Source organism: Oncorhynchus nerka, linkage group LG4 (assembly GCF_034236695.1).
Source record: "Oncorhynchus nerka isolate Pitt River linkage group LG4, Oner_Uvic_2.0, whole genome shotgun sequence".
NCBI classification, from domain to species: domain Eukaryota; kingdom Metazoa; phylum Chordata; class Actinopteri; order Salmoniformes; family Salmonidae; genus Oncorhynchus; species Oncorhynchus nerka.
Genome location: NC_088399.1, coordinates 25,441,017 through 25,513,105, shown reverse-complemented (window position 1 = coordinate 25,513,105; position 72,089 = coordinate 25,441,017). Strand labels below are relative to the sequence as shown.

General features: G+C 45.1%; 1 protein-coding gene across 1 annotated transcript; it reads left to right on the top strand.

Moving 5' to 3' along the window:
• The first annotated feature begins 18,168 nt into the window (after window positions 1–18,168).
• LOC115124737 (versican core protein-like) lies at window positions 18,169–50,022 on the top strand. Its single transcript, XM_065017391.1, is given in 17 exon segments — window positions 18,169–18,375; window positions 21,144–21,215; window positions 22,099–22,488; window positions 24,068–24,242; window positions 24,356–24,483; window positions 24,585–24,878; window positions 32,499–34,139; window positions 36,858–37,030; window positions 37,170–39,458; window positions 39,460–39,802; window positions 40,447–40,560; window positions 40,980–41,093; window positions 43,124–43,282; window positions 43,988–44,070; window positions 46,089–46,233; window positions 46,773–46,955; window positions 47,051–50,022. Coding segments are annotated over 16 exon segments (6,444 nt in total). The 5' UTR covers window positions 18,169–18,375; window positions 21,144–21,154; the 3' UTR covers window positions 47,203–50,022.
• The last annotated feature ends 22,067 nt before the right edge of the window (window positions 50,023–72,089 follow it).

Sequence of the window (72,089 nt, the reverse complement as noted above, 5' to 3'; positions counted from 1 at the left end):
GGCTGGTATAGTGGGTATTGTACACTAGGCTGGTATAGTGGGTATTGTACACTAGGCTGGTATAGTGGGTATTGTACACTAGGCTGGTATAGTGGGTATGGTACTCTAGGCTGGTATAGTGGGTATGGTACACTAGGCTGGTATAAGTGGGTATAGTACACTTGGCTGGTATAGTGGGTATAGTACACTAGGCGGGTACAGTGGGTATATTACACTTGGCTGGTATAATGAGTATGGTACTCTAGGCTGGTATAGTGGGTATATTACACTTGGCTGGTGTAATGGGTATGGTACTCTAGGCTGGTATAATGGGTATTGTACACTAGGCTGGTATCGTGGGTATAGTACATTTGGCTGGTATAGTGGGTATAGTACACTAGGCTGGTATAGTGGGTATAGTACACTAGGCTGGTATCGTGGGTATTGTACATTTGGCTGGTATAGTGTGTTGTGGTTGAGATGGTAGATAAGGGCTGTAGTAGGGGTGTGTAGCCAGTTATGTTGGCCGTTCTGACTGAGACAAGGTTTACTTACTCTTCTTATATCTGAGTCTTGTAATGGTAGGTATGATCCCTAGAAGTCTCTTGGTCTCTCCCAGCTGTGTGCTGTGATTGAGGTGGTGGATTAGAGTTGCATCATGGGTATTTGGTTGGTAGGTAGGTAATGGATAGTGGTAGTCTTTTTATAGGCACTAACACTGCCATGATTCATTGGACAAAGCCTATGGGGAAAAAATGAATTGTGTTTTTGTAGGGTTTTGGATAAATGCAGAAAAGAATGGTTAGGAGGTAATATATGTTTTGTTCTATGAGATAATCTTCATCAACTAACGTCACTTTTTGTGAATTTTGACAAATGTATATAATAAAACAAGCACATAAAGCACTTAAAGGCTTCATTATTCATAAAGGTCATGTTAACTGACTGATATTATCTCATGGAAGCAAACGTATAAGATCTCCTAAGCCTGTGTTAACCTCAGACCTTATTTTTGGTGATTATTCCCAAACCCTTTTCTTTCCCCGTTTATGTTTCCCATAGGAATGGCTGAACGAACCAGAGGTAACTCATTTCCGGCTTTTAGCACTACAAGCTGGTGTGCTCTATTCAATGACTATTCACAGGTTCTTGTGTTGCTTTGGTTGCTACGACAATGAGTCAGTTTGTTGGTGTGTTGCCAGGAAGGGCAGAGGGGATAGGGAAAATTGGTTGTTTTCACTAAGAGTTTGAGAAATACAGTGTGTGTATGTGTGTGTGTGTGTGTGTGTGTGTGTGTGTGTGTATGTGTGCACGACTGTGTGTCTGTGTGTGACAGGGTTTATAATGACCTAGGTGTCACATAGACTGACCACATATACCCAATGTCTCACCCACTGCAGTTGTTAGCTTGTTATGGTATATATACCTGCCTGCCTGGCTACCAGCTGCTTGCCTGCTTGCCTGATGTGATGAATGAAGTCATTTACCTTTAACACAGTGTTTTTACAGACCGCCAGCCTGAGTGACCTTGAGACTCATGTTGCTGTTACACACTGAATAGGACACTACTAGTCTATGTGACATACTACAGTATATTAGTAATACTACTAAAACAGGAATATGACCTGTAATTGGTTTAATGGAATCATAAGCAAGCAACCATTTTGATGATGGGGATGTGTCATCTCTTCCTCTTCTCCTATCCTCCATTCATGTGTCTATTTCCCGCTCTCCTCCTCCCTCCATTCCTCCCTCCACTTGTTTCTTTGGGCACGTTTCCCTATCTTCCCATTTGTCAGACATGCTGACCTGTTTAAGGAAGTAAGACACCTGTTCTCTCTGAGACAGAGAAGGGAGGTGGGGTGGGGTGGTGAAACATACAACTCCTTCCTTCTGGACAACCCAGATGTTGGTGACTGCAGACCCAAACTCTGCTTGTGTTCAAATCAAATCAAATTTATTTATATAGCCCTTCGTACATCAGCTGATATCTCAAAGTGCTGGACAGAAACCCAGCCTAAAACCCCAAACAGCAAACAATGCAGGTGTAAAAGCACGGTAGCTAGGAAAAACTCCCTAGAAAGGCCAAAACCTAGGAAGAAACCTAGAGAGGAACCAGGCTATGTGGGGTGGCCAGTCCTCTTCTGGCTGTGCCGGGTAGAGATTATAACAGAACATGACCAAGATGTTCAAATGTTCATAAATGACCAGGTTGGTCGAATAATAATAAGGCAGAACAGTTGAAACTGGAGCAGCAGCACAGTCAGGTGGACTGGGGACAGCAAGGAGTTATCATGTCAGGTAGTCCTGGGGCACGGTCCTAGGGCTCAGGTCCTCCGAGAGAGAGAAAGAAAGAGAGAATTAGCGAGAGCATATGTGGGGTGGCCAGTCCTCTTCTGGCTGTGCCGGGTGGAGATTATAACAGAACGTGGCCAAGATGTTCAAATGTTCATAAATGACCAGCATGGTTGAATAATAGTAAGGCAGAACAGTTGAAACTGGAGCAGCAGCACAGTCAGGTGGACTGGGGACAGCAAGGAGTTATCATGTCAGGTAGTCCTGGGGCACGGTCCTAGGGCTCAGGTCCTCCGAGAGAGAGAAAGAAAGAGAGAATTAGAGAGAGCATATGTGGGGTGGCCAGTCCTCTTCTGGCTGTGCCGGGTGGAGATTATAACAGAACGTGGCCAAGATGTTCAAATGTTCATAAATGACCAGCATGGTTGAATAATAGTAAGGCAGAACAGTTGAAACTGGAGCAGCAGCATGGCCAGGTGGACTGGGGACAGCAAGGAGTCATCATGTCAGGTAGTCCTGGGACATGGTCCTAGGGCCCAGGCCAGTTGAAACTGGAGCAGCAGCATGGCCAGGTGGACTGGGGACAGCAAGGAGTCATCATGTCAGGTAGTCCTGGGGCATGGTCCTAGGGCTCAGGTCCTCCGAGAGAGAGAAAGAAAGAGAGAAGGAGAGAATTAGAGAACGCACACTTAGATTCACACAGGACACCGAATAGGACAGGAGAAGTACTCCAGATATAACAAACTGACCCTAGCCCCCGACACATAAACTACTGCAGCATAAATACTGGAGGCTGAGACAGGAGGGGTCAGGAGACACTGTGGCCCCATCCGAGGACACCCCGGACAGGGCCAAACAGGAAGGATATAACCCCACCCACTTTGCCAAAGCACAGTCCCCACACCACTAGAGGGATATCTTCAACCACCAACTTACCATCCTGAGACAAGGCCGAGTATAGCCCACAAAGATCTCCGCCACGGCACAACCCAAGGGGGGGGGGGCGCCAACCCAGACAGGCTGACCACAACAGTGAATCAACCCACCCAGGTGACGCACCCCCAGGGACGGCATGAGAGAGCCCCAGTAAGCCAGTGACTCAGCCCCCGTAACAGGGTAGAGGCAGAGAATCCCAGTGGAAAGAGGGGAACCGGCCAGGCAGAGACAGCAAGGGCGGTTCGTTGCTCCAGAGCCTTTCCGTTCACCTTCCCACTCCTGGGCCAGACTACACTCAATCATATGACCCACTGAAGAGATGAGTCTTCAGTAAAGACTTAAAGGTTGAGACCGAGTTTGCGTCTCTGACATGGGTAGGCAGACCGTTCCATAAAAATGGAGCTCTATAGGAGAAAGCCCTGCCTCCAGCTGTTTGCTTAGAAATTCTAGGGACAATTAGGAGGCCTGCGTCTTGTGACCGTAGCGTACGTGTAGGTATGTACGGCAGGACCAAATCAGAGAGATAGTAGGTAGGAGCAAGCCCATGTAATGCTTTGTAGGTTAGCAGTAAAACCTTGAAATCAGCCCTTGCTTTGACAGGAAGCCAGTGTAGAGAGGCTAGCACTGGAGTAATATGATCAAATTTTTTGGTTCTAGTCAGGATTCTAGCAGCCGTATTTAGCACTAACTGAAGTTTATTTAGTGCTTTATCCGGGTAGCCGGAAAATAGAGCATTGCAGTAGTCTAACCTAGAAGTGACAAAAGCATGGATTAATTTTTCTGCATCATTTTTGGACAGAAAGTTTCTGATTTTTGCAATGTTACGTAGATGGAAAAAAGCTGTCCTCAAAATGGTCTTGATATGTTCTTCAAAAGAGAGATCAGGGTCCAGAGTAACGCCGAGGTCCTTCACAGTTTTATTTGAGACGACTGTACAACCATTAAGATTAATTGTCAGATTCAACAGAAGATCTCTTTGTTTCTTGGGACCTAGAACAAGCATCTCTGTTTTGTCTGAGTTTAATAGTAGAAAGTTTGCAGCCATCCACTTCCTTATGTCTGAAACACATGCTTCTAGCGAGGGCAATTTTGGGGCTTCACCATGTTTCATTGAAATGTACAGCTGTGTGTCATCCGCATAGCAGTGAAAGTTTACATTATGTTTTCGAATAACATCCCCAAGAGGTAAAATATATAGTGAAAACAATAGTGGTCCTAAAACAGAACCTTGAGGAACACCGAAATTTACAGTTGATTTGTCAGAGGACAAACCATTCACAGAGACAAACTGATATCTTTCCGACAGATAAGATCTAAACCAGGCCAGAACATGTCCGTGTAGACCAATTTGGGTTTCCAATCTCTCCAAAAGAATGTGGTGATCGATGGTATCAAAAGCAGCACTAAGGTCTAGGAGCACGAGGACAGATGCAGAGCCTCGGTCCGTTGCCATTAAAATGTCATTTACCACCTTCACAAGTGCCGTCTCAGTGCTATGATGGGGTCTAAAACCAGACTGAAGCATTTCGTATACATTGTTTGTCTTCAGGAAGGCAGTGAGTTGCTGCGCAACAGCCTTCTCTAAAATTTTTGAGAGGAATGGAAGATTCGATATAGGCCGATAGTTTTTATATTTTCTGGGTCAAGGTTTGGCTTTTTCAAGAGAGGCTTTATTACTGCCACTTTTAGTGAGTTTGGTAGACATCCAGTGGATAGAGAGCCGTTTATTATGTTCAACATAGGAGGGCCAAGCACAGGAAGCAGCTCTTTCAGTAGTTTAGTTGGAATAGGGTCCAGTATGCAGCTTGAAGGTTTAGAGGCCATGATTATTTTCATCATTGTGTCAAGAGATATAGTACTAAAAGACTTGAGCGTCTCTCTTGATCCTAGGTCCTGGCAGAGTTGTGCAGACTCAGGACAACTGAGGTTTGGAGGAATACGCAGGTTTAAAGAGGAGTCCGTAATTTGCTTTCTAATAATCATAATCTTTTCCTCAAAGAAGTTCATGAATTTATCACTGCTAAAGTGAAAGTCATCCTCTCTTGGGGAATGCTGCTTTTTAGTTAGCTTTGCGACAGTATCAAAAAGGAATTTCGGATTGTTCTTATTTTCCTCAATTAAGTTAGAAAAATAGGATGATCGAGCAGCATTGTGTTCAGTCTGTTTAAGAAGCTGAGACACATGTAGCTATATAGTGGAAGTTTTTAACATATTCTATAGTAGAGTCAAACATTCTGTTGTAGACGATTGGTCTGAAACCAATCTTACAATTGGACTCCGTATTGACTCTATGTGACTCAGTAGCTCAAAGGTTAAGTTCATATATTTAACCTCTGTACTGACTCCTGCATGTTCTCTCCTCAGGGACATTGCGTAGCCGAAGCCCATTGGACGACAGTCTGAATGACATCACAGACATGGTGCCCTGCCGTAAACGCCACTTCCGTCACCTGCAACCTCCTGACACGGTTGCTAAGAGACCAACCCCAGAGCCAGCGCAGAAACAGACATACTGATACAACGCACACACACACACAGCCTCACTCACTCACACTCTCCCTCTCGCACACTCTCTCTCTCAATTCAATTCAAAGGGCTTTATTGGCATGCCAAAGCAAGTGAAATAGATAATAAACAAAAGTGAAATAAACAGTAAAAAATAACAGTAAACACCTCTCTCTCTCTCTCTCTGCGGTAAAGTCTCTCCATGTTTCCTTCTCAGATATGTGTACTGCCAAACTCTAAATCAAACTGTAATCCTCAAATGGGTCTACCTAGTGAGGGTGCCCCCCCCCCCCGCCCACACACACACACACACGCACTCACAGACACAAATAGAGGAAAAGGTGGCTGAGAAACAGAGGGGTGACGTGATGATGAGTTTCCCAACATGGTCTCCTGAAAGCTTGTTTCCAGTCTGCCAAACACACATCCACTGGGATTTGGTCTTTCTCTGTATTCCTCTTCTCTGAAATAGACATGTTACTTTGTTGCCCCCGCCCACCCCCCACACACACACTTCTCTGCCTCTCTCTCTCTCCCACCCCTCCTCTCTCACTGTCTGAAACTTTGCCAGAGACATGTAAAAGGTCCTGGCTTTTCCACTGGAAGTCTGTTTCTGTCTGTGTTTATGGATGGTTCAGCTTTACACTCCTAGCTTCAGATGAGCTCTCAAACTAGACTGCTGTTGCCTCTTTAATAGCCACAACATAGGGACATACTGTACCTTTGAAAACCAAAATATTTGAGCCAAATGGCGTATAGGATTTACATGGTAGCTGTCATAAACGGGTCCACTGGCCACTTCACATTGGTGACAACATCTCTCAGACAGAGTGTGTGTGTGCGCTTGTGCATACGTGCACACTGGAATGTGTGTGTGAGTCAGTGCGAGTGCGTGTATAAACATGTGACAGAGCCTCTCTCCCTGCTCTTGTCCAGGAGTCACACATGACAGGCAGTGAAAACATCTCATCACCAGGCCAGCAGTCTATGTTTACTGTGAGAGCTAAAGAGCTCAAACTTTTGGCTGACTGACTGGAGTTAAGTCACTCTTGGACCGACTCAGAGGGTCTTGGAAGAGCCTGACTTTTAAAAGTACCTTAAATAATCCCTATAAATAAAAACACCCTATAACCTACAGACAGTAGCTTGGCATAGTAAACAAACATGTTGTATGATGCAACATTAGATGATTCCAACAATGCTACTGGTCTGTCGCGATTAACTCATCACTGTTGGTTTATAGAGGAGGAGACAGGACAGAAGAGGAGATGGCAATTTCAGCCCTGCCACAAAAGGACCAGCTGACATCGTGTCAGTGATTCTCTCGTTAACACAGGTGTGAGTGTTGACGAGGACAAGGCTGGAGATCACTCTGTCATGCTGATTGAGTTCGAATAACAGACTGGAAGCTTCAAAAGGAGGGTGGTGCTTGGAATCATTGTTCTTCCTCTGTCAAACATGGTTACATGCAAGGAAACACATGCCGTCATCATTGCTTTGCACAAAAAGGGCTTCACAGGCAAGGATATTGCTGCCAGTAAGATTGCACCTAAATCAACCATTTATTGGATCATCAAGAACTTCAAGGAGAGCGGTTCAATTGAAGAAGGCTTCAGGGCGCCCAAGAAAGTCCAGCAAGCGCCAGGACCGTCTCCTAAAGTTGATTCAGCTGCGGGATCGGGGCACCACCAGTACAGAGCTTGCTCAGGAATGGCAGCAGGCAGGTGTGAGTGTATCTGCACACACAGTGAGGCGAAGACTTTTGGAGGATGGCCTGGTGTCAAGAAGGGCAACAAAGAAGCCACTTCTCTCCAGGAAAAACATCAGGACAGACTGATATTCTTCAAAAGGTACAGGGATTGGACTGCTGAGGACTGGGGTAAAGTCCTTTTCTCTGATGAATCCCCTTTCCGATTGTTTGGGGCACCTGGAAAAAAGCTTGTCCGGAGAAGACAAGGTGAGCGCTACCATCAGTCCTGTGGCATGCCAACAGTAAAGCATCCTGAGACTATTCATTTGTGGGGTTGCTTCTCAGCCAAAGGAGTGGGCTCACTCACAATTTTGCCTAAGAACACAGCCATGAATAAAGAATGGTACCAACACATCCTCCGAGAGCAACTTCTCCCAAACATCCAGGAACAGTTTGGTGAAAAACAATGCCTTTTCCAGCATAATGGAGCACCTTGTGATAACTAAGTGGCCCGGGGAGCAAAACATCAATATTTTGGGTCCATGGCCAGGAAACTCCCCAGACCTTAATCCCATTGAGAACTTGTGGTCAATCCTCAAGAGGCGGGTGGACAAACAAAACCCCTCAAATTCTGAGAAACTCCAAGCATTGATTATGCAAGAATGGGTTGCCGTCGGTCAGGATGTGGCCCAGAAGTTAATTGACAGCATGCCAGGGCGGATTGCAGAGGTCTTGAAAAAGAAGGCTCAACAATGCAAATATTGACTGTTTGCATCAACTTCATGTAATTGTCAATAAAAGCCTTTGACACTTATGAAATGCTTGTAATTATACTTCAGTATTCCATAGTAACATCTGACAAAAATACCTAAAGACACTGAAGCAGCAAACTTTGTGGAAATTAAAAGTTGTGTCATTCTCAAAACCTTTTGGCCACGACTGTAGTTTTGAGTTTCACAAAGTGTGTGTGGAAGAGGTTAATTTATTTTTGCTATCTATAAATAAGGACAAACCACCTGGTACCGACAACCTGGATAGTAAATTGCTGAGGTTGGTAGCGGAATACATTGTGACAAAAAATAAATAACTGAGACACTTAACATAGAGCTCCAATCAGTTTAAGAATGGGTAACTAGCAATAGGCTGGTGATAAATATCTCAAACTAAGAGAAACATTTTTGGGAAAAGTCACTCTCTCAAAACTAAACCTCGTTTAGATCTAATATTGAATAATGTGGCTATTAAGCAAGTTGAGGAGACGAAACGGCTGGGTGAAACCATAGATAGCAACCTGTCATGGTCAAAACATATAGACTCAATGGTTGCTAAAAGGAGAAGAGGTCTGTCCATGATAGGCCAGGAAGCTCTGCCTTCTTGACATCTCAGTCTACCAGACAGGTCACAGGTAAATTGCAATTGGTCCAGAACAACGCAGCACATATCGCACTTACAGTTGAAGTCGGATGTTTACATACACCTTAGCCAAATACATTTAAACTCAGTTTCCACAATTCCTTTCATCACATTCCCGGTGAGTCAGAAGATTACATACACTCAATTAGTATTTAGTAGCATTGCCTTTAAATTGTTTAACTTGGGTCAAACGTTTTGGGTAGCCTTCCACAAGCTTCCCACAATAAGTTGGGTGAATTTTGGCCCATTCCTCCTGACAGAGCTGGTGTAACTGAGTCAGGTTTGTAGGCCTCCTTGCTCACACACACTTTTTCAGTTCTACCCACACATTTTCTATGGGATTGAGGTCTGGGCTTTTTGATGGCCACTCCAATACCTTGACTTTGTTGTCCTTAAGCCATTTTGCCATAACTTTGGAAGTATGCTTGGGGTCATTGTCCATTTGGAAGACTCATTTGCAACCAAGCTTTAACTTCCTGACTGATGTCTTGAGATGTTGCTTCAATATATCCACATACTTCTCCTTCCTCAAGATGCCATCTATTTTGTGAAGTGCACCAGTCCCTCCTGCAGCAAAGCACCCCCCACAACATGATGCTGCCACCCCCGTGCTTCACGGGTTGGGATGGTGTTCTTTGGCTTGCAAGCCTCCCCCTTTTTCCTCCGAACATATCGATGGTCATTATGACCAAACAGTTCTATTTGTGTTTCATCAGACCAGAGGACATTTCTCCAAAAAGTACGATCTTTATCCCCATGTGCAGTTGCAAACCGTAGTCTGGCTTTTTTTATTGTGGTTTTGGAGCAGTGGCTTCTTCCTTGCTGAGCAGCCTTTCAGGTTATGTCGATATAGGACTTGTTTTACTGTGGATATAGATACTTTTGTACCTGTTTCCTCCTGCATCTTCACAAGGTCCTTTGCTGTTGTCCTGGGATTGATTTGCCCTTTTCACACCAAAGTATGTTCATCTCTAGGAGACAGAACGTGTCTCCTTCCTGAGCGGTATGATGGCTGTGTGGTCCCATGGTGTTTATACTTGTGTACTATTGTTTGTACAGATGAACGTGGTACCTTCAGGCATTTGGACATTTCTTCCAAGGAAGAACCAGACTTGTGGAGGTCTACAATTTTTTCCCCCTAAGGTCTTGGCTGATTTCTTTTTTAATTTTCCCATGATGTCAAGCAAAGAGGCAGTGAGTTTGAAGGTAGGCCTTGAAATTCATCCACAGGTACACCTCCAATTGACTCAAATTATGTCAATTAGCCTATCAGAAGCTTCTAAAGCCATGACATAATTTCCTGGAATTTTCCAAGCTGTTTAAAGGCACAGTCAACTTAGTGTATGTGAACTTCTGACCCACTGGAATTGTGATACAGTGAATTATAAGTTAAACAATTGTGTAAACAATTGTTGGAAAAATGACTTGTGTCATGCACAAAGTACATGCCAAAACTATAGTTTGTTAACAAGAAATGTGTGGAGTGGTTGAAAAACGAGTTTTAATGATTCCAACCTAAGTGTATATAAACTTCCGACTTCAGCTGTAGATGTACACACAGGGAAAGTGTCAGTAACATGCATGTCAGTCTCTCCTCGCTCAAAGTTGAAGAGAGATTGACTTCATCACTATTGGTCTTTGTGCGAGGTATTGATGTGTTGAAGGTACCAAACTGTCTGTTCAAGCAGTTGGCACACAGTTCGGACACTCATCGGTACAACACAAGACACAGTCCCCAGGTCCAGAACAGAGGCTAGGAAACGCACAGTATTAAATAGAGCCATGACTTCATGGACCTCTCTGCCACCCCAGGTAACTCAAGCTAGCATTAAACCAGTTTACAAAACAGATTAAAAACACCTTAATGCACAAAAGGGACTGTGAAGAGACATAGCCATTTTATATATATTGTATTGTAATTTGCACTTTACTCTATTAGACCTATATACAGTAGTAGACCTATATACAGTATTGTGTGTATGTACTGATATGTACACTGTGTGATTTAAAAAAATGTATATATTTCAGTCCTTGACTAATAATGTTCTGTACTATCTATTTGTTCATGTTCATGTGGACCCAGGAAGAGTAGCTGATGCTTTTGCGGTGGCTAATGGGGATCCTAATAAATTCCAAGTGTCATTAAAGAGGCTAGCTCTTAATTAAGCATCTCTTATTTGTCATTCTGTCACCATGCACTTAACTGTGTGACATCGTTCCTGGTGTCATGGATCTGCTTGTGCCTGTCATGCAGTGACAGATGAAGAAGACATAATGACACTGCCTCCTAGTTCTGAGGAGGGGAGAAGGAGAGGAGATTCAACAGAACAGAACAGTGTTTTTATTGGTCCATAGTCTCTCCATGTTGTAGATGCTCGCTCGGCTGTTCTTGAACTATGGTAGAGGACAACCTGTAGAAAACACCTGGTCTCCTGCAGTATGGGGGAGGACAACCTGTAGAAAACACCTGGTCTCCTGCAGTATGGAGGAGAACAACCTGTAGAAAACACCTGGTCTCCTGCAGTATGGAGGAGAACAACCTGTAGAAAACACCTGGTCTCCTGCAGTATGGGGGAGGACAACCTGTAGAAAACACCTGTTCTCCTGCAGTATGGGGGAGGACAACCTGTAGAAAACACCTGGTCTCCTGCAGTATGGAGGAGAACAACCTGTAGAAAACACCTGGTCTCCTGCAGTATGGAGGAGAACAACCTGTAGAAAACACCTGGTCTCCTGCAGTATGGGGGAGGACAACCTGTAGAAAACACCTGGTCTCCTGCAGTATGGGGGAGGACAACCTGTAGAAAACACCTGGTCTCCTGCAGTATGGTGGAGGACAACCTGTAGAAAACACCTGGTCTCCTGCAGTATGGAGGAGAACAACCTGTAGAAAATACCTGGTCTCCTGCAGTATGGGGGAGGACAACCTGTAGAAAACACCTGGTCTCCTGCAGTATGGGGGAGGACAACCTGTAGAAAACACCTGGTCTCCTGCAGTATGGGGGAGGACAACCTGTAGAAAACACCTGGTCTCCTGCAGTATGGGGAGGACAACCTGTAGAAAACACCTGGTCTCCTGCAGTATGGGGAGGACAACCTGTAGAAAACACCTGGTCTCCTGCAGTATGGTGGAGGACAACCTGTAGAAAACACCTGGTCTCCTGCAGTATGGGTGAGAACAACCTGTAGAAAACACCTGGTCTCCTGCAGTATGGGGGAGGACAACCTGTAGAAAACACCTGGTCTCCTGCAGTATGGAGGAGAACAACCTGTAGAAAACACCTGGTCTCCTGCAGTATGGGGGAGGACAACCTGTAGAAAACACCTGTTCTCCTGCAGTATGGGGGAGGACAACCTGTAGAAAACACCTGGTCTCCTGCAGTATGGGGGAGGACAACCTGTAGAAAACACCTGGTCTCCTGCAGTATGGAGGAGAACAACCTGTAGAAAACACCTGGTCTCCTGCAGTATGGTGGAGGACAACCTGTAGAAAACACCTGGTCTCCTGCAGTATGGAGGAGAACAACCTGTAGAAAACACCTGGTCTCCTGCAGTATGGGGGAGGACAACCTGTAGAAAACACCTGGTCTCCTGCAGTATGGGGGAGGACAACCTGTAGAAAACACCTGGTCTCCTGCAGTATGGGGGAGGACAACCTGTAGAAAACACCTGTTCTCCTGCAGGCTCTCTGGCTTTATGGTAATGCTGATTGTGTTCTAGACTGGAACACACAGAATGTATAGGGGGAAAAGGGCAAGAAATCAAGAACGGTGGGACACATTTATTTAGCAACCCAAATAGCACAGTAGCAGTAATCAAATGCAATCTATATGTCACATTGTATAATGATTGGAGACAGGCACCAGAATACGTAATATTTTCTCCACCCAAACAAAACAGCGAGGTGTAAACCTCTAAATAATACTCGGGACGAGACCCATAGAACTAGTGCATAATAACACGCAGCATGGAAGCCGATACAACAGCACAGGTACTCACACAACCAACGGACATTATAATACTGTTACCCATTGTCCTTGTCGGTTGTTGTTATAATGTCCGTTGGCTGTGTGTTATTGTGCACTTGTTTTATGGGTCTCGTCCCATGCTGTCACAGTTGTCGTAAGAACAGGACCAAGGCGCAGCGGATGTTGAGTTCCACATATTTATTGTAAAGTGAAACTTAAAGAATAAACAATAAATCAATAAACGAACAACTAAACGTGTGTACGTGGTGCACAGGCACAAACACAAAACAATATTCTACAAACACAGGTGGGAGAAATATCTACTTAAATATGATCCCCAATTAGAGACAACGATTACCAGCTGCCTCTAATTGGGAATCATACAAAACACCAACATAGAAAATATAAACTAGAACACAACATAGAAATTATCAACTAGAATACCCCCTAGTCACGCCCTGACCTACTACACCATACAGAAACAAGGGCTCTCTGTGGTCTGGGTGTGACACATGCATTATTTAGAGGTTTACACATACACTACCATTCAAAAATTTGGGGTCACTTAAACATTTCCTTGTTTTTGAAAGAAAAGCACATTTTTGTGTCCATTAAAATAACATCAAATTGATCAGAAATACAGTGTAGACATTGTTCATGTTGTAAATGACTATCGTAGCTGGAACGGTAGTGCATGCTGAGTATACCAAACATTAGGAACACCCCCCTTTTGCTCTCAGAACAGAATCAATTTGTCGTGGCTACAAGGTGTCGAAAGCGTTCCACAAGGATGCTTGCCCATGTTGGCTCCAATGCTTCCCACAGTTGTGTCAAGTTGGCTGGATGTCCTTTGGGTGGTGGACCATTACTGATGCACATGGGAAACTGTTGAGCGTGAAAAACCAGCAGCGTTGAAGTTCTTGACTCAAACCGGTGTGGCTGAGCCTGCCAACTACTACCATACCGCGTTCAAAGGCACTTAAATGTGTTGTCTTTCCCATTCACCCTCTGAATGGCACTCCTACACAATCCATATCTCAATTGTCTCAAGGCTTAAAGGCTTAAACATCCATCTTTAACCTGTCTCCTCCCCTTCATCTACACTGAAGTGGATTTAACAAGTGACATCAATAAGGGATCATAACTTTCACATGGATTCACCTGGTCGATTCTGGGTAAAGCAAAGGAGGTTGAGCAGACTGACAGTCCACTGGCAGCTCTCATAATAATGATTATGTCAAACATGGTATTATTGTCATGTCCTTGTGTTAAAGGCTTTATACTAGTTCAAGAGAATACATTTGTCAGTTTACAGTTCTGCTGTGCATTGGCTGATTTTCCCATGACAAACTGGCCCTCTCTGTTTTAAGATAGACTGCAGTACACACACACACGCACACAAGCTCTGCAAACGATAAGCACTTATAATCGCTACAATACCTGGTATTGATACAGCTCTGTGTGTGTACTCCATGTGTGTGGTTGCATGTGACTGGATTTGTAAACAATACCTGGCACACACACACACACACACACTAATCTCCTCCATCTGAGGCTCAGAGACGGACCTGTGTTTACATCAGTCAGTACTACCTTCTGTTTCATACAGAAACATTACCATGGAGGGGATTACTGATGTGTCACAGGACCACCTGTATGTATGGGTGTCCATCCGTAGTCTACGGTTCTCATCTCTCCATGCACTCCCCTATGCCTGTGTGATCTCACCTTGCCTAACTACTTTCAGGAGTTTAAATGTGTTCATATTGGTGATAATGATTTATAACAAGTTGAATGGCTTTGCTCTCTTCATACACTACACACACACACACACACACACACACACACACACACACACACACACACACACACACACACACACAACATTGACATTGGTGTGTTTAACAAGGGGACTGTTTGATGGTGAAGGAAGTGAGGAGTTTGTTGTGATAGTGATGTTAGGTTCTGCTGTTAGTTCAGCATTATAACTAATATCTCTGTTAAAGTGGTGTGTATCAAACCTGTTTACTCATTAGCAGTCACTGTAGTATGTTACAGTGGAGTGACTCAGCTTTCAGATGAGTACACACACACACACAATGTAAACTGCTCCCAACTACTGACACACTGTTTCCACACAGGAGAGAGCTCAAAGTGTGTGAAAGTGGGTTCACATGTTTTGTTTGAACTTTTGGGGGGAGTGTTAATGGTTTGAGTGTGTGTGTATGTGTATGTGTGTGTGTGTGTGTGTGTGTGTGTGTGTGTGTGTGTGTGTGTCATAAACTCTATATTGAAGTCCATCTCTCCCTGTGAGTGTTGCCTCCAGGGTTGATATGAGTCTTTGAGTGTTTCAGGATGAGTAACACTATACTATACTATACTAAATGTAGTGAAAACCTGATATAAATTGGTAAAAATGTATAAAAGTTGAACCCTTTAACAAGCCAACCTGTGGTGTCAGACCGACTGTAGTCAATCACACTACTGTCTTCTGTTTGATGTAGGTCAGTTCAGTGGGTGAGTGAAGCTGATGTTTGATTTTCTCCCGCTTTCCCTGACAGACACACACACACACACACACACACACACACACACACACACACACACACACACAGGTATTCAACATGCCCATGTGTTTCCAGTCCTGCCTAACAGGCTACCTGATACACACTTCCTGTTTCCACATGGAGACCAGGCTGTAAACCTGCTTCATTAGCCCATTGAACTGTTCCTCCTCCTTCCTTGCACTTGAATCTCAGTAGCATACATTCCAATGTGGTTTTCATACAGGTATACAGACATTGGTTTGAATCTCAGTAGCATTACATTCCAATGTGGTTTTCATACAGGTATACAGCCATTGGTTTGAATCTCAGTAGCATTACATTCCAATGTGGTTTTCATACAGGTATACAGACATTGGTTTGAATCTCAGTAGCATTACATTCCAATGTGGTTTTCATACAGGTATACAGACATTGGTTTGAATCTCAGTAGCATACATTCCAATGTGGTTTTCATACAGGTATACAGCCATTGGTTTGAATCTCAGTAGCATTACATTCCAATGTGGTTTTCATACAGGTATACAGCCATTGGTTTGAATCTCAGTAGCATTACATTCCAATGTGGTTTTCATACAGGTATACAGACATTGGTTTGAATCTCAGTAGCATACATTCCAATGTGGTTTTCATACAGGTATACAGCCATTGGTTTGAATCTCAGTAGCATTACATTCCAATGTGGTTTTCATACAGGTATACAGCCATTGGTTTGAATCTCAGTAGCATGACATTCCAATGTGGTTTTCATACAGGTATACAGACATTGGTTTGAATCTCAGTAGCATTACATTCCAATGTGGTTTTCATACAGGTATACAGACATTGGTTTGAATCTCAGTAGCATTACATTCCAATGTGGTTTTCATACAGGTATACAGACATTGGTTTGAATCTCAGTAGCATACATTCCAATGTGGTTTTCATACAGGTATATAGACATTGGTTTGAATCTCAGTAGCATTACATTCCAATGTGGTTTTCATACAGGTATACAGCCATTGGTTTGAATCTCAGTAGCATACATTCCAATGTGGTTTTCATACAGGTATACAGCCATTGGTTTGAATCTCAGTAGCATACATTCCAATGTGGTTTTCATACAGGTATACAGCCATTGGTTTGAATCTCAGTAGCATTACATTCCAATGTGGTTTTCATACTGGTATACAGACATTGGTTTGAATCTCAGTAGCATACATTCCAATGTGGTTTTCATACAGGTATACAGCCATTGGTTTGAATCTCAGTAGCATTACATTCCAATGTGGTTTTCATACAGGTATACAGCCATTGGTTTGAATCTCAGTAGCATTACATTCCAATGTGGTTTTCATACAGGTATACAGCCATTGCTTTGAATCTCAGTAGCATACATTCCAATGTGGTTTTCATACAGGTATACAGCCATTGGTTCGAGAAAAAAAAACAGCACACTGTCATTGCTCTGATGCAGTACATGCAATAAATACCAGTACATTGTTTTACTGTTTGGATTATACTTACGTTTTACTGTGTGTGTTGGAAGGAGGGACCCCCGTCATCGTCCAAGGCTGCAACCAATGAGGATCAGGCTCTCCAGCGTTCTACTGATGTCAGTCCTGACTCTGAAGACCTGTTTAAGGACTTCTGAGTACTGACTTTTCACTCCTCCATCAAATTCTGCCTATCCCTCACTCATTTTATCTCTCTATCCTCCATCACTTACTTCTCTGTCACTCTATCAGCTGGTCCCAGCTCGCTCCCTACCCCTTCCCCTTAGCCCTAATTAACCCTTCTATGTTTGTAAATCTACAAGATCTGGATAGGTATAAGCAGTGTAGTGATGGAGCTTCCACCACATTCCTTCCACATCTGCAAACATCAAAGGGTTAGGGCCAAGGGGACGGGGTAGGGAGCACATTGGGATATTCTATCACTCACTATTTTCCCTCTCTATCCTCCATCCCTTGCTTTCTCTGTCTCTCTATCCCTCTACACAGGTGTGGCCAACACCTGGTACTAATCAGCTGCTCATCATAAGGACCTTGGCAAGCTGAATCAGGTGTAATGGCAGGGCTGGAACTAAAGCCCACTAGCTCTAGAGAAAAGGGTTGGCCACCCTTGCTCTATCCTCCATCTCTCCGCCTATCAAGACGTTCTAGTTCCAGCTGTATAGAACTCCCCGACCACTCAATCCTGTGCCATCCTCTATCACTGAAACTACTGAACAGAATTACAGAGGAGGCCAAATAGACTGTTAAATAGACAGAAGTGAAGAAGTATTTTTATACTGTACCATTGTTTACCAATGGGATAATTTATAATAATGTGAGGGATATTTGTATCCTCAAGATGGAGGAACATGAACTAAAGCTCAGGGTGCTTATTTTAAGATGATGAACAAAAGTGTCAGTTCCTTATGTAATGCTATATGTGTATGAAACTCTAATACAGTGTAATAAAATAAAGTGAAGGCTAAGATAAAATATAACAAGGGCTGTTGTGTTCTCTAGTATGTTAACTGTGGTTTGATAATGATCTGTTTTGGGGGGGCTACACACAGACAATGATGGAAAGACAGTTATCTTATATGGCATCATTTATATCGCATCCCGGAGGACATTGAAAACATTGTGAAATGATTACCGGTAACTTATTTGTTGGGATTCTGCCTGGGTGCGCTACTGAGTCATTTTAACTTATGGAGCATAAATTGTTTTAGGCAACCCCATCTCTCTATCTCTCTCTCTACCCCCTTGTGTTTTATGATACGGGGCGGTATAGACATTTGTGTGTAGGGCATGTGCGCCCCTCCTCTAGCTGGTGACGGATAATAGTAGTGGGTGTGAGGTGGATTTGAACTTGAAGCCGGGGCAGATTGGAGGAGACTCCTAGCTGATGTCCGAGTAGACTGCGCTCTGAGGAGAGAAAGAGAGCTCTATACAGCGGGAACTAGAACGTATATTAGTCTGGTTCTGGAACTAGAATCCGGGATCTTTGGAAACTTGATCGAAAACTTAGTTGGTGGATATCTGGACCCAAGGTAGGATATTATCGTTGCTTGATTGAATTGCTTTTTTAAGTATGCCTGTTGTCATTTGTCATAGGCTAAGTAAGGGTAGTCTTATTATTACTTTTGAATAAACTGCCGTTTTCTCCGTCGCATATGAGACGTTTTGCAGTGGACGTCTTTGTAACAAGGCCTGTTGTAGATGATGGTTCACATTGATGTCTGCTCATTGACATGTTTCACGCTTTGCTTGTTGTGATTGATCACCGTCTATACTGTACATCCACGGGCATTCAAAGAGAGAGGTGTTTGGGTGGTCAGGTTGAGGAATGTTCTCAATGATCGAGGACCAATAGCCTACAACAGCTCCATTAACAGACCTCACACCAGGGGTTAGCGCTTTAATGGCCAGGCCATTTACAGTGATCGACAACATATAACCTTTTCAGCACAGCTGCTGCTGTAGACGATCGAGACGCAAGCGAATTTATCATTTCTGTTTCGGGACGCCTCTGAGTGGCGCACGTTACAGTTGTCCAATTGCGCGAAGGAACATCTGGAGTGAAATTGTCCCCATTGCCCTCAGCTTCAGCCAGGTGTGTGTGTGTTTAGCCATTTTCCACGGAGCTGCTGGAGAGATGTCCCTGCTTGTCAAAGCTGTTTTCAGTGTGTAATTTCACTTATTGTTCCAATACGACTCAACGTAGTGTCCCAACAAGGTTTTTATTAGTTCCATTATCCTACTTAGTGGCTGTAGCTTTTATAGTCATGAGTCTCTTGTCCATTGGTTCCCCTGTTCTAGAACAGCACCACACTCTATTGTCAGACAATAGGGCTCCTAGCTCTGTGTTTTTGTGTTTTACCTTTCAACACCATAGTGAAGTGAAGTAGGTTGTAGTAAATTTAGCATGTAGGCATTTCAACACAAAGGCTAAACAAAAAGAATCATGTTAAGTACATAGTCTACTGAAAGGCTGGTAATGGCTCACATCAACACCATTATCCCAGAAACCCTAGACCCACTCCAATTTGCATACCGCCCAAACAAATCCACAGATTATGCAATCTCTATTGCACTCCACACTGCCCTTTCCCACCTGGACAAAAGGAACACCTATGTGAGAATGCTATTCATTGACTACAGCTCAGCGTTCAACACCATAGTACCCTCACAGCTCATCACTAAGCTAAGGAACCTGGGACTAAACACCTCCCTCTGCAACTGGATCCTGGACTTCCTGACGGGCCGCCCCCGGGTGGTGAGGTTAGGTAGCAACACATCTGCCACACTGATCTTCAACACTGGAGCTCCCGAGGGCTGCGTACTCAGCCCCCTACTGTACTCCCTGTTCACCCACGACTGCATGGCCAGGCACGACTCCAACACCATCATCAAGTTAGCAGACGACACAACAGTGGTAGGCCTGATCACCGACAACGACGAGACAGCCTATAGGAGGAGGTCAGAGACCTGGCTGGGTGGTGCCAGAATAACAACCTCTCCCTCAACGTAACCAAGACTAAAGAGACGATTGTGGACTACAGGAAAAGGAGGACCCGAGGTCACTGTACTGGAGCAGGTTGAGAGCTTCAAGTTCCTTGGTGTCCACATCAACAACAAACTAGAATGGTCCAAACACACCAAGACAGTCGTGAAGAGGGCATGACAAAGCCTATTCCCCCTCAGGAAACTAATAATATTTGGCATGGGTCCTGAGATCCTCAAAAGGTTCTACAGCTGCAACATCGAGAACTGGTTGCATCACTGCATGGTACGGCAATTGCTTGGCCTCCAACCGCAAGGCACTTCAGAGGGTAGTGCGTACGGCCCAGTACATCACTGGGGCTAAGCTGCCTGCCATCCAGGACCTCTACACCAGGCGGTGTCAGAGGAAGGCCCTAAAAATTGTTAAAGACCCCAGCCACCCCAGTCATAGACTGTTCTCTCTACTACCGCATGGCAAGCGGTACTGGAGTGCCAAGTCTAGGACAAAAAGGCTTCTCAACAGTTTTTACCCCCAAGCCATAAGACTCCTGAACAGGTAACCAAATGGTTACCCGAACTATTTGCATTGTGTACCCCCCCCCAACCCCTTTTTTACACTGCTGCTACTCTCTGTTTATCATATATGCATAGTCACTTTAACTATACATTCATGTAAATACTACCTCAATTAGGCCGACCAACCAGTGCTCCCGCACATTGTCTAACCGGGCTATCTGCATTGTGTACCCCCCCAACCCCTCTTTTTACACTACTGCTACTCTCTGTTCATCATATATGCATAGTCACTTTAACCATATCTACATGTACATACTACCTCAATAAGCCTGACTAACCGGTGTCTGTATATAGCCTTGCTCCTCTTATTTTCAAATGTCTTTTTACTGTTGTTTTATTTCTTTACTTACCTACACACACACACACACACACACACACACCTTTTGTTCACACTTTTGGTTAGAGCCTGTAAGTAAGTATTTCACTGTAAGGTCTACACCTGTTGTATTCGGCGCACGTGGCAAATAAACTTTGATTTGATTACTTACATCAGCCGACAGTATGTCACTTGCTCAGACTTGGTCAATACTTAAAACTGACTGTGCATAGCTGTTCCAATAGGGCCATGCAAGGTGAGGGCCCTGGAGTGCGTGCATGTGTGCACAGGTAGAGTCACTAGTTTAGGTCCCACTCTGGATTTCCCCCCTCAATCGCTACAGTTGATGTTAAAGTAGGTATATACTGTATGTCATTCATGATCATTTTGATATAATGAACTCAGTGTGTATTGGTTCCACAGGTTCTATAGAAATGTTACATCTCAGACACCTGCTCTGGCTGATGTTTCTCTGTTCTGCTTTAGCTGAAAAAGGTGAGTCTTGCTGTGTGTGTATGTGTGTGTGTGTGTGTGTGTGTGTGTGTGTGTGTGTGTGTGTGTGTGTATGCGTGTGGGTGTTTTTTCACTGACAAACTGGAAACAGGTCATTAGTTTTACACAAAAGCAGAAAGAGACATTCACGCAGTTCCATTCATCTTTCTCAATCCTCAAGACACACACACATGCACACAGGTTTGGTTAAGTAACTTTCTAAATGTAATCTGTTAGTTACTAGTTAACTGTCCAAAATTGTAATCATTAACGTAATGTTTGCATTACCCAAACTCAGTAACGTAATCTGATTACTTTCTGATTACTTTCCCCTTAAGAGGCAGTAGAAGAAGACAAAAATGATCCATCACAAACTAAACCCATTCACAAACTAAGCCCATTCACAAACTAAACCCATTCACAAACTAAGCCCATTCACAAACTAAACCCATTCACAAACTAAACCCATTCACAAACTAAACCCATTCTCAAACTAAGCCCATTCACAAACTAAACCCATTCACAAACTAAGCCCATTCACAAACTAAACCCATTCACAAACTAAACCCATTCACAAACTAAACCCATTCACAAACTAAACCCATGCTCTGTGTCTGCTCTTTGTCATTTAGTGACTTGCAGGCGATCTGTCCTGAATTACACCCATCCACCCTGTGTGCTATCTGACCTGATATAACTGTACATGCTCATTCTGTAGTCATTTTAACTATTAAGCCCTGACCTAGACCCTCACTTTATGACCTTTAACCCCGATCCCTAGCCATGATCCCAAACCTCATAAACTTGCTCATCAGTTTTGATAATATAGACACTTGTGTCCTTACTTGCATGGCTAGATAGTAACTCCCTCTTTCTCTGTCTTTAGATCCATCATGGAGGATGACGGTAGAGAAGGCTGCCCCCGTTAGTGGTTCTCTGGCTGGCAGGGTGGTGCTACCATGCCACTTCTCCATCACCCCCACCACACACACCCCCACACTCACCCCTAGCACCCAGGGCCCAGAGGACCAGCTGAGGATCAAGTGGAGCAAGGTGGAGGGAGATGGGGAGCGTGTGGTGCTGGTGGCCCATGGAGGAGTGATCAAGGTGGGGCAGGAGTACAAGGGAAGGGTGTCTGTGCCCAACCACCCCCAGGCAGTAGGGAATGCCTCGCTGATCGTTGTCCACCTGAGGGCTAGCGACGCTGGGCTCTATCGCTGCGAAGTCATGCATGGGATGGAGGACACCCAGGATACTGTTCATCTCAATGTCAGTGGTGAGTGGACACACACACGGTAGCAGACACACACAGTAGCACACACTCACATACACATTTCGCCCATTAGAATGTGTAAATAACATAATATACGCCATTTAGCAGAATCTTTTATCCAAAGCGACTTACAGTCATGCGGCATACATTTTGCGTAGGGGTGGTCCATGCGCTTTTGTCTTTAGTTCCAGTAGTTATTGGGTAATATAAATCATGTGAAACTCTCTAATACTAACTGTTTCCTGTTATTCCCACTCAGACATGCTGGTCCATAGGGAGCCTCTAGTTAGTCTGTAAAGGTGCCACAGTGTGGTCATGTATCAGCCTTATTATGGTGGAATAGTGCAGTTAGCTTTCTTGGACAGCAGAGCTGAGCAGCAGGCCAAGTCATCATCGCTAGATTGAGGAAGTAACTGGCAGACAATGGTGTTGTAGGACTCCAGGAGGGGGACGGTCTTGTACATCTTGAGACCTGAAGACTGGTGTTAGTGACTCAGCTTCATCATTACCTGCTCAGATGGCAGGAGATTCAGACTGGGACTGTGATGTGTGAGGCAGAGCAGATGGCTGGCTGAAACATTTAGCAGGTCTGCATACGTAGATGGAGAAACATTATTGTGTATTCTGCCCTGGGAGTACTGCTATGTTACTCTGGTTGTAACACATTACCTCATGCTGGGTCTGATCTGTGCAGACCTACAGGGCTGGTGTAGGTCTTCTGAGGATAAGATAGAGGTGGTCTGCTCGTAACCTAGAACTGTATCCCTCATCTGACAAATTCATCAGTAGTCTACAGTAGCTAGTATCACCATGGTTCACAGCACGGCAGTCAAGTGTCCATCAAGTGTCCATTAGTAAACAAAACCACACATTGTCTGCAGGTCTCTCTGGGAGTCTTTCTGGGTAGCATGCTGATGTCAGCTGGCTCTACACCTGTAGTATTGTTCACTAAACATAGAAACCTGTGTTCCAAATATTCTGCTCTGATAGATTTGTCCTATACATGGTGTTATGTAGCTCATTTGGGGGGTGGTGGGGGTTACAATGTACTACTGTGTGTGGCATTCAAGCTGGGTATCTTTCAAAAGGAGAGACCCCCTAAATAGCCCAGATTATCATAGATTCCACATTAGAGATGAACAACAGCCTGTTGATATAGTACAGCCTTTGTGTGTGTGTAGATACAGCCTCTGTTCAGTCTCTGTTCACTAGGCAACAGACAGAGACTGTTCTATCAGACTAACAACTGTCCTTTTACTGCACGTCAAACTACTCAGTCAACTCTATAACTGGAGCCAGCTTCCTAGAGGGAAAAATAATCAACTCTCATGCACTTGGAAAATAGGGGTCTGATTCCTCTGCAGAACCATAGTCGTGTTACTTGGTTGTCGCAGTCTCCTTATTTGAATGCACCTTTTGTACAGTAAGTGGATCTGGATAACAGTGGATCCAAAACTACACACACACACACACACACACACACACACACACACACACACACACACACACACACACACACACACACACACACACACACACACACACACACACACACACTGACCTCCTGTCTCTGTCTCTCCAGGTGTGGTGTTTCACTACAGATCTAGCTCTAGTCGTTACACCTTGTCCTTCCCTGGGGCCATTGACGCGTGTCTCGCTGCCGGGGCCACCATCGCTACAGCCCAACAGCTGACCGCCGCCTTCGAGGACGGACTGGACCAGTGTGACGCCGGCTGGATAGCTGACCAGACTGTCAGGTGTGTGTGTTACCTGAGCTCTCAACTGATATACCCATCTCAGGGATACCTCCATCCTGTCAGAGTTTGTATTGAAGACTACATTTCCTATGCTCCCTCTCGCTTCCCTGTAGATACCCAATCACGAAGCCCCGTCCTGGTTGCATGGGCGATATGAAGCACAGACCTGGGATCAGGACGTATGGGCTCAGAGACCCTAAAGAGACCTATGACGTCTACTGCTATGTAGATAAACTACACGGTGAGGGAGTGTTATTGTTAGTGTTTCATGATAGTGAGCTAAATCTATGTCAGCGTGTGCCTCTTTGGGTAAAGTGTGTGTATATCTCCCCTGTACTGTAGGCGAGGTGTTCTACACTCCTGTCAGCTACAAGCTGACCCTTCGCCAGGCCAAGCATGAGTGTGAGAGGCAGGGGGCGGTGCTCGCCTCCCCTGGTAACCTGTTCGCTGCGTGGCGTGGAGGACTGGATCGCTGTGATTACGGCTGGCTGTCAGATGGCAGCGCCCGCTACCCCATCTCCGTCCCCAGGCCCCAGTGTGGAGGAGGGCTGCTCGGGGTCCGGACCCTGTACCGATTCCCTGACCAGTCAGGCTTCCCCAACCCTATTGACAGACATGGAGCTTTCTGTTTCAAGGGTAAGACTACTGTAATACTATTATCACCACTGTTACTGAAGTTGCTGTTGCTGCTGCTAAGAAAATGATGACAATGGCAATTACATTTATGCTAATGAGGATAGGAAGGAAGAGGACGAGGATGAGGAGGGAGAAAATGAAGAGGAGGATAATGAGAAAGAGAGGGAGTAGGAGGAGAAAGGGGGAGAGAGGAGACATGCTCTCTCTCTCTCTCTCTCTCTCTCTCTCTCTCTCTCTCTCTCTCTCTCTCTCTCTCTCTCTCTCTCTCTCTCTCGAGAAAAGACAGAGGAAAAGTGAGAGAGTTGATCCTCTATTGTAGTAACAGACAGGCAGACTTGGCAGGGAAGTATCACCAGGGATATTTATGCAGCTTGAGTTTCTCTCAGGCTCAATGAGTTATGACCCGTCCTGTGTGAGGAAGAACTCTCACCCTGTTTTCACTTCCTGCTGAGGGTTGTCTAAATGGCCAAGCCTGGGGGGACAGATCACATCTCAGTAGAGAGAGCGAGGAGGGGATGGGGAGAGAGAAAGTGAGGTATGGAGGGATTGAGGGAGGAGTAGAATGAGAAAGACCGAGAGAGACAAAAAGGGGGGAGAGGAGGATGGCAGTGTTACGTGAAAGTCCTTTTACAGCAAAAGACTTAAGAAATATGCATGTAACCCACATTTATTCCTACATCTCCCGTTGATATCAATGCATGATTTATGTAATAGTTAAAGTTACGGGCATGTGTTCTACGTTAGGATCTGGCCCACTAAGTGTTCAAAGCTTTTATTGTGTTATCATGTTGGACATGTCTGTTTACGCACTGAGCGTTTACTTTATATCACATCTGGAAAGACCATGGCCCACTCCCTTCCTCCCCCAGACCTACTGTATCACCCCATACTCCCTGACTTACTGTATCACCCCATACTCCCTGACTTACTGTATCACCCCATACTCCCTGACTTACTGTATCACCCCATACTCCCTGACTTACTGTATCACCCCATACTCCCTGACTTACTGTATCACCCCATACTCCCTGACTTACTGTATCACCCCATACTCCCTGACTTACTGTATCACCCCATACTCCCTGACTTACTGTATCACCCCATACTCCCTAACTTACTGTATCACCCCATACTCCCTGACTTACTGTATCACCCCATACTCCCAGACTTACTGTATCACCCCATACTCCCAGACTTACTGTATCACCCCATACTCCCTGACTTACTGTATCACCCCATACTCCCTGACTTACTGTATCACCCCATACTCCCAGACTTACTGTATCACCCCATACTCCCAGACTTACTGTATCACCCCATACTCCCTGACTTACTATATCACCCCATACTCCCATACTTACTGTATCACCCCATACTCCCTGACTTACTGTATCACCCCATACTCCCAGATGTACTGTATCACCCCATACTCCCAGACTTACTGTATCACCCCATACTCCCTGACTTACTGTATCACCCCATACTCCCTGACTTACTGTATCACCCCATACTCCCTGACTTACTGTATCACCCCATACTCCCTGACTTACTGTATCACCCCATACTCCCTGACTTACTGTATCACCCCATACTCCCTGACTTACTGTATCACCCCATACTCCCTAACTTACTGTATCACCCCATACTCCCTGACTTACTGTATCACCCCATACTCCCAGACTTACTGTATCACCCCATACTCCCAGACTTACTGTATCACCCCATACTCCCTGACTTACTGTATCACCCCATACTCCCTGACTTACTGTATCACCCCATACTCCCTGACTTACTGTATCACCCCATACTCCCTAACTTACTGTATCACCCCATACTCCCTGACTTACTGTATCACCCCATACTCCCAGACTTACTGTATCACCCCATACTCCCAGACTTACTGTATCACCCCATACTCCCTGACTTACTATATCACCCCATACTCCCAGACTTACTGTATCACCCCATACTCCCTGACTTACTGTATCACCCCATACTCCCAGATGTACTGTATCACCCCATACTCCCAGACTTACTGTATCACCCCATACTCCCTGACTTACTGTATCACCCCATACTCCCTGACTTACTGTATCACCCCATACTCCCAGACTTACTGTATCACCCCATACTCCCAGACTTACTGTATCACCCCATACTCCCTGACTTACTGTATCACCCCATACTCCCAGACTTACTGTATCTCTCCTTACTGCAGTCACCAACATCTCCAGCCTCTCTCTACCTTACTGCAGTCACCAACCTCTCCATCCACTCTACCTTACTGCAGTCACCAACCTCTCCATCCTCTCTCTACCTAACTGCAGTCACCAACCTCTCCATCCTCTCTCTACCTTACTGCAGTCACCAACCTTTCCATCCTCTCTCCACCTTACTGCAGTCACCAACCTCTCCATCCTCTCTCTACCTAACTGCAGTCACCAACCTCTCCATCCTCTCTCTACCTTACTACAGTCACCAACCTTTCCATCCTCTCTCCACCTTACTGCAGTCACCAACCTCTCCATCCTCTCTCTACCTTACTGCAGTCACCAACATCTCCATCCTCTCTCTACCTTACTGCAGTCACCAACATCTCCATCCTCTCTCTACCTTACTGCAGCCACCAACCTCTCCATCCTCTCTCTACCTTACTGCAGTCACCAACATCTCCATCCTCTCTACCTTACTGCAGTCACCAACCTCTCCATCCTCTCCACCTTACTGCAGTCACCAACCTCTCCATCCTCTCGACCTTACTGCAGTCACCAACCTCTCCATCCTCTCTCTACCTTTACTGCAGTCACCAACCTCTCCATCCTCTCTCTACCTAACTGCAGTCACCAACCTCTCCATCCTCTCTCTACCTAACTGCAGCCACCAACCTCTCCATCATCTCTCTACCTTACTGCAGTCACCAACCTCTCCATTCTCTCTCTACCTAACTGCAGTCACCAACCTCTCCATCCTCTCTCCACCTTACTGTCACCAACCTCTACACGCTCTCTACCTTACTGCAGTCACCAACCTCTCCATCCTCTCTCTTCCTTACTGTCACCAACCTCTCCATCCTCTCTCTACCTTACTGCAGTCATCAACCTCTCCATCCTCTCTCTACCTAACTGCAGTCACCAACCTCTCCATCCTCTCTCCACCTTACTGTCACCAACCTCTCCACCCTCTCTCTACTTTACTGCAGTCACCAACCTCTCCATCCTCTCTCTACCTTACTGTCACCAACTTCTCCATCCATTCTCCACCTTAATGCAGTCACCAACCTCTCCATCATCTTGACCTTACTGCAGTCACCAACCTCTTCATCCTCTCTCTACCTAACTGCAGTCACCAACCTCTCCATCCTCTCTCTACCTTACTGCAGCCACCAACCTCTCCACCCTCTCTCTACCTGACTGCAGTCACCAACCTCTCCATCCTCTCTACCTTACTGCAGTCACCAACCTCTCCACCCTCTCTCTACCTAACTGCAGTCACCAACCTCTCCATCCTCTCTCTACCTTACTGCAGACACCAACCTCTCCATCCTCTCTCTACCTTACTGCAGTCACCAACCTCTCCATCCTCTCTCTACCTTACTGCAGTCACCAACCTCTCCATCCTCTCTCTACCTAACTGCAGTCACCAACCTCTCCATCCTCTCTCTACCTAACTGCAGCCACCAACCTCTCCATCATCTCTCCACCTTACTGCAGTCACCAACCTCTCCATTCTCTCTCTACCTAACTGCAGTCACCAACCTCTACATCCTCTCTACCTTACTGCAGTCACCAACCTCTCCATCCTCTCTACCTTACTGCAGTCACCAACCTCTCCACCCTCTCTCTACCTAACTGCAGTCACCAACCTCTCCATCATCTTTACCTTACTGCATTCACCAACCTCTCCATCATCCCCACCTTACTGCAGTCACCAACCTCTTCATCCTCTCTACCTTACTGCAGTCACCAACCTCTCCATCCTCTCTCTACCTTACTGCAGTCACCAACCTCTCCAGCCTCTCTCTACCTAACTGCAGTCACCAACCTCTACATCCTCTCTACCTTACTGCAGTCACCAAACTCTCCATCCTCTCTCTACCTAACTGCAGTCACCAACCTCTCCATCCTCTCTCTACCTAACTACAGTCACCAACCTCTCCATCCTCTCTCTACCTAACTGCAGTCACCAACCTCTCCATCCTCTCTACCTTACTGCAGTCACCAACCTCTCCATCCTTTCTCTACCTAACTGCAGTCACCAACCTCTACATCCTCTCTACCTTACTGCAGTCACCAACCTCTCCATCCTCTCTCTACCTAACTACAGTCACCAACCTCTCCATCCTCTCTCTACCTAACTACAGTCACCAATCTCTCCATCCTCTCTCTACTTTACTGCAGCCACCAACCTCTTCACCCTCTCTCTACCTAACTGCAGACACCAACCTCTCCATCCTCTCTCTACCTTACTGCAGCCACCAACATCTCCACCCTCTCTCTACCTAACTGCAGTCACCAACCTCTCCATCCTCTCTACCTTACTGCAGTCACCAACCTCTCCACCCTCTCTCTACCTAACTGCAGTCACCAACCTCTCCATCCTCTCTCTACCTTATCTGCAGTCTGCAACATCTCCTTCCTCTACTTGCCTTGCTGTTGTCTGCAGTCTCCTACCTCCCATTATTCTGCCTTCCTGCAGTCTCCAAGTCTCCAACCTCCTCTTCTTGTCCCTGCTTCCCTGCCATACTGCAGTCTCCAACCTCCCCTACCTCTTCAACCCTCTCCCTACCTTACAGTTTCCAACTCCATGGATAATTTAGCCCAATGTCTCCAACATGGTTGGTTAAGGCCAATTCTTTAAGGGTCAGGGCGTAAGACTGGATCCTGGCTCGAAACATGGCTCTGATTTGTTGGGTCACTAGAAAACTTTAAAAACGGTAGGTGGGTCGCAGCAGAGACCCAGTTACAGTTAGGAACTCAAGTTTATAGTGTGGTGTTGTAAGGTGGATGGGTTCTGCAGAGAAATAGGGCTCTGTTTTACTCTATCTCTCTCCTGTTCCTCACATTTGGGGCTGTGTGTTTTTTACGAGGGGAAAACCCAACTCATGCTCTCTAAGACAGAAACAGGACAGGTCCCTAATGCACTACAGCTGGCCCCTTCCCAGAGAGAGAGTGTAACGAGAGAGAAAGCAAAAGAGGAGGGAGAGAGAGATACTGAGTAGGAGAGCGAGCAGGCAAGTAATACTTGCCCAGGAGTATCATTATCATCACCATGATCATCATCAGAATAGATTTACGCACTTGCAACCTTCTTTTTCCAGGAACAAAATATTATGTTGCAATCTAGTGGTTTCTAAAATACCAGAAAATGAAATCCATGACATAATTCCCATGTAAATCACCTGAAACAGTAAGGTCTTTGACAGTGTGGTAGTGATTTATACAGCTCAGAACGTACAGTATATGTGAGCTGCCTCATGCACAGTGGACGTGACATGGCTATAGGGACAGGGGACAGACTGCAGCCCAGCCAACCAGATGGCCTGGCCCAGCCAAACACATGACATCAGACCTGGACTGGAGCTAAGCAGGAGCTGTTCCCCTCACAGTGTGAGTGAGCAGGCTAACTAACTCCCCTGAGGGTCTCTGCTCAGAGTAATGCCAGCTATAAACGCCCCCAACACTCACACAGAGAGAGAGAAAGAGGGGGGTGGGGGTGGAGAGGACAATATAGTGATATAGTGATGGAGAGGGAGTGAACGACAGAGAGAGAGAGGGAAAAAGAAAGTGAAAGGTTGGGAAAGAGAGAGAGGGAGTGAGAAGGGGTAAGGGGGGGGGGGGTCCCAGCTCCTTCATCTATACTTGGCCTCAACATTTTGAGAGGAGGTGGGGTGCTGAAATGGAATATATACATTAAACATAATTATGTCATTACCGTGTGTCAATAAGGTTAACATGCGACAGCTGCCCATGTGTGTGTGTGTGTGTGTGTGTGTGTGTGTGTGTGTGTGTGTGTGTGTGTGTGTGTGTGTGTGTGTGTGTAAAGATTTACTAGGGGTCCACAGATGTTGTTGGATGCCAAACTCATATTTCTCGGTGGTTTACACAGACAGCCTGTGGGTGGACTATATGGGCAGACAATGTAAAGACTTTGGGTAAGGCTAGAAAAGAGGGAGGGCTAACATGTTGGCTTAAGATGTGCTCCAGTGTTGAAACATAGCAGGTTATGTGAAGCCAAAAGGGTGTGTGTGTGTGTGTGTGTGTGTGTGTGTGTGTGTGTGTTGTGTGTGTGTGTGTGTGTGTGTGTGTGTGTGTGTGTGTGTGTGTGTGTGTGTGTGTGTGTGTGTGTGTGTGTGTGTGTGTGTGTGTGTGTGTGTGTGTGTGTGTGTGTGCTTGTGTGTGTGTGTGCTTATGCCAAAGAATCTCCCAAGGGAAAAAGGAGGTTGGAGGTGTACAGTTGTTGTAAAACTGCACGTTTTAACACAGTTCAGACACCATGCTGTCTAAAAATACAGACCTCCTGGCAGTTAGAGAGAGAGGGTTATTATGCTGACAGATTGACACCACTGGCACTGACACTTCCACTAGTTTATTCTTGACGGCTGACGTCTCTCTTTAAAAATAAAACTCTCTGTGTTGGATTGCCTTTTACAGCCCGTTGCTGTGAGCTGACACCATTCTGATTCTGACAACACCATGTTTAGCATTCTCTGTTAACGTTGAGATTCTTGTTAGTTTTTTATTTACTATGGCACAGCATCGATTATCTGACCCCATCTGACCCCCATGATTCATCTGTATATCTGTCCCCCATCTAACCCTCATCTGACCCCCATGGTTCATCTGGATATCTGACCCCCATCTAACCCTCATCTGACCCCCATGGTTCATCTGGATATCTGACCCCCATCTAACCCTCATCTGACCCCCATGGTTCATCTGGGTATATGACCCCCATCTGACCCCCATTGTTCATCTGGATATCTGACCCCCATCTAACCCTCATCTGACCCCCATGGTTCATCTGGATATCTGACCCCCATCGAACCCTCATCTGACCGCCATGGTTCATCTGGGTATATGACCCCCATCTAACCCTCTTCTGACCCCCATTGTTCATCTGGATATCTGACCCCATCTAACCCTCATCTGACCCCCATGGTTCATCTGGATATCTGACCCCCATCTAACCCTCATCTGACCCCATCTAACCCTCATCTGACCCCATGGTTCATCTGGATATCTTACCCCCATCTAACCCTCATCTGACCCCATGGTTCATCTGGGTATATGACCCCATCTAACCCTCATCTGACCCCATTGTTCATCTGGATATCTGACCCCATCTAACCCTCATCTGACCCCCATGGTTCATCTGGATATCTGACCCCCATCTAACCCTCATCTGACTCCCATTGTTCATCTGGATATCTGACCCCCATCTAACCCTCATCTGACCCCCATGGTTCATCTGGATATCTGACCCCCATCTAACCCTCATCTGACCCCCATGGTTCATCTGGAACATTACTGTACCTTGACTGTTATCTCAGGTGGGGGTATATGTTCCTGTTAAAGGTGTTGTGACCACAGCTCAGCATCTCCCGTCTCTCTGTCTCTGCAGGGAAGGAACCAGAGATCACCTCTCCTGGACCTGTGACGACCACAGACGCTCGCAGGACAGACACAGCTCCAGACAAACCTGATGCCATCTACCACACAGGCAGAACTGACCACACAGTTACAGACCCGATTCACTCAGCCAGAACTGACCACACAGTTACAGACAGAACTCACACAGCCAGAACTGACCACACAGTTACAGACATATCTCACACAGGCAGAACTGACCACACAGTTACAGACATATCTCACACAGCCAGAACTGACCACACAGTTACAGACCCAACTCACACAGCCAGAACTGACCACACAGTTACAGACCCGATTCACTCAGCCAGAACTGACCACACAGTTACAGAACCAAATCACACAGCCAGAACTGACCACACAGTTACAGACATAACTCACACAGCCAGAACTGACCACACAGTTACAGACCCAACTCACACAGCCAGAGCTGACCACACAGTTACAGACCCAACTCACACAGCCAGAACTGACCACACAGTTACAGACAGAACTCACACAGCCAGAACTGACCACACAGTTACAGACAGAACTCACACAGCCAGAACTGACCACACAGTTACAGACAGAACTCACACAGCCAGAACTGACCACACAGTTACAGACAGAACTCACACAGCCAGAACTGACCACACAGTTACAGACAGAACTCACACAGCCAGAACTGACCACACAGTTACAGACAGAACTCACACAGCCAGAACTGACCACACAGTTACAGACAGAACTCACACAGCCAGAACTGACCACACAGTTACAGACAGAACTCACACAGCCAGAACTGACCACACAGTTACAGAGAAACATCACCCCACAGACAGACCACACCAGACTACTGCAGAGCAAGACAGAAGTCAGCATGCAGGTGGACTACATGAGACAGCGTATACAGGCACAGACAGACATCACACAGCTACTGACAGAACACACACCACCAAACACAAACATCACACCACTGACTATACGACAATAGACAAAGACAGAACTACAGGCAGAAAGACAGACTTCTCTGTTGGTACCACTCTGTTCCCTGAGTATGACGTGGATGACTTTGGCCCAGACCTAACCAAGGTAGAGTCAGTTCCAAGCAGGGGTGATACCCTGTTCCCTATGCAGCTGCCCCCTCTCCCCACCACCCGCTCCCAGCCCATCCACCCCCACCTCGACATCAACCAGGGGGGAGACCAGGTGGGACAGGGAGAGACTCAGATAGGCTCAGGCAGAGGGGAGAGCAGTGGGAGTGGGGAGGGGAGCAGTAGTGATGGGGGAAGTGAGGGGGAGGACAGGGTAGTAGTGATTCCTACACAGGGCTTCATGGCCGGGACAGGGATGGGATCAGACCCTTCACGCCCAGGACAACCAGGTTACCCAGGACGTCCAGGGTCAGTCACCCCAGAGCAGGGCCAACCAGGCTGGGACAGAGTGACAGGACAGAAGCCTGCTGTGGTCTACAAGGAGGAGGAGGGCCAGAGCTCTAGAAAAACAACCCATAGCATAGCAGGAGCCATGGAATCATACAGCGTGGACCAATCGGTGGCGATCCCTCATGAGGCATCTCCCACCAAACCACCCTTCCACCTCATCATTGTCAACGTGTATGACAAGAACCAAACAGGTGAGAGTTTACTGTTGACTCTAGTGATGTGGTGTGGAGATAAACACAATATTGTTTAATGTACTTCACAACCAGCCTAACTCTTATCTCAGGACTGCTAAGTAGACGCACTGTAACACCTGTGTTTAGAGGTATTTTCCTCACGATTGTATCACCAAACTATGCAGTGTCTCAGCTCTCTTGTTGTGAAGTGACTTTAATGTTTTGTACTATAATATTCTGAGTCTCTGTGGGTTACTGTGTGCTGAAGGACTCTGTACTCACTGTACCCAGAGTGGCCTGCTTATATTGATGCTCTGTAGGCAGACCGAATAGAGAGAGAGAGAGATCACATGGAAAAAGAGTATACAGGACACATTGTTAAAGAGTGTGTGCCATGGACAGGAAGGAGACAGTGACCACTCTTAAACCAGACTACTGCTGGACAACTGTGACCTAAACTGACCTGATACATCTCCATAATATATTCATATCTCCAGATTACCACCCGAGACACATTTACGAGGGATCTGTCATATCAGGAAGCCTTGGCTGCTGTAGGACTTCAGGATCTGTGGGAGCATTTTTAGATTCAGGGCTGACCTCATTTAGCTGCGTGTGTGTGCGTGCTTGCAGTCATGCCTTGAAGAAATGTGTGGCTTGACGAGGTTGAGCTCTGGATGCTTTCTAGGTGTTTTATGTCTTGTTTTAATAGAGAAGTTGTATCATTATCACCCCTGTCCATTTACAAGCAACACCCGTTTACATGCAAACACATCACATTCTGCACAAACAGAATCTGTTGGTCTTAGCTTGTTCCTCCAGAGAGAGTGAAAAAGAGAGAAAGACGTGCGCGCGCACACACACACGCACGCACGCACGCGCGCGCACACACACACACACACACACACACACACACACACACACACACACACACACACACACACACACACACACACACACACACACACACACACACACACACACACACACACACACACTACAAGTAGGCCTAAGCATTTCGTTGGATGGTGTATACCATGAGTATCATGTACATTATGACCAATAAAACTTGAAACTTAAACTTGGAACACACACACACAAGGTCAACTGGCAGAGCCTGTTTTAGCTCAATCAGCGATGTAATCATTGTCAACTAATTACTCCCTCCTTCTCCAACCTTCATCCCCCTAACTCCCCCATCCCCGTGCCTCTCCCTCTTTCCCCTTTGATGTGCGTGAGTCGACACTGCTCCCCTACCCCCATCCAAGGTATAACATTTATGAATGGCTATTGTTTATTATTAAAGGGGTATATTGTATATTGTAGAAAAAGTTAGATAACATTTCACCCAGTAACTCAATAAGAGCTCAGTTCTTAAGTGGGTTATAGTCCCATTGTTTCTACATTAGAGGAAATTGAGAAATTGAAATATATAGTATTATGGTTCACACATCCTGTTTCACATATAGTAGATATTTTTGATTCAGGGTCACAATTGGACACCTCTTTAGGTTGGGAGTGGGTTTTATTAAGATGGGTAAGTCTGACGCACACACACACATTTAAGTCATTTATTAGACGCTGTTATCCAGAGGGACTTACAGGAGCTCAAGGGCATGTCGACAGATCTTTCACCCAGTTGGCTCAGGGATTTGAACCAGTGACCCTTAGTTTACTGGCACAACGCTCTTAACCGCTAGGCCGGATATATATATATATACACACACACACACACACACACACACACACACACACACACACACACACACACACACACACACACACACACACACACACACACACACACACACACACACACACACACACACACACACACACACACACACACACACACACACACCACACACACAGATTAAAATGATTTATTTATACCATCTCGTCACGGTTTTTATTTGTCCCCAGAGATATAACTAACCTGAGGTTTAGTGCTGCCTGTCCATATGTGCTTCCCCCTTGCTCCCGTTCCCACGATATATGTTCCATGTGTACCATAAAGACCTAATGAAGACACACAAACCTGCCTTGTTCCAGTAATACGTCTGGCTCGGATCGACCCAGTCGTAGCCAACACACAGCAGACACTATTCACTCTTTGTGGATGGTATTGCAATGCTGAAACAATTATAATTTATCAGCAATGTGGAAGAGGGATTCCCCATGGTGTTTCTGGTAGACCTTAATCTGCAGGTCCTGATGCACACACACACACACACACACACACACACACACACACACACACACACACACACTTATTTGGATCCACAATGTAGATTTCAAGAGGTATCCAAACCTCTCAAAGGTCCCTGTAAACATGTACACTGAAAGATAAAGAAACCTCCTTCTCCAAACAGCTAGGCTGCCTCTAACAGCTGAAACAGAGCAGTACCTAGCCAACTGTTTTGCTTTGGTCTGGAGGCCACGTACTGCAAGCCTATGAATGTGGCTGAGACTGACAAATATAAGTATCACAGTGTATCAGAGGCTGTCCAAGCGTGCTACGAAGGGCTGGTATTTTATGTAGCAGTCAAATGAGCAGCTTCTGGAATCAGCCCCCCCAACCACCATGCAAGAAAGCACATCATCATCAACATCGTGGGATATGTCCACAAGGGAGCATTTTTCTTGTTTTACTATCCTTGTGGGTCCCCACTAGGATAGAACCAACCCACACACACACACTCTCTGACTTCTCCCTGTGTTGCCCTGTGTTTCCAGTCGACCACATCCTGCAGATCCTTGGCCAGCCTCTAGGGGGTAATGGAGATTTCCAGTCCCCTCTCATCCCAGCCTTCCCATTCATCCAGACTGAGGCCATCCAGGGCAGCGAGGACAGTATCCATCCCATCACTCTTCCCCCAACACTCAGCTTCATCAACGGGAAACACCAGGTCAGATTTACTGTGGTTGTCTGGATTTGTGAGATATATTCAGCATCTATTTCAAGGACAATGGAAGTAGAAAATCATCATCAGGATGGGTTGCATAAAGTGACACAACAGGAAAATGAAAATTCATTCATTCATTTAGGTGACTCTGGAGCCAGAGCTGCCGGGGAAGGAGCAGGAGGCGAGAGGAGACCAGTTTGAGACGGCCACACCAGTCCACAGTGAACTGGGGGAAGAGATGGATCATGACGAGGAGGAGAAGAGCCTCACTCCCTTTGACTATGGAGCCATTCATACTGGAGAGACCAGAGAGTCCACTACTACAGACAGAGACACACAGAGAGACACAGACAGAGACACAACTACAGACAGAGACACAACTACAGACAGAGACACAACTACAGACAGAGACACACACACATACAGAGACACAGACAGACACACAACTTCAGACACAGACAGAGATACAGACAGACACACAACTTCAGACAGAGACACAGACAGAGACACAGACAGAGACACAGATAGACACACAACTTCAGTCACAGACCGATATACAGACAGAGAGAGGACACAGACAGGAGGAAAGACAGAAAGCTCCAAAGAAACAACCCCTTCTTCCCTACACACATCCCCAGTCTCTTCCCCAGGCTCTTCCCCAGTCTCTTCCCCAGGCTCTTCCTCAGTCTCTTCCCCAGGCTCTTCCTCAGGCTCTTCCCCAGGCTCTTCCCCAGGCTCTTCCTCAGGCTCTTCCCCAGGCTCTTCCCCAATCTCTTCCTCAGTCTCATCCCCAGTCTCTTCCCCAGGCTCTCCCCGTGTCTCTTCCCCAGTCTCTTCCTCAGTCTCTTCCCCAGGTTCTTCCTCAGTCTCATCCCCAGTCTCTTCCCCAGGCTCTTCCTCAGTCTCTTCCCCAGGCTCTTCCTCAGTCTCTTCCCCAGTCTCTTCCCCAGGCTCTTCCTCAGTCTCATCCCCAGTCTCTCCCCCAGGCTCTTCCTCAGTCTCTTCCCCAGTCTCTTCCCCAGTCTCTTCCCCAGGCTCTTCCTCAGTCTCTTCCCCAGGCTCTTCCTCAGTCTCTTCCCCAGTCTCTTCCCCAGGCTCTTCCTCAGTCTCTTCCCCAGGCTTTTCCTCAGTCTCCACCCCAGTCTCTTCCCCAGGCTCTTCCTCAATCTCATCCCCAGTCTCTTCCCCAGGCTCTTCCTCAGTCTCTTCCCCAGGCTCTTTCTCAGTCTCATCCCCAGTCTCTTCCCCAGGCTCTCCCCGTGTCTCTTCCCCAGGCTCTTCCTCAGTCTCTTCCCTAGTCTCTTCCCCAGGCTCTTCCTCAGTCTCATCCTCTGGTTCCCCCGATACTTCCCCAGATGGCATCTTCCCCTATGAGGACATGGAGTGGTCAAGCGGCCATACCCAGGAGGGCTCAGCAGATGATACCCGGCCCACCCCAGCCTCAGATAGCCAACCAGGTGTGGTCACGGACGAGACAGAGATTGGAGGGGCGGAGAGCGTCGCACACACTCCATCTCACACACACTACACTTACACCAAAGACAAACAAACTCCCTCAGAGACCGAGGTAGGAGACTTTGAGGGGTCTACGTCGACAGAAGAGGAAGGCTCGGCCCAGGAGGTGTACCCACATGAAGACCCCAGATTCACCAGCCCTGGCAGCCCTGGAGCCATTGAGGCTCCCCTGGTGGGGCCTGGGGTGGAAGGACAGGTGACTGTTACACCCGAACCGGGAGCCAGACCAGGAGCCGGACCAGCCCAGGCAGGAGAGACTGTAGGAGACCGCACTGCACATCACATAGACTCTTCTACACAGCACACAGACTACCCCCTCCAGCCTACCACGCAGGATAAAGATCTCTCCACTCACACTAAGGATCAGACCAGATACCCACCTACACATGGGAAAGACCAAACCACCCAGCATGCCACACACGATAGAGATCACTCCACATACACTAAGGATCATACCAGATACCCCACTACACAAACCACCCTGCATCCAACACATGATAGAGATCACTCCACACACACTAAGGATCAGACCAGATACCCCACTACAGAAACCACCCAGCATCCAACACACGATAGAGAACACCTCACACACACTAAAGAGCAAACCAAACAACCCTCTCACCCTAGATTCCCCACCACCCACCACCAGGAGAAAACCAGCCTCTCTACCACAGATCAGAAGACCACACTGCACCTGAACCTGACACACACACCCCCTGCACACCCCTCCACTCCACCTTCCACCCGCCTTTCCACTCCACCTTCTGCACATCCCTCCACTCCACCTTTCACCCACTCCTCCAGTCCACCTTCTGCACATCCCTCCACTCCACCTCTCACCCGCCTTTCCACTCCACCTTCTGCACATCCCTCCACTCCACCTTTCACCCACTCCTCCACTCCACCTCCTGCCCACCCCTCCACTCCACCTCCCACCCACTCCTCCACTCCACCTCCTGCCCACCCCTCCACTCCACCTCCTGCCCACCCCTCCACTCCACCTCCTGCCCACCCCTCCACTTCATTTCCCACCCACTCCTCCACTCCACCTCCTGCCCGCCCCCTCCCGCCCCATCCCTGACTGGGCCCTGACCACCCAGACCCTCCTGCCTGATGGGGAGGAGTTTGTGGATTATGACCATGTGAATGGTTCTCCTCTGCTGGAGGCCAGTCCCCCTGTTCCTGAGGAACCCCAGTCCACCTATCAGCCTGAAACAGGAACTGACTACTACATTGAGGCCCAGACCGTCGATGTCAGACGTAGGTGTAAATCTCAGAGCCTATTCAATGTTTAACGATGGGTGTATGACGTCATCATGGCCATTAGTTGTTGTTGAACGTTGATGATAATAATAATGTTATTGATAATGATAATAATGTTATTGATGATGATAATAATGTTATTAATGATGATAATAATGTTATTGATGATGATAATAATAATGTTATTGATGATAATAATACTGTTATTGATAATGATAATAATGTTATTGATGGTGATAATAATGTTATTGATGGTGATAATAATGTTATTAATAATGATCGTAATGTTATTGATGATGATAATAATGTTATTAATGATGATAATAATAATATTATTGATGATGATAATAATGTTATTAATGATGATAATAATGTTATTAATGATGATAATAATGTTATTGATGATGATAATAATGTTATTGATGATGATAATAATAATATTATTGATGATGATAATAATGTTATTAATGATGATAATAATGTTATTGATGATGATAATAATGTTATTGATGATGATAATAATGTTCTTGATGACAATGATACTGATGATGATGACAATGATAGCGATGACGATGTTAACTTTGTGATGATGCTAATGATAACTGCTGTGATGATGAGGATATGTGTGTGTCTTTTCTCAGCTCTGCAGCAGTGCACGGTAAATGTGTGTCTGAACAAAGCATCTTGCTACCAGAGAGGCAACGCCAGCATCTGTGTATGTGCACCTGGATACACCGGACAGCGTTGCCAAACAGGTACACACATCTCCATAATATACCACCCAAGATACATTTATGAGGGGTCTCTGAGATCTGTCATGTCAGGAAGCCTTGGCTGCTGTAGGACTTTAGGGCTGACTTCATTTAGCTGCGTGTCTGTGTGCGTGCTTGCAGTCATGCCTTGAAGAAATATGTGGCTTGAAATATGGATGCTTTCTAGGTGTTTTATGTCTTGTTTTAATAGAGAAGTTGTATCATTATCACCCCTGTCCATTTACAAGCAACACCCGTTTACATGCAAACACATCACATTCTGCACAAACAGAATCTGTTGGTCTTAGCTTGTTCCTCCAGAGAGAGTGAAAAAGAGAGAAAGACGTGCGCGCGCACACACAAACGCACGCACACACACACACACACACACAGTTATTTTATATTCTATGTCATTTGTGTAGATGTTGATGAGTGCCAATCCAACCCATGTGCTAATGGAGCCACCTGTATGGACGGAGTCAACTCCTTCAGCTGTGTGTGTCTGCCCAGCTACGCAGGACAGCTCTGTGAACAAGGTAACACACACACCAGTGCAGCTGTTTTAAAACCCTAATCAAAGCTTTTACAAGAAAGAGGCAGCCTTTCAAGACAACTCACAGTTCTGTCCAAAAGTGTTAAATGGTTCTAGTGGAACTGCCAGCTCTTGGTCGTATTTAGTCAGTAAACAGACTCCATTCTCTGGATCAGGCTGAGAACACCATTGTCCAAGGTTGACTATGGCTTTGTATAGGGTGCATCACACACACAGACACATACGCATTCACACACACACACACACACACACACACACACACACACACACACACACACACACACACACACACACACACAGTGAGTCATGTCTATGCTCGCTGGATATCCCCTAACGCTGGGCGTTGGCTGCACACTAGATTAGTTCCAGCTCCATCCCCAGTACTGCTACTTTTACTCAGCAACTATACTGTACATACATGCATGCTCACATGCATACACCCAATAACATGTGCATTCACCCTCGTACTGTATCTGTAACAGTACATACACAAATATCATGCTAAACAAGCACACTGACAGCCACACCTGGAGAGCCACAGCTGTGTTCTGATGCTATTGGGCCAGAGGAGAGAGGGCAAGGACAGAATCAGTCCATTATTTTATTAGAAAGATGTTGCAGCTGTGGTGGACTGGATCAATGCAGGCTGTACTAACCACTGGCATGGACCAAACCAACTCGTTGACAAGTTTGTGTTTGTGTGTGTGAGCATGTGTGTATGTAAGCGCGTGTGTGTGTGAGCATCTGTGTGTGTGTGTGAGCCTGTATGTGTGTGTGTGTGTAGCCAGTGACGGGGGTATGATAAGTTAATAAAGGTGATCTGAAGCTCGCTGATGAGAGATGCACCTTGAGGCCTTGATTAAAAGTCATTTCATTGTCAATTTCACTCAAGGTCCAACTGAAACGTCCTCCTTTAACCCATCCCCTCTGAATCTGAGAGGGCGTTACCTGCCTTGCTCAGAAATACAGATTTTTCACCTTGTTGGCTCAGGGATTCAAATGGTCAACCTTTGGGTTACTGGCCCAGTGCTCTAACCACAAGGCCACCTGCCGGCCCATAACCCACCACCTGACACACATCACAGACTCAGTCTACAAGTCTTGATTTAACCCTTTATAATGTTTGCATGTTTCTCTAGACATTATAAGTGATGACGTAACAAACACCTGCTTGTTCAGCCTGTACGATATGAATAACACTGGTCATTCCCTAGCAACGAACTTAGCAACAAGACTCACGGGAAACAAGCTAAACAGACCCGAGAAGGGATTTTTGCAGATTGGCATTTGTCGTATCAAGTGTCTCATCATTCAATTATGTCAACGCATGATGTGTTGCTTTTCATAACATATTGAACCCATTGAAGAATTCTACAGTAGAACACTCAGAATAAACTTGTAGAAGAATGGAACTACTCTAAACAACTATTCAGGATTCTAATTCTATGACAACAGCTCATCCAAGCCAGCAGAATGCCGGATCATGGTTTTCTGACATAGCATTGTGGACCCACTAACATACACAAGTCTTGCAAAGTCCCAAAACTACAAAGAGGGTTCAGTATGGAGCGACAGTCCCTTAATGCAGTAGCATGCTCTTCTATTCTCAACTTACACAGGTGGATCAATGTGGATGAATGCATGAGAGTGAGCTAGCTTGTGTGTGTGTGTGTGTGTGTGTGTGTGTGTGTGTGTGTGTGTGTGTGTGTGTGTGTGTGTGCACGTGCGTGGGACAGGGAAACTTGTGAGGGTTTCCAAAGCGGATAATGAGCTCCAACTGGGAGTCTGTGAGCTCATTCAGTCAGGGACCTTTCTAAACCAGCTGGAGCTCTTTCTCTTTTACAGTCCACCCTTCGTTTTAGTTTCTCTCTCTAACTCTCTCACTCTGTTTCGATCTCTTTCGCTCTCTGTTTCTCTCTCTTCTCCCCTAATTTTATGCAATTTGTTTCATCTCTGTGGATATTGTTAGCCATTGATTCATCTGTTAATCATTGATTCCTCTCTCTCCCCCAGACACGGAGGTGTGTGAGTATGGCTGGCAGAAGTTCGAGAGCCATTGTTATAAGTACATCACCCACCGTCGGACATGGGATGCTGCCGAGAGAGAGTGTCGTGTCCAAGGAGCCCACCTAGCCAGTGTCCTGTCACAGGAGGAGCAGCTGTATGTCAACCGTAAGTCCCGCCTCCCTTAGGTTGTCATTAGTCACAGGTAACAGGTCCAGGTTAGGGTGAGAGGTCAGAGGGTAGAGAGTATGGAGCGTAGAGATATTGTGTGTCATATGTAGCACTCAGGACTCCATAATGAAACTGTTTTGATGAGTCTGCACAACAAACTGTACAAGACTGATGTTTGTGCAACATGCAGCTCTGGCTGTGGTAACAGCATGACAACAGTTTTCCTGACTAGTTTATTGGGGACAGTTCACAGTAGGGGGTACTCACGTCATACCCCAGGGCTGCTTACCTACTGTAAAGTAAGTACCCCCTCTGATTTGGTCTGTATCATTCATACACACACCTCAAACTACCCACTGGGAACAAACGTCAGCTCAACGTCTAGTTTTGATTTACATTTGGTTGAGTAAAATCAACACATTTCACCATGTCATTGGATTTAAAAGTTGGGTGAAAAAAATATCCAATCAGTTTTCCACATTGATTCAACGTCATCACATAGAATCTTTGGTTGAAATTATGTGTAAACAACATTGATTCACCTAGAAAGGGGGAAAGAGGGAGAGATCTGCAGTGTTTTGGGGCTTAGAAAGCAGACTTTGGGAACAGGAAGCTGGTGATTCACACATCTTAAAATGTATTTGTGATTTGCTGTTGTAGAGTTAGACAGATGCAGTCCTAACTGTTGTTTCTCACTCCCAGGTCTGGGCCATGACTACCAGTGGATTGGTCTGAACGACAAGATGTTTGAGAGAGACTTCCGCTGGACAGACGGCAGCATCATGGTAGAACAGGAGAAAATTCCCTGATAAGATTCACTACATGGTCAAAAGTATGTGGACACCCCTTCAGATGAGTGGATTCAGCTATATCAGCCACACCCATTGCTGACAAGTGAATAACATCCAGCACAGAGCCATGCAATCTCCATAGACAAACATTGGCAGTAGAATAGCCCGTACTGAAGAGCTCAGTAACTTTCAGTGTGGCACCGTCATAGGATGCCACTATTCCAACAAGTCAGTTCGTCAAATCTCTGCCCTGCTAGAGCTGACAACTGTAAGTGCTGTTATTGTGAAGTGGAAACGTCGCAAAGTGATTGGCCACACAAGCTCACAGAACGGGACCGCCGAGATTTGAAACGTGTAGCGTGTAAAAATCGTCTGTCCTTGGTTGCAACACTCACTACGGAGTTCCAAACTAACTTTGGAAGCAACGTCAGCACAATAACTGTTGGTTGGGAGCTTCATGAAATGGGTTGCCATGGCAGAGCAGCCACACACAAGCCTAAGATCACCCTGCGCAATGCCAAGCGTTGGCTGGAGTGGTGTAATGGTCGCCGCCACCATTGGACTCTGGAGCAGTGGAATCACGCTTCATCATCTGGCAATGCCAGGAGAAAGAGTGCCAACTGTAAAGTTTGGTGGAGGAGGAATAATGGTCTGGGGCTGTTTATCATGGTTCGGGCTAGGCCACTCATGGTTCGGGCTAGGTGCTTCCAACTTTGTCGCAACAGTTTGTGGAAGAACTTGACTGGCCTGCACAGAGCTCTGACTTCAACACTATCGAACACCTTTGGGATGAATTGGAACGCCGACTGCCTAATCGCCCAACATCAGTGCCCGACCTCATTAATACTCTTGTGGCTGAATGGAAGGAAGTACCCACAGCAATATTCCAACATCTAGTGGAAAGCCTTCCCAGAAGAGTGGAGGCTGTTATAGCAGCAAAGGGGGGACCAACTCTACATTAATGCCCATGATTTTGGAATGAGACGTTCGACGAGCAGGCTTCCACATACTTTTGGCCATGTAGTGTATGATATGATGTGATATGGGTGTTACAGATGGTTTTAAGACACAGACACACACACACACACACACACACACACAGAAACACACACACACATACTACGCAGAGAATGTCTAGCTGTTTCTCTGTATGAAGTGCGAGCTGAGATATGGAGTAAGGACAGTGTGTGTGTTTGTGTGTGTGTGTGTGTTGCTGCGCACACACAGCCACAAGAGAGAGACGCAGATGATACTGTTGAAACAATGTTGTTTTTTAACGGCGTTATCGCTCAGTGCTGCAAGACACAACCTTGTTCAGTTCTAAGTGTACATGTGTGTGTTTGAGTTAACATGCATTGATGCATAGCTTTAGCCGTTTGGACCAGGAACACTGCAACAAAAAGATCCTAAAGAAGAGAAGGGGAAGGGGGAGGCGGGGAAAATTGGGGAGAATTCCCCCTGTCCCCATGCCAGAGGGTGATGCTGGTGGTCGGGGGTTAGCTAAACATCTGGTTCAGTTTCACAGTAGAGATTATAGGTCTGGCTCACTGAGATGGAGCAATAGCGCCCCCGTATGACCTCTTTGTGTATTACAGCCACATGCTAACTCCACCTCAGCACTATTCTGTCACAGTAGGAGTCTCCGCTGGGTTCTCTCCTCTAGAGGCTGTTTGTAAGTAAAGCTTCTGACAGCTTACAGAAAAAAGCAGGGTTAACAAAGGAAACTTGTGTATAATAAACCAATAGGCTTGTTATTAAAAGGTACTGTCATCTGGTTCCCATAATGGCTAGTGATGAATGAGATTGGTAAAGAAGTTACAATGAGATTCCTCCCCTGTGTTATACAGTGACTACCTTACAGGTCATGTATACTGTGAATGATGATCTTATACAGTAAGGGCTGTGTGAGCTATCTGGGTAACTGTGGAGCTGTTAAGCTGCTATTGAATATGACTGTAGTAAAAAGGTCTAAACTTTGGTGATGATGAGAGCGTGTGATTGTTTGTTTGCAGCAATATGAGCACTGGCGTCCCAACCAGCCAGACAGTTTCTTCCAATCTGGAGAGGACTGTGTGGTGATGATCTGGCACGAGGGAGGACAGTGGAACGATGTACCCTGCAACTACCACCTCACCTTCACCTGCAAGAAGGGCACAGGTAACACAAACACAAATGGGTCAATTCCAGTTCAATTCCAGTCAATTCAGAAAGTAAACCAAATTTCTATTTTTCTCATTGAAAAACATTGAAGAGATTTGGAATGGGTCCTCAGATGCTCAAAAGGTTTTACAGGTGCTCCATCGTGGTTGCATCACTGCCTGGTATGGCAACTGCTCGGCCTCCGACCACAAGGCACTACAGAGGGTAGTGCGTACGGCCCAGTACATCCCCGGGGCCAAGCTTCCTGCCATCCAGGACCTCTATACCAGGCGGTGTCAGAGAAAGGCCCGAACAATTGTCAAAGACTCCAGGCACCCTAGTCATAGACTGTTCTCTCTACTACCGCACGGCAAGCGGTATCGGAGTGCCAAGTCTAGGTCCAAGAGGCTTCTAAACAGCTTCTACCACCAAGCCAAAAGACTCCTGAACAGCTAATCAAATGGCTATACACTCTCTCTCTCTCACACACACACACACACACACACACACACACTCACACACACACACCTTACCCCTGTCCTCTCTCCTCCCTACAGTCTCTTGCAGCCAGCCCCCATTGGTGAAGGATGCCTGTGTGTTCGGTTCTATGAAGCCTCGTTATGAGATCAACACTCTGGTTCGTTACCACTGTAAAAACGGCTTCATACAGAGACATGTCCCTACCATCCGCTGCCGTGACAATGGCCAATGGGACAGCCCCAAGATCACCTGTATGAGCCGTGAGTACCTTCCATTTCCGCTGTCTCAATGACTACCAGAACTAATCAGGGCCTTGATGCAACGACATTAACAATCTCTCCTTTTGTTTTTTCAGCCGCTACCTACCAGAAGGCTTTCGTTTCTCGGCAACGTACCGATAATCACAATCATAACCAGAATCAGTACAATCACAACAATCAAAACCAGCACCAATACAACTATCGAAACCAACAATACAACAATCAAAACCAACAATACAACAATTAAAACAACCAAGACCAACAGAAGAATTACAACTAGCAACGTCAGGGCAGCCGTAACCAGCAGCAACAGAGCCAGAGAGAGACGAGACATCAACACTAATCTGATTTCTGGTCAGTCCTTAAAAGCGCAGATAAGGTTGCAAAATTCCAGTAACTTTCCCAAAATTCTAAAGCTTTCCAGAAATCCTGGTTGGAGGAATCTGAATTTCCTGTTATTCCCTCCTGATTCCAGGACTCTTCCAATGGGGATTTCTGGAATTTTGAGTAATGTACTAATCCCAGACAGAGTCAGATCAGATCCAAGGGGTTAGCTAGGGCCAGACGCATTGACATACTTTCAGAACTATTTATAAATATGTATAGCTAGGGCCCTGGATAGGGCCATGGGGTATTTCACAAGGCATAATCACAATCAGCAAGCTAACTCTGATAAACTCTCATTAAACACAGGTTTAATAAACATTGTAACACAGAGTATTGAGTCCATTTCAAATTCAACTAGGACAAATGAAGTTTCAGAATATTTTTGAAGTTAGTTGGCTAACTTGATCTTGATCTTGCTTAGTGAAATCCACCCCAGATCACGTCTGATTCTTCCGACAACAACACACACTGCCTTAATGGTTAACACAGCTACAGTGTCCGTCTCGAGAACAGGAGAGCTTCTCTGTGCCTGCTCTAGAGGGACACATCTCAATCCAATGCTTTCTGAAAATGTCCACTTTATGCTGTTTCTTTTTCCTGAGAAACAATCCACTGAAAATACATATAAAATATATATTTGGCTCACTACTAGAATGTCTGCCTGTGCCCTGGTGACAAGTTTGCAATTATTCCAGTGAAAGAGACCCGAGTTTATTATTTGGAATAATGAGCATTCACATAATCACATCAGCAAGTTATGAAGGTTTATATTAATCATTCCATATTTTCTGCTCACAGAATGGAAGATAGAAGTTGATTGTTCTCATATACAATCCCCTTCAGAACAGCTTCAGTTCGTCGTGGCATAGACTCTACAAGGTGTTGAAAGTGTTCCACAGGGAAGCTGGCCCATGTTGACTCCAATACTTCCCACAGTTGTGTCAAGTTGGCTGGATGTCCTTTGGGTGGTGGACCATTACTGATAAATACAGAAAACTGTTGAGTGTTAAAAACCCAGCAGCGTTTCAGTTCTTGACACAAACCAGTGCGCCTGGCACCTACTACCATGCCCTGTTCAAAGGCACTTCAATCTTTTGTCTTGCCCATTCATCCACTGAATGGCACACACACACACAATCCATGCCTCAAGGCTTACAAATCCTTCTTTAACCTGTCTCCTCCCCTTCATCTACACTGATTGAAGGGGATTTAACAGGTGACATCAGTAAGGGACCATAGCTTTCACCTGGATTTACCTGGTCAGTCTATGTCATGGAAAGAGCAGGTGTTCTTAGTGTTTTGTATACTCAGTGTAGACTTGATTCAATATTGTGCATACAGGCAGTATGTCATGTGAATTCATTTTATGCAAAAAAAATATCAAAATAATGAGCCACATGTTTATCACCATCTTTGGTCAATTAAAAAGTCACTATGAAGTGCAATCGTTGTTTATGACAAGTGACTGTTAGCATATGGAGCATAGAAGGAATATCTGTGACAGTCACCTCCTGCAGTGGCTCTCCAGCGTATTAGAAACATCAGTAATACCTTCATCGGAAAGATAATGTTTTAAAAAAAAAAAGTTATACAAACAGTATGTATACAATGATAAAGAGGAAAATATAGAGTATAATGAATGTCAGGTATGTGGGTGAACGTGTGCTGTGGCTAGAGACCTGACTCATAAGATTAGAGGATAAAAGTTATATATTAAGACATATCCATTTCATTTATTGTATATGTTACACCAATGAATGGACTGTGATACTGTTAAAGGTCATGAGAACTGAAGTGATTTTTACAACAATGACTTATTTTCCTGTTTACAAAAATCTGCCTTGTTGTACCTTGCAGAGAAAGACCCGTATCTTACATTATGTCTCAATTCAGTTCTTTATGTTGCACACAACCTGTTTAGTAAAGTTATACAATCCAGATATGTGAGCTGTTACCGTGCTGGGCAGGGGGTTGACCTGTACCCGAGAATCCCCCCAAACTGCTCTCAACAGAACCAACTTTGAGAAACACTCAGGTCGTGTTCCCCTGCTCAGACAATGCATGTATCAACCAATGGATGCGTGCCAGATCACCATTAGGCGCCAGATTGCTGTAACATATGAATTTGTTGGCTGATACGTAAAATACCTATCCAGGCACATCTAAGCAGAGTAACACAACCTCAAAGACACTTGAACTATGACCTTTTAGAAATACAAATGATTCCTTTTTACGTAAGGAACATTTTTGATCCCCAAAAAATTGCTCAAATACTTTTTCAGTATATCCTGTTACTATCGTCTGTAAAATATCTGTATAAATCAATTGCTCCTGATTAAGCATGAACAACAGTACAAAGAGGAGACTGTATTGACAGTTTATCGGCTAATATCGCTGTTCCTCAGTTAGAAGATTCTGCTGCATTTGTCTTCTTTGTTTACTGCTTTCATACATTCTGTTTGCTCTGTTTTTATCATGTCTGTTTCTACTCAGAGAGTTTTTTGGGAGTACTGTATCGGAGGAGGGAGAGGGAATGTGATTTATCAGAGAATACTTTGTCTGTTTTTATGTTTATGTTGTGTATGTCGCCAAAGACCCACTAATAATGTACCTATACACCATCCTCTGTTCCATCGCAACTTCTGCTGTGTGTGCAATAAAAATATAATAACAGATTTTATCCATGTGTATCAACGTTCTCTCGCTTCATATCTCAATGCAGAAGATTAGTCATTACAGGCACTGGAGCTTGTTGAAAATAATACAAATAGTGTCTTTACCTGCAATAAGTATTGATTACCAACAGAGGGAGCCACTGTACTTTATTTTAGAGAGTGGGGATGATTTCTAAATGTCTAATGCTTAAAGAGTGATGATATACTCTCACAAAGTGAATGAACAAATAAGTGACTGAAGTGAGTGAATGAGTCTTTCTTCCCAGTCTGTCTATCAGTCAAGCCCTGCTGTATGTCCTGGTAACAGCTGAAGGCTGGGTGGGGGACATGAAAATAGCCCTTTGCTCTGGAAACCAGCAAAATATGAAACGCCGCCAGCAAACCAACCACCCTCATGACGTCATCCAGCTTCTAAAACAATCTGCTGCTTTGAAAGACATTTTTCAGTAACAGAATCAAGGAAGAGAACAGGAATACCACGAGAAGACACCTGTGTACTTCTGTAATTCCTCAAACTGGCAGGAAAACACGCACATTTGGAAACACGTACATTACTGAGGGCCTGCATGTGTGTGTTGGTACCCAATACCCCTATCCTCATACTATATCCTCAACCCCTATCCTCCTACTATATCCCCTAACCCTATCCTCCTACTATATCCTCTACCCGTATCCTCCTACTATATCCCCTAACCCTATCCTCCTACTATATCCTTGACCCCTATCCTCCTACTATATCCCCTAACCCTATCCTCCTACTATATCCTCTACCCGTATCCTCCTACTATATCCTCAACCCCTATCCTCCTACTATATCCTCTACCCCTATCCTCCTACTATATCCCCTAACCCTATCCTCCTACTATATCCCCTAACCCTATCCTCCTACTATATCCTCTACCCGTATCCTCTGACTAAATCTATTGCTATCCTCTTACTATATCCTCTACCCCAATCCACCAACTATATCCTTTAACCCTATCCTCCTACCATATCCCCTATACCTATCCTCCTACTATATCCTCCACCCTTATCCTCCTACTATATCCTCAACCCCTATCCTCCTACTATATCCTCTACCCCTATCCATCAACTATATCCTCCTACCATATCCCCTATACCTATCCTCCTACTATATCCTCAAGTCTTATCCTCCTACTATATCCTCCACCTTTATCCTCCTACTATATCCTCAACCCCTATCCTCCTACTATATCCTCTACCCCTATCCTCCTACTATATCCTCTACCCCTATCCTCCTACTATATCCTCAACCCCTATCCTCCTACTATATCCTCTACCCCTATCCTCCTACTATATCCTCAACCCCTATCCTCCTACTATATCCTCTACTACCCTATCCTCCTACTATATCATCTACCCCTATCATCCTACTATATCCTCTACCCCTATCATCCTACTATATCCTCTACCCCTATCCTCCTACTATATCCTCTACCCCTATCCTCCTACTATATCCTCTACCCCTATCCTCCTACTATATCCTCTACCCCTATCCTCCTACTATATCCTCTACCCCTATCCTCCTACTATATCCTCTACCCCTATCCTCCTACTATATCCTCAACCCTTATCCTCCTACTATATCCTCAACCCCTATACTCCTACTATATCCTCAACCCCTATCCTCCTACTATATCATCTACCCGTATCCTCCTACCATATCCCCTATACCTATCCTCCTACTATATCCTCAACCCTTATCCTCCTACTATATCCTCAACCCTTATCCTCCTACTATATCCTCTACCCCTATCCTCCTACTATATCCTCAACCCTTATCCTCCTACTATATCCTCAACCCTTATCCTCCTACTATATCCTCTACCCCTATCATCCTACTATATCCTCTACCCCTATCATCCTACTATATCCTCCACCCCTATCATCCTACTATATCCTCTACCCCTATCATCCTACTATATCCTCTACCCCTATCATCCTACTATATCCTCTACCCCTATCATCCTACTATATCCTCTACCCCTATCATCCTACTATATCCTCTACCCCTATCATCCTACTATATCCTCCACCCTTATCCTCCTACTATATCCTCTACCCCTATCCTCCTACTATATCCTCTACCCCTATCCTCCTACTATATCCTCTACCCCTATCCTCCTACTATATCCTCTACCCCTATCCTCCTACTATATCCTCCTACTATATCATCTACCCCTATCATCCTACTATATCCTCTACCTCTATCATCCTACTATATCCTCTACCCCTATCATCCTACTATATCCTCCACCCTTATCCTCCTACTATATCCTCTACCCCTATCCTCCTACTATATCCTCTACCCCTATCCTCCTACTATATCCTCTACCCCTATCCTCCTACTATATCCTCAACCCCTATCCTCCTACTATATCCTCTACCCCTATCCTCCTACTATATCATCTACCCCTATCATCCTACTATATCCTCTACCCCTATCATCCTACTATATCCTCTACCCCTATCATCCTACTATATCCTCTACCCCTATCCTCCTACTATATCCTCTACCCCTATCCTCCTACTATATCCTCTACCCCTATCATCCTACTATATCCTCTACCCCTATCATCCTACTATATCCTCTACCCCTATCATCCTACTATATCCTCTACCCCTATCCTCCTACTATATCCTCTACCCCTATCCTCCTACTATATCCTCTACCCCTATCATCCTACTATATCCTCAACCCCTATCCTCCTACTATATCATCTACCCCTATCATCCTACTATATCCTCTACCCCTATCATCCTACTATATCCTCTACCCCTATCATCCTACTATATCCTCCTACTATATCCTCCACCCTTATCCTCCTACTATATCCTCAACTCCTATCCTCCTACTACATCCTCCACCCTAATCCTCCTACTATATCCTCAACCCATTTCCTCCTACTATATCCTCTACCCCTATCCTCTTACTATATCCTCAACCCTTATCCTCCTACTATATCCTCCACCCTTATCCTCCTACTATATCCTCAACTCCTATCCTCCTACTATATCCTCTACCCCTATCCTCCTACTATATCCTCTACCCTATCATCCTACTATATCCTCTACCCCTATCATCCTACTATATCATCTACCCCTATCATCCTACTATATCCTCTACCCCTATCCTCCTACTATATCCTCCACCCTTATCCTCCTACTATATCCTCAACCCATATTCTCCTACTATATCCTCTACCCCTATCCTCCTACTATATCCTCCTACTATATCCTCCTACTATATCCTCTACCCCTATCCTCCTACTATATCCTCTACCCCTATCCTCCTACTATATCCTCTACCCCTATCCTCCTACTATATCCTCTACCCCTATCATCCTACTATATCCTCTACCCCTATCATCCTACTATATCCTCTACCCCTATCATCCTACTATATCCTCTACCCCTATCATCCTACTATATCCTCTACCCCTATCATCCTACTATATCCTCTACCCCTATCATCCTACTATATCCTCCACCCTTATCCTCCTACTATATCCTCTACCCCTATCCTCCTACTATATCCTCTACCCCTATCCTCCTACTATATCCTCTACCCCTATCCTCCTACTATATCCTCTACCCCTATCCTCCTACTATATCCTCCTACTATATCATCTACCCCTATCATCCTACTATATCCTCTACCCCTATCATCCTACTATATCCTCTACCCCTATCATCCTACTATATCCTCTACCCCTATCATCCTACTATATCCTCTACCCCTATCATCCTACTATATCCTCAAACCCTATACTCCTACTATATCCTCTACCCCTATCATCCTACTATATCCTCTACCCCTATCATCCTACTATATCCTCCACCCTTATCCTCCTACTATATCCTCTACCCCTATCCTCCTACTATATCCTCTACCCCTATCCTCCTACTATATCATCTACCCCTATCATCCTACTATATCCTCCACCCTTATCCTCCTACTATATCCTCTACCCCTATCCTCCTACTATATCCTCTACCCCTATCCTCCTACTATATCATCTACCCCTATCATCCTACTATATCCTCTACCCCTATCATCCTACTATATCCTCTACCCCTATCATCCTACTATATCCTCTACCCCTATCATCCTACTATATCCTCTACCCCTATCATCCTACTATATCCTCTACCCCTATCATCCTACTATATCCTCCACCCTTATCCTCCTACTATATCCTCAACCCCTATCCTCCTACTATATCCTCTACCCCTATCCTCTTACTATATCCTCAACCCTTATCCTCCTACTATATCCTCCACCCTTATCCTCCTACTATATCCTCAACCCATATTCTCCTACTATATCCTCTACCCCTATCCTCCTACTATATCCTCCTACTATATCCTCCTACTATATCATCTACCCCTATCATCCTACTATATCCTCAACCCCTATCCTCCTACTATATCCTCTACCCCTATCCTCCTACTATATCATCTACCCCTATCATCCTACTATATCCTCAACCCCTATCCTCCTACTATATCCTCTACCCCTATCCTCCTACTATATCCTCAACCCTTATCCTCCTACTATATCCTTCACCCTTATCCTCCTACTATATCCTCAACCCTTATCCTCCTACTATATCCTCCACCCTTATCCCCCTACTATATCCTCAACCCCTATCCTCCTACTATATCCTCTACCCCTATCCTCCTACTATATCCTCAACCCTTATCCTCCTACCATATCCCCTATACCTATCCTCCTACTATATCCTCAACCCTTATCCTCCTACTATATCCTCAAACCCTATACTCCTACTATATCCTCAACCCCTATCCTCCTACTATATCATCTACCCCTATCCTCCTACCATATCCCCTATACCTATCCTCCTACTATATCCTCAACCCTTATCCTCCTACTATATCCTCAACCCTTATCCTCCTACTATATCCTCTACCCCTATCCTCCTACTATATCCTCAACCCTTATCCTCCTACTATATCCTCCACCCTTATCCTCCTACTAAATCCTCAACCCCTATCCTCCTACTATATCCTCTACCCCTATCCTCCTACTATATCCTCAACCCCTATCCTCCTACTATATCCTCTACCCCTATCCTCCTACTATATCCTCAACCCTTATCCTCCTACTATATCCTCAACCCCTATCCTCCTACTATATCCTCTACCGCTATCCTCCTACTATATCCTCAACCCTTATCCTCCTACTATATCCTCCACCCTTATCCTCCTACTATATCCTCAACCCCTATCCTCCTACTATATCCTCTACCCCTATCCTCCTACTATATCCTCTACCCCTATCCTCCTACTATATCCTCAACCCCTATCCTCCTACTATATCCTCTACCCCTATCCTCCTACTATATCATCTACCCCTATCATCCTACTATATCCTCTACCCTATCATCCTACTATATCCTCTACCCTATCATCCTACTATATCCTCTACCCCTATCCTCCTACTATATCCTCTACCCCTATCCTCCTACTATATCCTCTACCCCTATCCTCCTACTATATCCTCAACCCCTATCCTCCTACTATATCCTCAACCCCTATCCTCCTACTATATCCTCTACCCCTATCCTCCTACTATATCATCTACCCCTATCCTCCTACTATATCCTCTACCCTATCCTCCTACTATATCCTCTACCCCTATCCTCCTACTATATCCTCAACCCCTTATCCTCCTACTATATCCTCTACCCCTTTATCCTCCTACTATATCCTCAACCCCTATCCTCCTACTATATCCTCTACCCTTATCCTCCTACTATATCCTCTACCCCTATCCTCCTACTATATCCTCCACCCTTATCCTCCTACTATATCCTCAACCCCTATCCTCCTACTATATCCTCTACCCCTATTCTCCTACTATATCATCTACCCTTATCCTCCTACTATATCCTCTACCCTTATCCTCCTACTATATCATCTCCCCTATCATCCTACTATATCTCTACCCCTATCATCCTACTATATCCTCTACCCTATCATCCTACTATATCCTCTACCCCTATCCTCCTACTATATCCTCTACCCCTATCCTCCTACTATATCCTCTACCCTATCATCCTACTATATCCTCAACCCTTATCATCCTACTATATCCTCTACCCTATCATCCTACTATATCCTCAACCCCTATCCTCCTACTATATCCTCTACCCCTTATCCTCCTACTATATCCTCAACCCCTATCCTCCTACTATATCCTCTACCCCTATCATCCTACTATATCCTCAACCCCTATCCTCCTACTATATCATCTACCCCTATCATCCTACTATATCCTCTACCCCTATCATCCTACTATATCCTCAACCCTATCATCCTACTATATCCTCCTACTATATCCTCCACCCTTATCCTCCTACTATATCCTCAACTCCTATCCTCCTACTATATCCTCCACCCTAATCCTCCTACTATATCCTCAACCCATTTCCTCCTACTATATCCTCTACCCTATCCTCTTACTATATCCTCAACCCTTATCCTCCTACTATATCCTCCACCCTTATCCTCCTACTATATCCTCAACTCCTATCCTCCTACTATATCCTCTACCCCTATCCTCCTACTATATCCTCTACCCTATCATCCTACTATATCCTCTACTCCCTATCATCCTACTATATCATCTACCTCCTATCATCCTACTATATCCTCTACCCCTATCCTCCTACTATATCCTCCACCCTTATCCTCCTACTATATCCTCAACCCATATTCTCCTACTATATCCTCTACCCCTATCCTCCTACTATATCCTCAACTACCTATCCTCCTACTATATCCTCTACCCCTATCCTCCTACTATATCCTCTACCCCTATCCTCCTACTATATCCTCTACCCCTATCCTCCTACTATATCCTCTACCCCTATCATCCTACTATATCCTCTACCCCTATCATCCTACTATATCCTCTACCCCTATCATCCTACTATATCCTCTACCCCTATCATCCTACTATATCCTCTACCCCTATCATCCTACTATATCCTCTACCCTATCATCCTACTATATCCTCCACTTATCCTCCTACTATATCCTCTACCCCTATCCTCCTACTATATCCTCTACCCCTATCCTCCTACTATATCCTCTACCCCTATCCTCCTACTATATCCTCTGCCCCTATCCTCCCTATATCCTCCTACTATATCATCTACCCCTATCATCCTACTATATCCTCTACCCCTATCATCCTACTATATCCTCTACCCCTATCATCCTACTATATCCTCTACCCCTATCATCCTACTATATCCTCTACCCCTATCATCCTACTATATCCTCAAACCCTATCCTCCTACTATATCCTCTACCCCTATCATCCTACTATATCCTCTACCCCTATCATCCTACTATATCCTCCACCCTATCCTCCTACTATATCCTCTACCCCTATCCTCCTACTATATCCTCTACCCCTATCCTTCCTACTATCATCTACCCCTATCATCCTCCTACTATATCCTCCACCCTTATCCTCCTACTATATCCTCTACCCCTATCCTCCTACTATATCCTCTACCCCTATCCTCCTACTATATCATCTACCCCTATCATCCTACTATATCCTCTACCCCTATCATCCTACTATATCCTCTACCCCTATCATCCTACTATATCCTCTACCCCTATCATCCTACTATATCCTCTACCCCTATCCTCCTACTATATCCTCTACCCCTATCATCCTACTATATCCTCCACCCTTATCCTCCTACTATATCCTCAACCCCTATCCTCCTACTATATCCTCTACCCTATCCTCCTACTATATCCTCAACCCTTTATCCTCCTACTATATCCTCTACCCTTATCCTCCTACTATATCCTCAACCCCTATCTCCTACTATATCCTCAACCCCTATCCTCCTACTATATCCTCCTACTATATCCTCCTACTATATCATCTACCCCTATCATCCTACTATATCCTCAACCCCTATCCTCCTGCTATATCCTCTACCCCTTATCCTCCTACTATATCCTCTACTCCCTATCATCCTACTATATCCTCAACCCCTATCCTCCTACTATATCCTCTACCCCTATCCTCCTACTATATCCTCAACCCTTATCCTCCTACTATATCCTTCACCCTTATCCTCCTACTATATCCTCAACCCTTATCCTCCTACTATATCCTCCACCCTTATCCCCTACTATATCCTCAACCCCTATCCTCCTACTATATCCTCTACCCCTATCCTCCTACTATATCCTCAACCCTTATCCTCCTACCATATCCCTATACCTATCCTCCTACTATATCCTCAACCCTTATCCTCCTACTATATCCTCAAACCCTATACTCCTACTATATCCTCAACCCCTATCCTCCTACTATATCATCTACCCCTATCCTCCTACTATATCCCCTATACCCCTATCCTCCTACTATATCCTCAACCCTTATCCTCCTACTATATCCTCAACCCTTATCCTCCTACTATATCCTCTACCCTATCCTCCTACTATATCCTCAACCCTTATCCTCCTACTATATCCTCCACCCTTATCCTCCTACTAAATCCTCAACCCTATATCCTCCTACTATATCCTCTACCCCTATCCTCCTACTATATCCTCAACCCCTATCCTCCTACTATATCCTCTACCCCTATCCTCCTACTATATCCTCAACCCTTATCCTCCCTACTATATCCTCAACCCCTATCCTCCTACTATATCCTCACCCTATCCTCCTACTATATCCTCAACCCTTATCCTCCTACTATATCCTCCACCCTTATCCTCCTACTATATCCTCAACCCTATCCTCCTACTATATCCTCTACCCCTATCCTCCTACTATATCCTCTACCCCTATCCTCCTACTATATCCTCAACCCCTATCCTCCTACTATATCCTCTACCCTTATCCTCCTACTATATCCTCCACCCTATCATCCTACTATATCCTCTACCCCTATCATCCTACTATATCCTCTACCCTATCCTCCTACTATATCCTCACCCCTATCCTCCTACTATATCCTCAACCCCTATCCTCCTACTATATCCTCTACCCCTATCCTCCTACTATATCCTCAACCCCTATCCTCCTACTATATCCTCAACCCCTATCCTCCTACTATATCCTCTACCCTTATCCTCCTACTATATCATCAACCCTATCCTCCTACTATATCCTCCACCCTATCCTCCTACTATATCCTCTACCCCTATCCTCCTACTATATCCTCAACCCCTATCCTCCTACTATATCCTCTACCCTATCCTCCTACTATATCCTCTACCCCTATCCTCCTACTATATCCTCTACCCTATCCTCCTACTATATCATCTACCCCTATCATCCTACTATATCCTCCACCCTTATCCTCCTACTATATCCTCTACCCCTATCCTCCTACTATATCCTCTACCCCTATTCTCCTACTATATCATCTACCCCTATCATCCCTACTATATCCTCTACCCCTATCCTCCTACTATATCCTCTACCCCTATCATCCTACTATATCCTCTACCCCTATCATCCTACTATATCCTCTACCCCTATCCTCCTACTATATCCAACCCTATCCTCCTATCCTCCTACTATATCCTCAACCCTTATCCTCCTACTATATCCTCCACCCTTATCCTCCTACTATATCCTCAACCCCTATTTCCTCCTACTATATCCTCAACCCCTATCCTCCTACTATATCCTCCTACTATATCCTCCTACTATATCATCTACCCCTATCCTCCTACTATATCCTCAACCCCTATCCTCCTACTATATCCTCTACCCCTATCCTCCTACTATATCCTCAACCCCTATCCTCCTACTATATCCTCCACCCTTATCCTCCTACTATATCCTCAACCCTTATCCTCCTACTATATCCTCTACCCCTATCCTCCTACTATATCCTCTACCCTATCATCCTACTATATCCCCACCCCTATCATCCTACTATATCCTCCACCCCTATCCTCCTACTATATCCTCCTATCCTCCTACTATATCCTCTACCCTATCATCCTACTATATCCTCAACCCTTATCCTCCTACTATATCCTCCACCCCTTATCCTCCTACTATATCCTCAACCCCTATCCTCCTACTATATCCTCCACCCCTATCCTCCTACTATATCCTCTACCCCTATCCTCCTACTATATCCTCAACCCCTATCCTCCTACTATATCCTCTACCCCTATCCTCCTACTATATCCTCAACCCTATCCTCCTACTATATCCTCTACCCTTATCCTCCTACTATATCCTACCCCTATCATCCTACTATATCCTCTACCCATATCATCCTACTATATCCTCTACCCCTATCATCCTACTATATCCTCACCCTTATCCTCCTACTATATCCTCTACCCCTATCCTCCTACTATATCCTCAACCCTATCCTCCTACTATATCCTCTACCTTTATCCTCCTACTATATCCTCAACCCCTATCCTCCTACTATATCCTCTACCCTTATCCTCCTACTATATCCTCAACCCCTATCCTCCTACTATATCCTCTACCCCTATCCTCCTACTATATCCTCTACCCCTATCATCCTACTATATCCTCTACCCCTATCATCCTACTATATCCTCTACCCCCTATCCTCCTACTATATCCTCTACCCCTATCCTCCTACTATATCCTCTACCCTATCCTCCTACTATATCCTCTACCCCTATCATCCTACTATATCCTCTACCCTTATCCTCCTACTATATCCTCTACCCCTATCATCCTACTATATCCTCTACCCCCTATCATCCTACTATATCCTCTACCCCTATCCTCCTACTATATCCTCTACCCCTATCCTCCTACTATATCCTCTACCCCTATCATCCTACTATATCCTCAACCCCTATCCTCCTACTATATCATCTACCCCTTATCATCCTACTATATCCTCTACTTATCATCCTACTATATCCTCTACTCCTATCATCCTACTATATCCTCCTACTATATCCTCCACCCTTATCCTCCTACTATATCCTCAACTCCTATCCTCCTACTACATCCTCCACCCTAATCCTCCTACTATATCCTCAACCCATTTCCTCCTACTATATCCTCTACCCCTATCCTCTTACTATATCCTCAACCCTTATCCTCCTACTATATCCTCCACCCTTTTCCTCCTACTATATCCTCAACTCCTATCCTCCTACTATATCCTCTACCCCTATCCTCCTACTATATCCTCTACCCTTATCATCCTACTATATCCTCTACCCCTATCATCCTACTATATCCCTCTACCCCTATCATCCTACTATATCCTCACCCCTATCCTCCTACTATATCCTCCACCCTTATCCTCCTACTATATCCTCAACCCATATTCTCCTACTATATCCTCTACCCTATCCTCCTACTATATCCTCCTACTATATCCTCCTACTATATCATCTACCCCTATCATCCTACTATATCCTCTACCCCTATCATCCTACTATATCCTCCACCCTTATCCTCCTACTATATCCTCTACCCCTATCCTCCTACTATATCCTCTACCCCTATCCTCCTACTATATCCTCTACCCCTATCATCCTACTATATCCTCTACCCCTATCCTCCTACTATATCCTCTACCCCTATCATCCTACTATATCCTCCACTTTATCATCCTACTATATCCTCTACCCCTATCATCCTACTATATCCTCTACCCCTATCATCCTACTATATCCTCCACCCTATATCCTACTATATCCTCTACCCCTATCATCCTACTATATCCTCTACCCTATCATCCTACTATATCCTCCACCCCTATCCTCCTACTATATCCTCTACCCCTATCCTCCTACTATATCCTCTACCCCTATCCTCCTACTATATCCTCTACCCTATCCTCCTACTATATCCTCCTCCCTATCCTCCTACTATATCCTCCTACTATATCATCTACCCCTATCATCCTACTATATCCTCTACCCCTATCATCCTACTATATCCTCCACCCTTTATCCTCCTACTATATCCTCAACCCCTATCCTCCTACTATATCCTCTACCCCTATCCTCCTACTATATCCTCAACCCTTATCCTCCTACTATATCCTCCACCCTTATCCTCCTACTATATCCTCAACCCCTATTCTCCTACTATATCCTCTACCCTATCCTCCTATATATCCTCCTACTATATCCTCCTACTATATCATCTACCCCTATCATCCTACTATATCCTCAACCCCTATCCTCCTACTATATCCCTACCCCTATCCTCCTACTATATCCTCCACTCCTCCTACTATATCCTCAACCCTTATCCTCCTACTATATCCTCCACCCTTATCCTCCTACTATATCCTCAACCCCTATCCTCCTACTATATCCTCTACCCCTATCCTCCTACTATATCCTCAACCCTTATCCTCCTACTATATCCTCTACCCCTATCCTCCTACTTATCCTCAACCCCTATCCTCCTACTATATCCTCAACCCTTATCCTCCTACTATATCCTCTACCCCTATCCTCCTACTATATCCTCAACCCTTATCCTCCTACTATATCCTCACCCTTATCCTCCTACTATATCCTCAACCCTTATCCTCCTACTATATCCTCCACCCCTATCCTCCTACTATATCCTCAACCCCTATCCTCCTACTATATCCTCTACCCCTATCCTCCTACTATATCCTCAACCCTTATCCTCCTACTATATCCTCCTTACCTATCCTCCTACTATATCCTCAACCCTATCCTCCTACTATATCCTCAACCCCTATACTCCTACTATATCCTCAACCCCTATCCTCCTACTATATCCTCTACCCCTATCCTCCTACTATATCCTCTACCCCTATCCTCCTACTATATCCTCAACCCTTATCCTCCTACTATATCCTCAACCCTTATCCTCCTACTATATCCTCTACCCCTATCCTCCTACTATATCCTCACCCCTATCCTCCTACTATATCCCTACCCCCTATCCTCCTACTATATCCTCAACCCCCTATCCTCCTACTATATCCTCAACCCCTATCCTCCTACTATATCCTCTACCGCTATCCTCCTACTATATCCTCAACCCTTATCCTCCTACTATATCCTCCACCCTTATCCTCCTACTATATCCTCAACCCCTATCCTCCTACTATATCCTCTACCCCTATCCTCCTACTATATCCTCTACCCCTATCCTCCTACTATATCCTCAACCCTATCCTCCTACTATATCATCTACCCCTATCATCCTACTATATCCTCTACCTATCATCCTACTATATCCTCTACCCCTATCATCCTACTATATCCCTTTCTACCCTATCCTCCTACTATATCCCTCTACCCCTATCCTCCTACTATATCCTCTACCCTATCCTCCTACTATATCCTCAACCCCTATCCTCCTACTATATCCTCTACCCCTTATCCTCCTACTATATCATATACCCCTATCCTCCTACTATATCCTCTACCCTATCCTCCTACTATATCCTCTACCCTTATCCTCCTACTATATCCTCAACCCCTATCCTCCTACTATATCCTCTACCCCTATCCTCCTACTATATCCTCTACCCCTATCCTCCTACTATATCCTCTACCCCTATCCTCCTACTATATCATCTACCCCTTATCATCCTACTATATCCTCCACCCTTATCCTCCTACTATATCCTCTACCCCTATCCTCCTACTATATCCTCTACCCCTATCCTCCTACTATATCATCTACCCCTTTATCATCCTACTATATCCTCTACCCCTATCATCCTACTATATCCTCTACCCCTATCATCCTACTATATCCTCAACCCCTATCATCCTACTATATCCTCAACCCTTATCCTCCTACTATATCCTCCACCCTTATCCTCCTACTATATCCTCAACCCATATTCTCCTACTATATCCTCTACCCTTATCCTCCTACTATATCCTCCTACTATATCCTTATCCTACATTATCATCTACCCCTATCATCCTACTATATCCTCAACCCCTATCCTCCTACTATATCCTCTACCCCTATCCTCCTACTATATCCTCCACCCTTATCCTCCTACTATATCCTCAACCCTTATCCTCCTACTATATCCTCCACCCTTATCCTCCTACTATATCCTCAACCCCTATCCTCCTACTATATCCTCTACCCCTATCCTCCTACTATATCCTCAACCCTTATCCTCCTACTATATCCTCTACCCCTATCCTCCTACTCTATCCTCAACCCCTATCCTCCTACTATATCCTCAACCCCTATCCTCCTACTATATCCTCTACCCCTATCCTCCTACTATATCCTCAACCCTTATCCTCCTACTATATCCTCCACCCTTATCCTCCTACTATATCCTCAACCCATATTCTCCTACTATATCCTCTACCCCTATCCTCCTACTATATCCTCCTACTATATCATCTACCCCTATCATCCTACTATATCCTCAACCCCTATCCTCCTACTATATCCTCTACCCCTATCCTCCTACTATATCCTCCACCCTTATCCTCCTACTATATCCTCAACCCTTATCCTCCTACTATATCCTCCACCCTTATCCTCCTACTATATCCTCAACCCCTATCCTCCTACTATATCCTCTACCCCTATCCTCCTACTATATCCTCAACCCTTATCCTCCTACTATATCCTCTACCCCTATCCTCCTACTCTATCCTCAACCCCTATCCTCCTACTATATCCTCAACCCCTATCCTCCTACTATATCCTCTACCCCTATCCTCCTACTATATCCTCAACCCTTATCCTCCTACTATATCCTTCACCCTTATCCTCCTACTATATCCTCAACCCTTATCCTCCTACTATATCCTCCACCCTTATCCCCCTACTATATCCTCAACCCCTATCCTCCTACTATATCCTCTACCCCTATCCTCCTACTATATCATCTACCCCTATCATCCTACTATATCCTCTACCCCTATCCTCCTACTATATCCAACTATATCCTACTATATCCTCCTACTATATCCTCTACCCCTATCCTCCTACTATATCCTCTACCCCTATCCTCCTACTATATCCCTACCCTATCTCCTACTATATCCTCTACCCTATCATCCTACTATATCCTCTACCCCCTTATCCTCCTACTATATCCTCTACCCCTTATCCTCCTACTATATCCTCAACCCCTATCATCCTACTATATCCTCAACCCTATCCTCCTACTATATCATCTACCCCTATCATCCTACTATATCCTCTACCTATCATCCCTATCCTACCTACTATCATCCTACTATATCCTCCTACTATATCCTCCACCCCTATCCTCCTACTATATCCTCAACCCTATCCTCCTACTATATCCTCCACCCTATCCTCCTACTATATCCTCAACCCATTTCCTCCTACTATATCCTCTACCCCTATCCTCCTACTATATCCTCAACCCTTATCCTCCTACTATATCCTCCACCCTTTTCCTCCTACTATATCCTCAACTCCTATCCTCCTACTATATCCTCTACCCTATCCTCCTACTATATCCTCTAACCCTATCATCCTACTATATCCTCTACCCCTATCATCCTACTATATCATCTACCCCTATCATCCTACTATATCCTCTACCCCTATCCTCCTACTATATCCTCCACCCTTATCCTCCTACTATATCCTCAACCCTATTCTCCTACTATATCCTCAACCCCTATCCTCCTACTATATCCTCCTACTATATCCTCCTACTATATCATCTACCCCTATCCTCCTACTATATCCTCTACCCCTATCATCCTACTATATCCTCCACCCTTATCCTCCTACTATATCCTCTACCCCTATCCTCCTACTATATCCTCTACCCCTATCCTCCTACTATATCCTCAACCCTATCATCCTACTATATCCTCTACCCCTATCCTCCTACTATATCCTCTACCCCTATCCTCCTACTATATCCTCCACCCCTATCCTCCTACTATATCCTCTACCCTATCCTCCTACTATATCCTCTACCCCTATCATCCTACTATATCCTCTACCCCTATCATCCTACTATATCCTCTACCCCTATCATCCTACCATATCCTCTACCCCTATCATCCTACTATATCCTCAACCCTTATCCTCCTACTATATCCTCTACCCCTATCCTCCTACTATATCCTCTACCCCTATCCTCCTACTATATCCTCTACCCCTATCCTCCTACTATATCCTCTACCCTTATCCTCCTACTATATCCTCCTACTATATCCCTATCATCCTACTATATCCTCTACCCCTATCATCCTACTATATCCTCTATCCTATCATCCTACTATATCCTCTCCACCCTTATCCTCCTACTATATCCTCTACCCCTATCCTCCTACTATATCCTCTACCCCTATCCCCTTACTATATCCTCTACCCCTATCATCCTACTATATCCTCCACCCTTATCCTCCTACTATATCCTCTACCCCTATCCTCCTACTATATCCTCTACCCCTATCCTCCTACTATATCCTCTACCCCTATCCTCCTACTATATCCTCTACCCTATCCTCCTACTATATCCTCTACCCCTATCCTCCTACTATATCCTCTACCCCTATCATCCTACTATATCCTCTACCCCTATCATCCTACTATATCCTCTACCCCTATCATCCTACTATATCCTCCACCCTTATCCTCCTACTATATCCTCAACCCCTATCCTCCTACTATATCCTCTACCCCTATCCTCCTACTATATCCTCAACCCTTATCCTCCTACTATATCCTCCACCCTTATCCTCCTACTATATCCTCAACCCATATTCTCCTACTATATCCTCTACCACTATCCTCCTACTATATCCTCCTACTATATCCTCCTACTATATCATCTACCCCTATCATCCTACTATATCCTCAACCCCTATCCTCCTACTATATCCTCTACCCCTATCCTCCTACTATATCCTCCACCCTTATCCTCCTACTATATCCTCAACCCTTATCCTCCTACTATATCCTCCACCCTTATCCTCCTACTATATCCTCAACCCCTATCCTCCTACTATATCCTCTACCCCTATCCTCCTACTATATCCTCAACCCTTATCCTCCTACTATATCCTCTACCCCTATCCTCCTACTTATCCTCAACCCCTATCCTCCTACTATATCCTCAACCCCTATCCTCCTACTATATCCTCTACCCCTATCCTCCTACTATATCCTCAACCCTTATCCTCCTACTATATCCTTCACCCTTATCCTCCTACTATATCCTCAACCCTTATCCTCCTACTATATCCTCCACCCTTATCCCCTACTATATCCCTCAACCCCTATCCTCCTACTATATCCTCTACCCCTATCCTCCTACTATATCCTCAACCCTTATCCTCCTACCATATCCCTCTATACCTATCCTCCTACTATATCCTCAACCCTTATCCTCCTACTATATCCTCAAACCCTATACTCCTACTATATCCTCAACCCCTATCCTCCTACTATATCATCTACCCCTATCCTCCTACCATATCCCCTATACCTATCCTCCTACTATATCCTCAACCCTTATCCTCCTACTATATCCTCAACCCTTATCCTCCTACTATATCCTCTACCCCTATCCTCCTACTATATCCTCAACCCCTATCCTCCTACTATATCCTCTACCCCTATCCTCCTACTATATCCTCAACCCTTATCCTCCTACTATATCCTCAACCCCTATCCTCCTACTATATCCTCTACCGCTATCCTCCTACTATATCCTCAACCCTTATCCTCCTACTATATCCTCCACCCTTATCCTCCTACTATATCCTCAACCCTATCCTCCTACTATATCCTCTACCCCTATCCTCCTACTATATCCTCTACCCCTATCCTCCTACTATATCCTCTACCCCTATCCTCCTACTATATCATCTACCCCTATCATCCTACTATATCCTCTACCCCTATCATCCTACTATATCCTCTACCCTATCATCCTACTATATCCTCTACCCTATCCTCCTACTATATCCTCTACCCCTATCCTCCTACTATATCCTCTACCCCTATCCTCCTACTATATCCTCAACCCCTATCCTCCTACTATATCCTCTACTCCTATCCTCCTACTATATCATATACCCCTATCCTCCTACTATATCCTCTACCCCTATCCTCCTACTATATCCTCTACCCCTATCCTCCTACTATATCCTCAACCCTATCCTCCTACTATATCCTCTACCCCTATCCTCCTACTATATCCTCTACCCCTATCCTCCTACTATATCCTCTACCCCTATCCTCCTACTATATCATCTACCCCTATCATCCTACTATATCCTCCACCCTTATCCTCCTACTATATCCTCTACCCCTATCCTCCTACTATATCCTCTACCCCTATCCTCCTACTATATCATCTACCCCTATCATCCTACTATATCCTCTACCCCTATCATCCTACTATATCCTCTACCCCTATCATCCTACTATATCCTCTACCCCTATCATCCTACTATATCCTCAACCCTTATCCTCCTACTATATCCTCCACCCTTATCCTCCTACTATATCCTCAACCCATATTCTCCTACTATATCCTCTACCCCTATCCTCCTACTATATCCTCCTACTATATCCTCCTACAATATCATCTACCCCTATCATCCTACTATATCCTCAACCCCTATCCTCCTACTATATCCTCTACCCCTATCCTCCTACTATATCCTCCACCCTTATCCTCCTACTATATCCTCAACCCTTATCCTCCTACTATATCCTCCACCCTTATCCTCCTACTATATCCTCAACCCCTATCCTCCTACTATATCCTCTACCCCTATCCTCCTACTATATCCTCAACCCTTATCCTCCTACTATATCCTACCCCTATCCTCCTACTCTATCCTCAACCCCTATCCTCCTACTATATCCTCAACCCCTATCCTCCTACTATATCCTCTACCCTTATCCTCCTACTATATCCTCAACCCTTATCCTCCTACTATATCCTCCACCCTTATCCTCCTACTATATCCTCAACCCATATTCTCCTACTATATCCTCTACCCCTATCCTCCTACTATATCCTCCTACTATATCATCTACCCCCTATCATCCTACTATATCCCTCAACCCCTATCCTCCTACTATATCCTCTACCCCTATCCTCCTACTATATCCTCCACCCTTATCCTCCTACTATATCCTCAACCCTTATCCTCCTACTATATCCTCCACCCTTATCCTCCTACTATATCCTCAACCCTATCCTCCTACTATATCCTCTACCCCTATCCTCCTACTATATCCTCAACCTTTATCCTCCTACTATATCCTCTACCCCTTATCCTCCTACTATATCCTCAACCCCTATCCTCCTACTATATCCTCAACCCCTTATCCTCCTACTATATCCTCTACCCCTATCCTCCTACTATATCCTCAACCCTTATCCTCCTACTATATCCTTCACCCTTATCCTCCTACTATATCCTCAACCCTTATCCTCCTACTATATCCTCCACCCTTATCCCCTACTATATCCTCCTATCCTCCTACTATATCCTCACCCCTATCCTCCTACTATATCCTCAACCCTTATCCTCCTACTATATCCCTATACCTATCCTCCTACTATATCCTCAACCCTTATCCTCCTACTATATCCTCAACCCCTATCCTCCTACTATATCCTCAACCCCTATCCTCCTACTATATCATCTACCCCTATCCTCCTACTATATCCCCTATACCTATCCTCCTACTATATCCTCAACCCTTATCCTCCTACTATATCCTCAACCCTTATCCTCCTACTATATCCTCTACCCCTATCCTCCTACTATATCCTCAACCCTTATCCTCCTACTATATCATCCACCCTTATCCTCCTACTATATCCTACCCCTATCCTCCTACTATATCCTCTACCCCTATCCTCCTACTATATCCTCTACCCCTATCCTCCTACTATATCCTCTACCCCTATCCTCCTACTATATCATCTACCCCTATCATCCTACTATATCCTCTACCCCTATCATCCTACTATATCCTCTACCCCTATCATCCTACTATATCCTCTACCCCTATCCTCCTACTATATCCTCAACCCCTATCCTCCTACTATATCCTCTACCCCTATCCTCCTACTATATCCTCAACCCCTATCCTCCTACTATATCCTCTACCCCTATCCTCCTACTATATCATCTACCCCTATCCTCCTACTATATCCTCTACCCCTATCCTCCTACTATATCCTCTACCCCTATCCTCCTACTATATCCTCAACCCCTATCCTCCTACTATATCCTCTACCCCTATCCTCCTACTATATCCCCTTTATCCTCCTACTATATCCTCTACCCCTATCCTCCTACTATATCCTCAACCCTTATCCTCCTACTATATCCTCCACCCTTATCCTCCTACTATATCCTCAACCCATATTCTCCTACTATATCCTCTACCCCTATCCTCCTACTATATCCTCCTACTATATCCTCCTACTATATCATCTACCCCTATCATCCTACTATATCCTCAGCCCCTATCCTCCTACTATATCCTCTACCCCTATCCTCCTACTATATCCTCCACCCTTATCCTCCTACTATATCCTCAACCCTTATCCTCCTACTATATCCTCCACCCTTATCCTCCTACTATATCCTCAACCCCTATCCTCCTACTATATCCTCTACCCCTATCCTCCTACTATATCCTCAACCCTTATCCTCCTACTATATCCTCTACCCCTATCATCCTACTATATCCTCAACCCCTATCCTCCTACTATATCATCTACCCCTATCCTCCTACCATATCCCCTATACCTATCCTCCTACTATATCCTCAACCCTTATCCTCCTACTATATCCTCAACCCTTATCCTCCTACTATATCCTCTACCCCTATCCTCCTACTATATCCTCAACCCTTATCCTCCTACTATATCCTCCACCCTTATCCTCCTACTATATCCTCAACCCCTATCCTCCTACTATATCCTCTACCCCTATCCTCCTACTATATCCTCAACCCCTATCCTCCTACTATATCCTCTACCCCTATCCTCCTACTATATCCTCAACCCTTATCCTCCTACTATATCCTCAAACCTATCCTCCTACTATATCCTCAACCCTATCCTCCTACTATATCCTCTACCCTTATCCTCCTACTATATCCTCCACCCTTATCCTCCTACTATATCCTCAACCCCTATCCTCCTACTATATCCTCTACCCCTATCCTCCTACTATATCCTCTACCCCTATCCTCCTACTATATCCTCTACCCCTATCCTCCTACTATATCATCTACCCCTATCATCCTACTATATCCTCTACCCCTATCATCCTACTATATCCTCTACCCCTATCATCCTACTATATCCTCTACCCCTATCCTCCTACTATATCCTCTACCCCTATCCTCCTACTATATCCTCTACCCCTATCCTCCTACTATATCCTCAACCCCTATCCTCCTACTATATCCTCTACCCCTATCCTCCTACTATATCATATACCCCTATCCTCCTACTATATCCTCTACCCCTATCCTCCTACTATATCCTCTACCCCTATCCTCCTACTATATCCTCAACCCTATCCTCCTACTATATCCTCTACCCCTATCCTCCTACTATATCCTCTACCCTATCCTCCTACTATATCCTCTACCCCTATCCTCCTACTATATCATCTACCCCTATCATCCTACTATATCCTCCACCCTTATCCTCCTACTATATCCTCTACCCCTATCCTCCTACTATATCCTCTACCCCTATCCTCCTACTATATCATCTACCCCTATCATCCTACTATATCCTCTACCCCTATCATCCTATATATCCTCTACCCCTATCCTCCTACTATATCCTCACCCCTATCATCCTACTATATCCTCTACCCCTATCATCCTACTATATCCTCAACCCTTATCCTCCTACTATATCCTCCACCCTTATCCTCCTACTATATCCTCAACCCATATTCTCCTACTATATCCTCTACCCCTATCCTCCTACTATATCCTCCTACTATATCCTCCTACAATATCATCTACCCCTATCATCCTACTATATCCTCAACC